The following is a 61290-nucleotide window of genomic DNA, read 5'->3' on the forward strand; positions in this document are numbered from 1 at the left end:
GAAAAAAAGTTGAGGACATGGATTAAACATCACAGTAAGTAGATACATTTAGGAAATTGATTAATCTGGATGTTGTTTTTTTTTACCATAAAACCTAAGGGCTCCACACAGTGTTGACTGTCAGTTACTTGATGCCGGAACATGATCACTCACATTGTAATCAGCCCTATGCATCTGCCAAGCTACCAGCACCTCGCAGCTGGGTCATTTATAACCTTCTCAAAATGGATCTGATAGTCTGACCATATTGTCAGTGTTTAAAAAACTAAATGATCAATTTTAGCAGTGTCCTTTCAAATGTAAAACTGCACCATGACAATATTTTATTTAAAGCGTCAATGAAAGATAACAATGGTAGATTTGCGCCTCATTTTGCAGTCACGAAACTTGACTCACTACACTTTCCTCTGAAAGTATTTTTTGAAAAAATATGAAGAGGCGGGTCAAAGGTTTAAATTAAGGTGAGAGTTATCTACAAGGTTTGAACGCAGTCATTTCGGACGGACACTTTCCACTTCCAAGTTTCCAATTTCCCACGAGCACATGAACCCAGACCTATAACGTAGTTACATCGGAATTCTCCACAATTGCATTGGATTGGTGGAGCCGTGTGTCAGTCATCGAACAGTTTAGGTTGTGACAAAACTTACTCCCATCTAGGTATTTTGCTAGTTAGTCAGTGTATCACTAAAAAGTCAGCTGAGTGTTTGAGAGGCCGGTCCCTAGCTAGCTAGCTAGTTATTTTAAATTTACCGACTACTGGTCAACTGGTGAAAAACTGCAGTAAAGGAGCATTGTTAATGCTATCCAACGTTAATTAGCTAATACGGATTACAACCATTGATTTCAATCCTTTTCAATTCAACAACTACGTTGGCTAGCTAGCTAGCGATTTAGCTAGCTCACCAAAGTAGGGGATAGTGTTGCACAGTCTGTAACTTGCTTTCTCCTGCCTAGCTAACAACATTGCAGTTATGTCCGCAGCCGGAGACTTCGGGAATCCTCTAAGGAAATTTAAATTGGTTTTTCTTGGTGAGCAGAGCGGTAAGTAAACAATGTTACTGCCAATTTGTTGTGTAATTGGCTAACGACATCAACTGTGGTCATCAACTTGCTAACTAGCTAGCTAGTTTAAGGTTGTTAGCTTTCAAGTTAGCCGGGTAATTTACTAGCCTTAGCTAGGTGGTCTATTCGTCCCCTGACAAGTCCTTAATAGATTTCCACAGATTGGCATTTTCGCCATCATCATCGGGATCCAAGTAACTAACGTTAGCATGTTGGCATTGACTGGTCAGTGAAATTAAATCAATCATTAATAAAAAGAAACTTAAGTACGTTGGTAGGTTTGAACTAGAGTAGCTAGCTAGTTGGTTAGTTGTTGGTTAGTGGTTGAATCCTAATGGAGTTCTGAGCACATGATCAGCTGCTTTTTCTGGAGGGTTCAATCAATGAAGCTGGAAGACCCCATCTTGTTGTAGCAGATTTATTTTTGTCAGAATTTTTGGGATAGTTCATATGATTAGTGAGATTTGAGATATTACATCTCCAAATAGGCAGGCCTATTTAAAAACTTGCCAATTCAAAACTTTGTGCAGCCATGTGTATTTATCTTGGTAGTTAACTATTCAGTCATTGTTAGCATACATTAATTGTCAGGTATGTGTGTTTGCATTGTACGTGTGCATCACTGAGCTGTCAAAGACTAGTCTTGATTACAAGCTTAAATTTGCATTTAGTTAGTTGCTGATGTCTGACATCATGAGGAGTTGTGTCAATGCAACTCATGCTGGCCATTATGAGGTGGATGAACCAGAGAAAATCAGAGACAGACAAAACATTAGGCGTTGCCTGCATAAGCTGTGTGGTACATTAAGAGCTAAGCAGTGGTGAGCCCAGCAATGGCGAATGATATGGCAGACCAAGGTTAACCTGTAGTGGATGTCCAAAGAATGTTAACCATAATTAAGAAAAAAAACCTGTCTGACAGATCTGGAACCATCTCCAGCTCTCCACAAGCTAAGCTTGGATGTGTCAGCTAATACATCCACTGAAAACTGAGGCTGGACTGGAAAATGGTTTTGTAATAGATGACACAACTTAAGTCACCCGATCCGAATCCAGTTGAGGGTGCTTTTCAGTTGCTGAATTCCAGACTTAATGTGAAAGGCATGGAAACCAGTAGGAACGGAAGATTGATGCCAGCATTAGGCACGATACCCAGTGGCTGGTGATATCTTTGGCTCACAAACTTCAGGCAATCTCTGTACAAAGATCTGTTAGCAAGTTCTAAAAACACGACTACTTTATTGTACATGCCGTTAATCTGTCCCAATATGTTTTGTACCCTAAAATGTAAGGACTATGTACAAAACCTATATATAAACACTTGCACAGAAATGGGGGATGAGCATATAAGATGAGAAATTAGTAGTGACTGTATAATATACATGGATTTAGAGTATGAGAATGGTGGTTCTAAGTGCAGGAAAATTAAGGGTTTGAGTGCCATATAGCGGTGGCTTGATATGGTGAGCCTAGTTCTATTAGTCACTGTGGGACAGATGGCTGGTTGCTGAAGCACAGGAAAATATACTCTTCAGGTGGTGGGATTTTTGGTCATAATTGACCTGTAACAGCCTGCCTGCCCTCTGCCTGCTGGAGATTTATTTTTGGAACAAGGGTTACCGTGGTGGGAGGGATTAGCGATGATCTTTTCTGCATGCTTTCTTGCCCTGGAGTCGTCTCAGACTTTGGTGGGGAGCAGGTGGCAGTCGATGACCCTTCCTGCACACTGAACAGTGTGTTTCAGTTTACCCCTGAAGCAGGCAGACTCAAACCAGAAGGTGTTAATAGTAGTGGTGGGGATGGACTTAAAGACTGATGGCAGGTCTGGGTTATGGCAAGGTTTTTATTTTGGATACTGTAAGTAGACCGTCCACTCGTGTGCTGCCTTTGTGATGGCTGCTATGTGGTCCTCCCACTTGAGGTTGTCGGTGATGGTGCCTAGGAATTTGAATAATTCCGCCAACTAAAAGTTTAGCCCTAATCTCATCTTTTGGAAGTCAACCACATAAGGTTTTGTCTGTTAAGTCCCAGGTTTTGATTGGACCAAACCCCCAGCTAGTTGACTCATTAACAGAGTGTTGTCATCTGACAAATGCATTTTTTGAGGAATAGGTGTTTTATATAGTGTGAGCAGAGGGGTTAGAGCATGCACCCTTAAAGGTCTGATATGCCAATACCCATCTTCACATGTTGTGTCTTGTTGGTTGGGAATTCAGAGATCCAGAGACAGATGGAGCTGGGCATTTTTATCTGTGAGATGTAGTCTTGTAATAGTTTTGGATGATGTTATTAAATCCAGAGCTTATGTCCACCAAGTGTCCTTGGATACCTTTTAGGGTCAAAGTGTTGGAGGATTGACTGGCGGCCCATGTTGATAGTGTGGTCCACAGACCGTGTGCTTCTGTTGGCAAACTGCTTCGGGTCGGGGGCAATGTTGGTTTGTTTTGAACCGTCTTTCCATGTTTTGAACGCTAGTCATCTGACTCATATCGTTGGAAGCCTGTCTTTACAATTGCTTGAGAGTAGGGAGTTGATATTTTACATTTCTACAGATCTGTTTTCATGATGTGGGGCCAGTTGTCTTAAAGCAACACAACTGACAACTAGTTGAGGTATTATATGCACTGGATGGATAACTAAACAGATTCTGTTACCTTGACATGAGGGTTGTGGGTTTTCCAGGCTCACACCTGTCCCGAGTAGAAGAATGTGACATCTGTCTTCTCAAACTCATTCAGTATGTCATCTCCCCACAATCTTAACCGTTCAATCACTTTAACTCTGTCCTTTCTCTTCAATCCTCACTGATGTCTTTGGTTTGCTAATGGGCCTACTGTCTCAATCAGTCTTTTTCGAATGTAATATAGTGCATTAAGGGAGAGGGAAGGATTGGAATGATGCACAGTACTGCTGAGTAGGTGGGATGGTATGAAGGCTGGCTGTATAACAATCTGGCCTTCATACATATTCGGCCCATCGTAGAGAAGGTATAACGCAGTCCATAACATATTACTGTGTGTGTTTCCATGTTTTATTGTCCGTGTGAAGACCGAAGCAAAGGAAACAAGAAAAATAATGTCAATTGAGGACATTTTGGTCCTCACTTTCAAAATAAAGTTTATCTGTCTTGGGGTTAAGTTTAGAGTCAGGGTTAGATGGCTTCTGTTAGGTAATGTGTTGGTGGATGTACTATTGTGATTATTTGCATTCTGCTCTGAGAGACTGAAGCCTGACTTCACACCATTACAGCCATTTATATAAGCCAGGTTTTCTGCCCTAACTTGACAAGTTATTTATTTTTAAATTGTACAGTTATGGTGCATACATTTGCGTACTGTGTGTTGAACAATGGACCAGGGTGACCAACTACTGTTAATGTGTGTCACTCTGGGAAACTCAGAACTTCACACTCAGGTAGTTGTTTCATATGTAAGCTACCCATTGCACAGTCAAATTAACCTCTGTATATATGTGATTCAAGTATGTTTTACCTCCCAGGTGTTTTACCTATTAAATCTGTCGGTGTAATTACATGATTGAGAGGATGGCCTGACCCTAAAGTCAGACCCTTTAAAGTTAGCCCTACCCTTCACTGTAATTATGGGGTGTTAAATCCAGGTCCTGACTCTGTACTGGAGTGTTTTAGCTAGTTCCCCATTCCCATCTTGGCTTTCATATAACAGTGGCCACCTTGCATCCTCCCTGCCTGCTGTCAACTAATTCATTTCCCCGGCAGCACTTTCACAGCTTGTTTTATAGGGTTCTCACTTCATAGTCCATTTACCTGGCAGATTTAACCAATTTACCTGGCAGAAAATCACATTCTAATGCAAATTGCTCTTAGAGTAGCATGCATGTAAGCACACTTTCTATTTTTCTATTCTCAATTCAGTAAAGGACACCATTTATAATTTGTTTTTATAGGAAGTGTTTGGCCTCTAGACGTTTACTGACTGCAGAATGCCTTTACATCGCGTCTGTCCACTTGTACTGACAACAGGACGATTGGAGTGGGATAGAGCTGACAAGGCTCATTTCAAGGGAGACTGACTGTAAGGAAATAAAATGAGAAGATACAATGCAGAGGTTTGGAAGGCTGAGGTTTGAACATATGGACATACAAAGAGGAGTTGTTTTGGAAGGCTGAGGTTTGACGATATAGAAACAGAATGAGGAGAATCGTCTACTGAGGAATACATTTCACCTTGTACTAAGAAGTAGGGCCTAAAGGCTGTCCCCCATCCACAGATAGTGAGCATTGCATCTATAATTATAACAGGTGTGTGTGAGAGAAGCTTTAAAGCTGATGAGAATTGAGGCCAACTCACCCCTCGCTGTGTCGCTGGTCTTCCACACACCCTCATCATATTGTTGCCTTCTGAACTTTGCGGACCCCAGGATATGTACTTGCCTACTAGACTCTGGAGATAGAAAGGCACCGCAATGAAAGTCTTTCTATGTGCAAATTGTCCCACTTTCCATCAACAACATTATTTCTCAGCCTCTCCCGTTTCTCCCTGTGGCAGCTGAAAGGTGTTGTCAGGCAAATCAAGGCTGACTATTGGCTAGTTACAGTGTCTGCATGAGTGATTTTCATTGATGTGGTGGAAGCCGTTCCTCTTGGTATTCCAATGTCACTCCTATCGACCCTTCATACTTGGCTCGTTTTGGGACTTGTCGTTAGAATCATCTCCCCTGTGCTTAAATGTCCTGCATGTCTTCCATGTCAACTGAATGGCACAATAGCTGCATAATTCTCACACATTCAAGGATTTTCATTCCACCACCCACAGAAAAAAGCCGCCATAGGACCACTTATTGTCCTTGGTGTATTGTAATGTCACTCTAACTGACTCTCCAGGTCTGTGTCCGTGTCTAATGTACATTGATGCCCAGGAAACCATTTGATTGACTTTTGTTGGTTTTCAGGAAGAGAATCGGGCAGATATTTGAGTGAAAAATGCATATTCCAGCCTCATACCAAACTATTTTCAATAATGTGAAACTGAATGTCATGTTGAGAACACTGAGATGAAGAGAATAGCAAGTTGATGACAGAAGGCTGTTACCCCTGCTCTCTCTTGGGCCCTGGGCTAGTTAACCTTGTGGAATGCTGTCTTTTCATCAGGATTTAATGACAAGGCAATAAGGTCAGCCTGTTCACCAACATCCCCTAGCTAGTGGAGCTCTGGTGTAAAAGCCAGGCTACTGTCAGACTTTAGTGCCCCAATCTGGCGACCCATTGACCCTTGTTCTTAATGTAGTGGTGGATTTATTGATAGGACCAAAATGTTCTGAGTCAGAGACCTGTGCTGTGATCTAGTGGGTTGCCTGGCTGTGTTATTGAGAAGCCTAGACTGAATGCCCGCCCAGCCAGAAGCCACAGTGACATGGCAGTAATATGATAGCTGGGCTGTGAGAGACATGCATGCATAGAGAAGGGAGCATAGTTTGTACTGAATGTGAATACATTGCACAATGTGGTTGCCTGATGAAATGAAACAAACTTAGTGTCTTGTGTCCTATCTTTTAGCTTTTATTCTGCCTCTTTTCTATCTGTTAGTCCTCCTAGTTTCCAGCAGTGTTTTCACAAGCCAGTGTAGGGCGAGGGAGGGAGGGAGGGTGGGAACAAGCTAGGGTGTGTTGTTGGCAGTCCGTCATGTCTGGGCTGGCTCTGGCACATAGGTTCTCCCAGCATTCCTTGCAAGTTTATTTATTGTCTTATTTATTTTCTAGAAATTCTAAAGCAGAAGTCTCTTAAAATCAACCGTTATGCTGTTTTTGTGGTTCTGTGTTTGTTGTCTACTCCTAAAGGGCCCTTAAAGGCAGGCTGCTGATCATGATCCCTTGATGGTTGGTGGAGTCTAGTCATTCATTAGTGCTGGGCTGTGGCCTTTGGCCAGAAAACAGATGGAGCACCTCTGCAAATTGACTGATGCGGACTTGCTGTTTTTAGAGAATTTCTGTGCTTTTCTAGTGAGAGTTTGTAGTTATATGCATATTTTGTGTGGACCCAAAGAAGAGTAGCTGCTGCTATTGGGGGTCTTTAATAAAATAAAAATCCTTAAAGTTAGTGATGTGTTATGAGACTGGTGCTGAGCTGGTGAGGCCTCCAGTACCGTGGTCGTCTGGTCTGTGCTTTCTTTCAGCCCTGAGTTTACCTTGGAAAACACACGTTCTGTTAGATTCATTGGCTGGACATGCTGGTTTTAACATGCTGTTTCTTGTGTTTTCCAGTGGGGAAGACTTCGTTGATTACCAGGTTCATGTATGACAGCTTCGACAACACCTACCAGGTAAGGCTAGACTACACACATGAAGGTTAGGTCTAGGTTTACCCCGTCTAGCCCTGGTCCTACTACAGGGTTGACAGGCTCGGGCTCCAGCCCAACACTAAAGCACTATCTCCGAGGTTTTCCACAAGTCTCCTTAGGGACCCACAGCCATTCCAAGTATTTGATCTATTACACATCCGGCACACCTGATTAGACTTGCCAGTTAATCATCAAACCCTTGATTAGTGGATCAGGTTGGCCTTTCCGGGGTTAAAGCAACATTGTGAAATGTCTGGGATTCTCTGGGGAGAGGGTTGAAGACCTAGGTTTAAAGCCTATGTGTTAACTTAATTTCAGTTTAGTCTAATGCTTATCAATCTACCATCAGCATTGGTTTGGAAAATGTTGCATCGGTCTCATATTCTCACCATTGTTTTACTTTTTCAGGCCACAATAGGAATCGATTTTTTGTCAAAAACCATGTACCTTGAAGACAGAACAGTAAGTTTGACCTAATTTATTTTCTTGCTTAGTCTGAAATCTATCCTGATGTTTTCCCCCCCATTAGACTAATGTTGCGCTATAGTGTGTGATGATTTTACTGGGTAATGTTACATTGCATGATGGGGATTTTACTGGGTAATGTTACATTGCATGATGGGGATTTTACTGGGTAATGTTACATTGCATGATGGGGATTTTACTGGGTAATGTTACATTGCATGCCGGGGATTTTACTGGGTAATGTTACATTGCATGCCAGGGATTTTACTGGGTAATGTTACATTGCATGCCGGGGATTTTACTGGGTAATGTTACATTGCATGATGGGGATTTTACTGGGTAATGTTACATTGCATGATGGGGATTTTACTGGGTAATGTTACATTGCATGATGGGGATTTTACTGGGTAATGTTACATTGCATGATGGGGATTTTACTGGGTAATGTTACATTGCATGATGGGGATTTTGTGGAAATGTCTGCCTTCAATCCAATGTATTTAAATGTAAAAGTTGTTCCCATTGACTGATATGCACACACGTACTCCTCCACCCAATCGCATTGGTCTGAGTCTTTACTACATCCTTGTCAACAGTGGTTTCTGGGACTTTGAGGATGCTGGTTGTGCTATGACCTAATTCTATCTGCTGTAACTGTATCTTATCCTGGTCCAGGTTCATGCACACACATTCTCCACACGGGATGCACGCACACTTGACACGCTCGCACACCCACTCTCACCACAAAGCATACGCCCATGGAGGGCCATTATCTCCTGGACTGGGATTGGATCCTGCCTTCTTCCTCCTTCCTGATTTTTTTTTTCTACTTCAAACCAAATCACTCATTCTTCTCTTCCATTTTTCCCATCTGCTTATATTCTGTTAGTCTGAATGAAATATTGTTTCAGAAATGAGACCGTGTACCTATAATTCCCCTGACCAGTTTTAATGTTTGCATTAGAGTTTGCACGCCATGATAGTGGCAGGACACGGGACGTTCTTAGAACAGCTGAAAGAAACTATGCCTAGATGCTGGCATTTCACACTTTTTGTATTTGAATGTCCTTAACAATGTCAGTGTCATCAGAAATCCCCAAAGTAAATCCACAGCATCAGTTCAAAACCTCTCTGGCTCGCTTTTTTTACTGGCTTTGTTGATTATTGGTGCATCAAATAATTACTGTTTTTGTGAAAGCAACTTCTTAATCAAAACAAAATTGTACATAGGTCTGGAAGGCACTGTATTCTATCATTCCCTTTGATAAAGTTGAGGTATAAAAAAATCTAATAGTTTTTCAGCTTGATCTGACCAAACTTTAACATTTTAATTTGAAATTGTTCAAATAAACAACGTTCTTAACCAAGAAATATCTTTCAGAAATTGTCACAATTATTGTCACAAATTGTCCCCCCTTGAAATAGTTGAAGACAGAACAAAGCATCTTCCCTTTGATACAAAATGTGTATATATACTATCAGTCAAGGGTTTGGACTGCTACTCAATCAAGGGTATTTTTTTCTTTTATTGTTTTGCACATTGTATGATAATGGTGAAGACAACAAATTAATACATGGAGTCATGTAATAACAGAAAAAAGTGTTGCATTTTGCCTTCATGACAGCTTTGCACACCTGGCATTCTCCCAATCAGTATCATGAGGTAGTTACCTGGAATGCTTTTCCAGCAGTCTGGAAGGAGTTTCCATGTGCTGAGTGCTTGTTGACTGCTTTCCTTCACGCTGCCCTCCAACTCATCCCAAACCGTCCCAATTGGGTTGCGGTCGGGTGACTATGGAGGCCAGGTCATCTGATACAGCTTACATCACTCTCCATTTTGGTTAAGTAGCCCTCACACAGTCTGGAGGTGTGTTTTGGGTCATTGTCCTGTTGAAAAACAAATGAAGTATAAGGTGGTTTAAACCAAAAATATAACATTTGGACTCATCAAACCAAAGGACAGAATTCCAATGGTTGAAAATTCATTTCTGGTACACTACCTTTCAAATGTTTGGGGCCACTTAGAAATGTCCCTTTCGGATGAAACGCAAATGTCCTGTCTATGAAAATAACATCAAATTGATCGTTGATACAGTGTAGACATTGTTAATGTTGTAAATTACTATTGTAGCTAGAAACAGATTATTTTTTATGTGAGATCTACATAGCCGTACAGAGGCCAATTATCAGCAACCATCAGCCCTATGTTCCAATCAGCAATTTTGAGTTTGATTACAGGCTCAAAATGTCCAGAAACAAAGAATGTTCTTCTGAAAGTCTATTCCTGTTCTGAAAAATGAAGGGTATTCCATGGTAGAAATTGCAGAGAAACTGAAGATCTCATAAAATGCTTTGTAGTACTCCCTTCACAGAACCAGAATAGAATGAGTGTGAGGCCATGGTGCACAACTGAGCAAGAGGACATATACATATAGAGAATACATTAGTGGCTAGTTTGAGAAATAAATTCTCCACAGGTCCTCGACTGGCCGCTTCATTAAATAGTGCCTGCAAAACACCAGTTTCCATGTCAATAGTGAAGAGATGACTCCGGGATGCTTTCTTTCTAGACAGAGTTGCAAAGAAAAAGCCATATCTCAGATGGGCATTAGAACGCAGACACTGGACAAAGGAAGATAGGAAAATAGTGCTATGGACAGACAAATTTAAGTTTACGGTGTTCCGATTATGAAGAAAATTTGTGAGATGCTGACCAAATGAAGGCTATCACTCCATTTTGCCACGCCATACTGTACCCTGTGGACGCCGCTTTGATTGGAGCCAATTTCCTCCAACAGGACAGCGAAACAAAGCACAGCTTCAAACTATGCAAGAAGTATTTGGGGAAGAAGTGGTCAGCTTGTATAATGGAGTGGCTGGATCTTAACCCTGTTACTCTGTTTTGGGAGCAGCTTGACCATATGGTACATAAGAAGTGCCCATCAAGCCAATTCAACTTATGGGAGGTGCTTCTGGAGATATCGGGTGAAATCATATTACCTCAACAAACAGACAACTGCAATGCCGAAGGTTTGCAAGGCTGTAATTGCTGCAAATGGCGGATTCTTTGACGAAAGCAAAGTTTGAAAGATACAATTATTTCAATTAAAAATATTTTTTTCTAATATTGTGTGTTTTCATGGAAAGCATGGACCTTTTTAAGTGACCCCAAACTTATGAACAAGTGATTGTTGGCCCAATGAGGTATCTTCTTATTGGTGTCCTTGGTGGTTTCTTTTCAAGCGTAAGGGCCTCATTCACACAGTCTGCTCTGTACAGCTGATGTCTATTATTTTGTACTGTATGAAGCATTAATTTGGGCTGCTGTCTGAGGTGCAGTTAACTGCTGGTTTCTGAGGCTGGCGTCTTATGAACGTATCCTCTGCAGCAGATATTTTTATTTTCCTGTGGCGGGCCTCATGAGCCTGTTTCATCATAGTGCTTGAGGATTTTTCAGACTCCACTGGAAGAAATGACAGGTTTTTGATCATTTCTGGATTGACTGACCATGTCTTTAAGTAATTATGGATTACTCTTTCTTTTTTGGAGCTGTTCTCGCCATAATATGGTCTACTACAGAACAGCCTTAATGAGGCCCTTCCTTGTCACCCTCTGCATGTCCACCCTAATGCATTAAGACTGAAGGAATTCACTTTTAACATGGCGCGCCTGTTCATTTAAATGTATTCCCGTTTGATAAGCTCATAATGCTGGTTGAGAGAACACAGCGAAGCGTGGCAACTTTGAAGAATCAACAATATGAAATGTATTTTGATTTGCTTAACACTTTTAGTTTTGATGTCTTCACTATTATTCGACAGTGTGGAAAATAAAGAAATACCTTTTGAATAAGTAGGTGTGTCCAAGCTTAAATTGCACTATATATTTTTAAATTGTCATCCATGATTTTCTGTTTCATGGGGGCATAAATATTAGGTCACAAACATGCCAAATTCCCATACTCATCTATCAACATTGGCAAGGGCACAGAAAAAAAAAGGACCTTAAATTAGGCAAGGTTAAGGGCTGGGTTGGTCTTCTGCTACCTTGATACATGCATATCAGTGCCTGAAATGAAAAACCATCTATGGTCACAAACGTCCTGCATGCAGCCCTCTTTCTTTTCCATCGGTCTCCCTTTCCCTGTCTTTGTCTTCTCACTCTCCTTTCTATCACTTATTTGATTTAGTTTGGATTTGTTTCCTTCACTCCTACCCTTGCCTCATGTTTTCCTTTTTTTCCCGTGCTCGTTTTCTCTCATTTTCTTTTCATTCTTTTTCCTTTTCCTTTTCTTTTCTTTCTCCCCCCCATCCGCCACAGATCAGGTTGCAGCTGTGGGATACGGCTGGGCAGGAGCGTTTCCGTAGCCTCATCCCCAGTTACATCCGCGACTCGGCCGCCGCTGTCGTAGTATACGACATCACAAGTAGGTACTCCCCCTCTGCGCCCCGCCCACTCCACGTGCCTGCGTGCGTGACCCCCCCCCCCGTCCCCCGTCCCCACCAACCCCCCAAACCCTCGTCCGGTTCTCCTCTCTCTTACCAGCACCTCTTCCTCTCCTCTTGCCCCTCCCTCTCCTCCATCTCTCCTTTTCCTCCTCTCCCTGTGTGCTGGTGCTAACGTACTGCTCAGGTGAGGCTGCAGCTTTGGGACACAGCGGGCCAGGAGCGCTTCCGGAGTCTGATCCCTAGCTACATACGAGACTCCACAGTGGCCGTGGTAGTCTATGACATCACAAGTGAGTGGGGTCCCTATTGATGGGAACGTGATGGAAGGACACCCATCAAAACAAAGATGTCGTCCTTTCTTGCGGCTGGCTCAAGTCCCTCTTTTACCCCCCCCCCCCCCCTTTTTCCCCTTCCTGATGTCTTTGCCCTTTTTCCTGATATTTTCCTGTGTTTGTGCTTACTTTAAGTTGTTTTGTTTTAAGTGTGCTTTTTGCATGAGTATTTGTGAGTTTCTGTTTTAAAACAAAAATATTGATTTGTTTATTTCTACCGGAAAGGCAAAGCTTTTGGTACCATACATACAATACACATCAGATATCAGAGTAAATGTCTTCCCTTAGTAAATCAGTCAGTGGAATCTGTTTATACTAAAAAGAAGATACATGTGTCAATCACCTTTCCTACATTATATGGCAATAAATCCCTGTTTATAAACCGCACCATACATGTTATAGCTTTGTGTGTATACAAACTTGAGTATTAACCGCACCCATATATAAACCACATTTGTCTTGGGAATTGACCTTTGCAAAAACCTTGTACAATAATGTATCAATCAAGGATTTAACCTATCAGTCAAGGGGGGGTGAGTGAGATGCTTTAAGTCAACATTTATACATAATAAATCATTAGACAACAATGTTAACTAACACTGACTTTATATTTATGCTATTGTGACCATTAGTATGACATACTTGCTACTGCTGCGTTAGCTAGATAGCTAGCTACCTCTATATTAGCTTGTCATGTCTGGGCACTTGTAGGCTTAACTTAAACAGATGACTTTCTGCTGTGGTTGATAGGATGATGTTGACTGATAAGAGTTCAGTAAGAAGCACAGCTTGACAGGTGAAGCAACAGTAACTAAAATAGGCGGGGCTTTTGCAAATGGTCAATTATGACTCGTACATACATTGTACATTCATATTAAACATCGGACCTTGCAGATAACATCTGCTCCCAAAATGTAATTTGTTGAAGAATAAAATGTTTTTGAAAACCCTGTTACGCCAATTGGATCGTAGTTTGAGACCTCTGTCGTCATGCAGTCATCTGTGGAAACCGTTTTAAAAATGTAAGCTTGTATATTAGCCTCTATTGTTGAAAAAGCTGCGGTTTATGAATAGGAATTTACAGCACCAATTTTGCGATCGAATTTCTTTAACCTTTTTTCTGTTTCTTTTCGCATGTCCTTCTGGATTTTCTTGCGCTTCCTAGTTCTATGTCACCCAGATAAAGAACAGTGATGTGTCTTATTGGTATTGCCGCTTTAATGTCGTTTCAGGGGCTTTTTGCCCCAATATGTGTTTTCTTAATGTTTCACTTGTCTCTCTCATCCCATGTGTTTCTGTGGGGGCTGTTGGGAGCAATGGCTGGGATCGAGTAAATCAATAGAGCTCTGTTTTACTGGCTGTTAGTAGGCAGGCCACTCTTTGAGCTGGGCAGAGGCCTAGAGTATACAGTGTTTCTATATCTGGTCTATGGGACAAACATTCAGAACACAGTTGTGGCTATATTCAGTATGATTGAGTAACATGATGGACAGATCCTTACATGGCCATCCTCTTGCTGGTCATGGTCTGGGTTTGGTCATTCTCTGTCCTGCTGCTCAGCACCATCATTTATTTATCTCTCTCTCTCCCCCTCTGTCAGACGTCAACTCTTTCCAGCAAACCACAAAATGGATTGATGATGTCCGAACGGAGAGGGGTAGTGATGTCATCATCATGCTGGTGGGAAACAAGACGGACCTTGCAGATAAAAGGTGTGAAATTGAGTGAAGTGTGGTTTCAGTCAGCTTCATCTATGCGCTACAGCTCTCTAGGGACAGCTGAGAGAGGACATGTTGGCCACATCTCTTCTGTTGAAACACACACTTAAAGACTGATTTGACTGGGGTTGAATGTACCACACTATGGCCTTAACCTATTTCAGTCAGTCAGTCAAATGTATTTATGAAGCCCTTTTTACATCAGCAGTTGTCACAGTGCTTTTACAAAACACCCAGGCTGAAACCCCAAGGATCAAGCCACAACCGTGTTGAAGCACAGTGACTAGGACAAACTCCCTAAATGGGGCCAAAATATAGGTGGAAACTTAGAGAGGAACCAGACTCTAGGGGTGATCAGTCCTCTTCTGGCTGTGCCGGGTTTTAAGAGTACAAGTTGCAGTAATTAATAAAAGCATGTGTTATTCAGATATTCAACAGATCATGTCAACCGTTGTGATAGTGATCCCCTTTCTTAACACAGTCCATGAACGCTTGAATTTTTCTTTGTTATATTTCGTCATGCTGTCGATTCTCTATGCTGACTGTGCTGTTTCTTTGCATGTTTAACCATCTTATCCACTACAGGCAAGTTGCTATTGAAGAGGGTGAGAGGAAGGCCAAAGAGCTAAATGTAATGTTTATTGAGACTAGTGCTAAAGCAGGCTACAACGTCAAACAGGTGAGTGTGTGACTGAGCCGTGCTCTCCGTCCATGCTGCCACTGCTGCTGCATCCGCCTCAGAAGGTCGCCATCAGTCAGGGCTCGAAGGTCAAAAGGTCAGGGCCTAAAGGGGAAATTCTGCAGTGTTGACTGCTGGAGCTTTAGTTTGTTCCCAGTCTTTCCAAGTACAGTCATTCCATTGATGTGGGTCCTGTGTGTTGAGTTGGGGGGGGGGGTCCTTCCAGTCGGAGGTGGCAGCAACAGGAGCAGCAGCAGCAGGAGACACGGCATGTTCAACATTCACTCATGGTGTTCATTCTTTTCCTTCTGTTGTCGTGTGTGTGTGTGTGTGTGTACACGTGCGTGCCTGTGTGTGTTCGTTGTGGTGGGTCATCACAGACAGATAACCACAGAGGAAGGGGAACAGAGAGCCAAAGAGCTGAATGTTCTGTTTATTGAGACAAGTGCAAAGACAGGCTACAATGTGAAACAGGTAGAATGCAGCGAGTGTGTGCCACGTGTGCAGTGCTCACCTCTCTCCTGTCGGCTTCTTGCGCCACACGCCCTTTAATTACCATGAATGGCTTGAATTACACTCACTGGGCTCCTTGGATATTGTCTGGGAACTCCTGCCCATCCATCAATCCATGATACGGATTATCAAGACCTGGCCATCCACTGTGCTGTAGAAGTGTGGGCTCGCATTTGGTCTGCTGGGGGTGAAAGCTTTTGGATTTGTAATCCACATCCCAGTTTTGATTTGATGTGATTTCAGAAATCTCTGATTATTCTATTCAATACATTAGACCTGCATGATCTTGAAATTCTATATATTTTTATTTTTGATACATTCAATCTGGATGGACTTGAACTTTTACATTATTCTATTTCATACATTGACTCTGCATGATGTTGAACTTCTATCCAGCATGTTGTTATTGGACAGAATTTTAACTCTTTTTAACTCTAACTCTTACAGTACAGTGCCTTTGGAAAGTATTTAAATTAATATCTCATCTACATAAGTACCGGGAATCACCACGGTGACCCAGAACCCAAGGGGCTCCCTAACAGAGGTTCAGAGTTTCACTGCAAACATGGGAAAACCCGACTCCATCAACCAGGCCTTTATGATAAACAAGCCACTCCTGAGTAAAAGGCACATGACACGTTGTCTGGACAATTAGCACTTCAAGGACCCTGAGAGCAGGTGGGAAAATATTTTGTCTTATGAGACCAAAATCGAGCTTTTAGGCCTGCCAAGCGTGGCCAAAACAAGGTAACGCTCATCAACTGGCTACTACCAACCCTACGATGAAGCATGATGGTGGGGTTGCTTCCCAGAGGCAGGGACTGGGAGGCTGATGAGGATTGAGGGACTGGGAGGCTGATGAGGTTTGAGGGACTGGGAGACTGATGAGGATTGAGGGACTGGGAGACTGATGAGGATTGAGGGACTGGGAGACTGATGAGGTTTGAGGGACTGGGAGACTGATGAGGATTGAGGGACTGGGAGACTGATGAGGATTGAGGGACTGGGAGACTGATGAGGATTGAGGGACTGGGAGACTGATGAGGATTGAGGGACTGGGAGACTGATGAGGATTGAGGGACTGGGAGACTGATGAGGATTGAGGGACTGGGAGACTGATGAGGATTGAGGGACTGGGAGACTGATGAGGTTTGAGGGACTGGGAGACTGATGAGGATTGAGGGACTGGGAGACTGGATGAATGGAGCAAAACACAGAAGTCCTTGAAGAAAACCATCCAATCTTACAGATCTTGAGATGATCTACAAGAAAGAATGTGAGAAACTGCTCAAACTCAGGCATACCCAAGAAGACTTTAAGCTGACAACACTGCTGTTATATGGTATTGTGTGTAGATTGATGGCAAGTCTATAACCCACCAATGTAGAGAAAGGGAAGGCACTTCAATAGTTTCCAAAAGCACTGTATATAAATACATTTGATTACTGCTCTTTACCTTAATCTGTATGTATCATTCACAAGCAGTGGGTTATTGGGGTATGTCAGCGATACAGTGAATGATGCCTTGTTCAGACTATTACTGCTACTGTTAAGCAATGCAGTGCAGATGATTGTAATGGAAGCAGACATCTAATTTCATACCTACTGAAAGATGGGGGATGGGGGGGAGAGAAGCACTATGATTTGAATATTACCTACTGATCAACTTATGTAAGAACCTGGGTTCTATTGTTTCTCCTTTGTCAGTGTGTGAGCCTCTGGCCAGGGGAACAGTACTTATTTCAAGTAGCTTAAATAACAAAGTACTAAGAGAGCCCTTCAGTGGATGGCAGACCAGATTTCAGGTTAGGAGGGTTGGACTGGTCTGATTCTGACAGACGACGTCTGTTGTCTCTCCCACAGCTGTTCCGACGCGTGGCTGCTGCCCTCCCTGGCATGGAGAGCACCCAAGACAAGAGCAGAGAAGATAGTATCCTTAAACAAACAATCACAAACACACAGTGTTTTGTGTATGACTGCTTTTTATGTGGCATTAGTATATGGACAGCTTGCAGAGCCGTATAGAAGGAAAGTAGTCATCAGGGAAAACAACTTGTTGCTAGGATGGTGCCATTAACGGCGTTCAACCTTTTAATGTAGTCAATTGGGTGGGACTTCCAACATCATTGATTAAACCCTTCTGATGACCCTGTTGGAGTATGGCCAACTTTGTGTTAAACCCATAGTACACCTGGAAATGGACTACTGCAAAATGGAACTTTATTGGTGCTGTCATCGTGCACACAGAAGCCTACATTGGATGGGTATAAGGTTCTATGCTCTGATATCTGACTTGGTCCTTAACCCCTCCTCCCACAGTGATTGACATAAAACTGGAGAAGCCCCCAGAACAGCCAGTCAGCGAAGGAGGCTGTTCCTGCTAACTCCAGCCTCTACATGTTTCTCCGGCGCTTTGTTGTTCTTGATCACTCACCCTGGCTTATTCACGCCCTCCCTGTCTCTCTGTACGTTTCTTCTCGGCTTTATTGCTCTCTCTCTCTCTAACTCTCTCTGAACTCCTTAAATTCTGACTCCCTCACCCCAGCCTGAAAGAGAACACTACTTGTCTGCTCATCCTTGTTGTTGTGGTAACCTGCTGTCTCACTGAGATGACCTTAAGCTTAAGAAGCACAATGTGGATGTCAATGCTATTTTATTTCTGTTGGACTTTTACTGTTTTGGCAATGGAAAAAGGAAAGTATTGTTCAAAGAAATATGTCCGTTATTTTTTTTTAAGCACTGTATCTTTTTTTCTTTAACGTGAAAACGGTTGGCTGCACAGTTGTCAAATGATGGCAGCGTGTGAGGGACCTCCGATAGTCAGTGGTACTGAGTGGAATGTTTCTGCCATAAGTGGGTTTGAACGGACTGCTACCGCTCAGCAGCCCTGAAGAACCTCCCCTTCGAACACCTGTCCCACCACAGGGCCGACAGTCTCACTGCATGGAAATGTGGTCTGACCAAACAATGTCGGCAATCCACAAGAACACACACAGACACACACAGCATAACATTCTGTGTGTAACAACACAAGGGCAGGTTCACTACTGTCAGACAGTCCTTTGTTTCTCTCCTTGTTCTCGAATAAAAGCTATCATCACCTTGGCTGCCATTTTCTATTATATATTCTGGTTAGATCTTTACTTTTTCTACAGAGAACAATTATTATCATAGATGAAAACATTGCTTTGGAGAACTGTAGGGTTCACAAAATGATTTTTGTATATTAAGAAAGTAATATTCAACAGAATGTCATTAGATATGCAGACAGGCCTTTTAAAAGTGTGAATTGTAGAGGGCTTCCATTGTTTTGGGTTTTCTGAGCTTTTTTAGCTTTAGTTCAATGTTATATCTACACTTTTTTTCATTTGTTATTGAGAATTATTTTGCATTTTCATTTAATACACAATGAATTGTAATATTTATTTCTACTGGGTCATGTTTCTTTTTTATTACAGTTAATGCTAATGTGGCTAATGTTGTTGGGATGATCCCCAAATGGCTAAGTGTTTTGTCAACAACGTAATTTTTAAACGTGTTCTTCTGGGAAAGTCACTACCCCTTTAAATCATGCTGATTTGATCCAATTGAAAAACAGTGCAATGTGTGTTTGTTGGTCTTTAACCTTCTATCTTAGGAATGCTTTGAACTGGAGATGGAGGTAAACTCACCGCTATGTGCTGCCCTGTGGCCGTGCACTGAAGCTCATCATTTGCACTGCTAGAATTCATCAGTGTCTTATCATCCCTAAGAGAGGTCTGCATTTAGTGACTGGAATCTCCTTCTGCTGTTTGAATAATAAATAGATACATGCTAGACAAGGCAAACTGCAAAGAGTGACTAGTTATTGTCTTGTTAACTTGGTGTTGTTTTGTCAGTGTTAATATATATTAATTTTTTTCTGTAAATTTCCTCCAGATAATATTGTCATTGTTAGCAATGTTTTGGCTGTTTCTCCCATGGCCAAACCCAACAGTGTTTTCTGGTACTTTAAATGAAGACCGCGGTAAAGACAACATTGGCCTTCTATCAGGGGTCATTAGAGCATAGGCCAGACTGCTACTTGTTTCAACAAGAAAGTCTTGGATCAAAGAATGTACTCTAACCTTGCCTGTCTGCAATCACCATCAATACAGTATCGATTTATTGACAACCTCTCAGAACGGCCTGTTCGTAACCTACAAAAGGGCAACTAGGACCCATGAGGTTAATTGGCCACTCCATTGGATATTGGAGAAAAACCATTAGACCATAGACTTACTGGTAAGTTGCACACAAGGTTACTCCAGGCAGAAGAAATTTCACTTGGTATGTTTTTTCTTTTCTTTGGGCAACCATTTGCGCTAAGATCACCATTTGTAAGCTCTCATAGTCTGATTGATATGGCAATAAATAGGTTGCTGGTTTGAGTCTCTAAGTATAAAAAGGTTTGTCAATTTTCCCTTGAGCAATTCAGTAAACCCTTTATTGCTTTAGGGTAAATGCTTATAATGGCCCTGGCTGTGACCCCGCTCTTGAGTGTTTCTTGTGGAGTTGTGATTCACAAAATGACCAAAACAGTCCTTCCACAATTCATATTTATTTAAAGCTGCAGTGCGTTGTATTTCTGGTGGAACAAGTAATTAATTTTATTCTGATGCATAATCAATATGAAGCTTAAAAACGTAATTGGAGCCTATTCTTTTACTGTCCTGAGAGGTTAAACAGCCACTAGGTGGCAGCCTCTCCAAAAACGGTCCACAGGGAGGTCCGAGGGTGTTCGGAGGACTTCTGTCAGCCGGCTTGTGAATGTTACCTACACACATTCACACCTGGGGTGTATTCATTCCGCCAAGAAAAACCTTTCCTCAAGCAGTTTCTCCCACATTTCATTCTGTTTGATGAATTTGCTATTGATTTTACCAATATTAACTAACAAAATGTAATGCAACCCAAGCCGTTTGTTTTGCAAAATGAAACCCCCAGATGAGTTCTGCTGTGAACCAATTCTTATATCCCCCTGCTTTCAGTCACATTGACTGTAGCTCTTGATGTAGTTCGGCATCTATTGTATACTTTTTTTTAAATGATTGTTGTTCCAGGTTTATACAAGTTCTATGCAATAGTAGGGACGAGGTTAATGATTCCTGAGCCATCAGCAAACATTTTTAGCAAATTAAATGTTGTGGAAAATGTATAAAATACATGCTTTGCTGAATTGCATAATGTAATACTTTATAGTAATGGACAGGGTTGGGTAGGTAACTTTTTAAATGTAATCCGTTACAGTTACAAGTTACCTGTACACATTTGTAATCAGTAATGTAACTTTTTGATTACTCACATATATGTTTTTATATGTGAAACATTGGTGGGGCACAAACCATTTCAAAATATAGGATACATACCAGTAAAGTTACAAAACTCCCTCTTGCTACTGATGTGTTTATTTAACACATAAACAAACAGCGTGGCTCCACAAAAAACGTTTAATAAGTGGCTTGCTTCTACCAGGTGTTGTAGTACACATACTGGAGAGAGAGACAGAGACCTTCTTGTGTAATTGCTCTCCTCTCTCACACGTGTAAAATTTCCACTGTCACATTTACAAACCTAAATTAGGAATGCAACCAAGCTCAGAACAAATGTGCCTACAGGGCCATACAAGAACAGCAATGAGCTCAACACCACTGAAGGCCACAACAAAGCGGAAAGATTCTTATGGGATACAGATCCATTCTATGACAACAACCTTAATAGATAAGCATGGACACACTGACACTCCTCGCCATCTACATCAATCGATTCAGCACAAAAACATGACCAATGCACAGACCAGCACCACAAATGCAGGATGATAAAATATGCTTTCACTCACCAAGGCTGAGGGCTCACTTGAAGAGAAAGGTGGCACGGAGGTTCTTCCTCTGGGCAAACTTTTCGATGACTTTGGGAATGACGTCATGTAGCTGCTGAATCAGCTAGCTTTCGATGGACAACATGGCCAATGCATTGAGTTACAGCTGTCCCATGGTATTGCAAGTGAAGGTTTTTACCCTCTTCAAGGTGGAAAATGTCCTCTCTGACTCGGATGTCGTCATAGGTGTTGTTATGATAATTTCTCAGCAAAAGCCTCCTCAAGGTTCTCATGGATGGATCTTAACAGAGACAGGGCCTTCTTACCAGTGTGAAGCTCAGTGTGGTGATACAGAGTGGTCAGCTCAGACTTCAACTTTTCCTTGTTTCACCGCACAGTCAAGCTCAGATGTAGGGAATGACAGGACAAATTGTGGGCAGAGTGAGCTGTCAACCAGCTTGGCAGCGATCAGGTGGTCACTTTGTGAAAACCTCTGCTCCACCTGGGAGATGACTGTGTCGCATGCCTCCAACACCGGCGCTGTGTTGGTTACTCATTGGCCTGGAACGTCTGTTCCATCGTGAACGGTGGCGTCACATTCATCAGTTTGCTTTTGCATATTCTGGACAATCTTCGTGAAACGGCTGAGCGCACTCCCAGATGCATCAAAAAATTCCAGCAGCTGCAGAAAGGGGCTAGCCCCACATTCACGCGTAGCCTATGGCCTACTACTGCAAACTCGAATGGGCCGAATGCAGTCTGAAACAGCAAGGCAGGGACCTGAACATGAAATAAAATCCTAACACAAATGATATGCAATTCAGGAAGATGCTATATTCATAGATAATAAATTAAAGGAAGTAATCTTTGAGAAATAAAAATAACATAATTTTGTTGCAGTTCTTTCTGTTGACAACAGAAATAACTAATGACCAGTCGCCCCTGAAGGTTCAGCATCCGTCGTATTGCTTCATGGTCTTAATTCTGCCTTGGACACCCCTGATTATTCCTTTCTTTTGGAGAGATTGGAAACCAATGTTGGGCTACGCGAACATGCTCTTGTCATGTTTAAATCCTATTTATCAGAAAGAAATCAATTTGTATGTGTGAACGGCCTGTCCTCTGACGAATCAAACATGGGTTTTGGTGTTCCTCAGGCTTCACATGTTGAATGTGGCTTATTCGTTACCTTTGCAACTGTATCAAAAATACATTTGGGATTAATTGTGTTTGTTTCAATCAGGTTGGAAAAATGTGTACTTTCTAGGCTAGTCAAAATATTTTCTTCAGTATTTTGGCCTTTTTTTCTTGTTTGCTCTTGTTTTCTCTGTGTACCATGGAGCAAGTTCCTCGTTGCGTATTTCGGTTTTTGTGGTGCAACTTTATCTAGGGTATTACACAGGGTTATGTTTAGATCCTAGAATAGATTGATAACATATGTATTTACTCTGTCATCCTTGAGTTGGTGGAGGCAGCCTGGAAGATCATCAAATTTTTTGGGGGGTTGTCCAGATATTAAGATAGAAACTATGATACAGTGTAGGTGATAATATATTAGATTATGTAAACGAGCCTTTCAGTATTCTTTGATTGCACATTACTGTTTTGAACATTATTTTTAGGTTGATTCTACTCAATGCCTCCTCAATAGAAGCTGATGAACATTTAGGCTAAATAATTTTAGCTAGCTAACGTGTTAGCATTGGTACTTACTCTTGACAGACTTTGCTACTTTAGGACAACCCTGCCAGGTGACAAAGAACGAATTATATGATGATTATCACAATATTGTCTCCACTAAAGTCTATAGAATGTTAGAGACCATGGCAACGAGGGTAACAAGTGATGGAGGTGCAATCCATTAACAGAGTTGGGGAGTAAAGGATTACAAGTAATCAGTTACATTACAAAACAAAATGTAACTGTAATCCGTTTTGTTACCAAAACATTTTTGTAATTGGATTACAGATACTTTTGAAAAAAAAATATTACTTTTAGATTACTTCAATTGAAAAAATAATAGATGCACGAAATAATTATGACACTTTGTATGTTTGAGTTTCTTATTTAATGTTATAAAAACATTGGTATTTGAACCAAAATATGAATTGTGCACCTCAGTTGTGTGTGATCATCATGTGCGCAAAGGTGGAAGTGCATAACCAGTTTAGTGATGAAGGAAGCGCTAGTTAAAGTTTCTTTGGTTTTGGTTGGTTGGATGGCTTGTAAAAACAGAGTATATCTTTGATAATATTAGCCAAGTCAAATAAAATGTTATTTAGTTATCTACTCGACGCATAATTCTCAGAACAATGATAGGCAATAGGCCTACCTGGTATTATATATTTTTCAAGTTTCGAGGTTTATTTGTCAAATGCACCAAACACAGCTAGGAAGAGTTGCACTGAATAACTTTTACAGGAATTGTTTAATAGATTAGGCAACTTTTTGTTAGATAGCTGTAATGTGGTGCTGCCTTCAATATAAAAAAAAAATTCATCTTGAGAATTTACCACGGCATTTGAGGAGAAAAGGTGTGTTGGGAAGCGCCCTGCCAAAATATGATTGTTTGCATTTGATGTGGCCAAATCAACTCTGTCAATACATGTAGGCCATGTGATTCTGCTGGCTTTGCATCTCAGAAAATTGTGTTCATTGGTTGTCATTGGCTGCTGACGTCATTTACTTTAAGCTAAGAGTGCAGGTTTATAATCACTGTTTATTTCTTTCATTTGCGTTTTGAAAATCTATCACTGGTGGCCATAATAATTGCAGGTTACGTTAGCGTGGGTAAATCTTGTTTCTATGCGGGTGTTCACGATTGCAACCGTGCATTCCCGTGGCGGGGGTTTCTGCAACATTTTGACAATGTTGGTTGTGGAGCAAATCATCAGACTACTGCAGATTTAGTTAATGTGCGAAAAGCTACAGATGTATACATTTTTATATACAACAATGTTGTACAATACCCTTTTCGAGTAATTGTAAATTAATCAGATTATGTTACCATTAGGGGCAGGTGCGGCACAATGCCGCCTGTTGTGAACAGAAAGAATTGCAACAAAATTATGTTATTTTTATTTCTCGAAGATTACTTACTAATTTATTATCTATGAATATAGCATCTTCCTAAATTGCATATCATTTGTGTTAGGATTTTATTTCATGTTCATTGGTCCTTCAGACTGCGTTCTGCCGATTCGAGTTTGCAGTGGTAAGCCATAGGCTAAGCGTGAATGTGGGGCTAGCCCCTCTCTCACAATGCAATATACATTGTATGTGGTAAAATATTAACACGCATGCTCAGAATGTTAGTGTGATCAATGTAGATCACACAAATTTGAATTTGATTTCGTATTTCAGACCTGATTGGCTGTTTGTCTGTCTGGCGCCAACATTAGTCGACAAGAAGAGCAAGGAGGGTAGACTGTCTTAGCTAGCTTGTTATCTTCACATACGCCGGATAACTTGAGAAAATGAATAAAGTGGATTTCATACTCGAGCACCGGTTTGAAATCCTTAATTTGGAGGAGAAACTTGAAGTAAAGCGACTTGGTGCCCATCAGCCAAGGGATATTGTCATCACTCAAACTGCTGGTAAAAGTAACCGTGGGTTTAACATGGAGTGGTTTTTGAAGAAAAAGTGGTTAGCTTACAAAAGAAGACACTCTTCTGTTTTCCATATCTGTTATTTAGTGGAGATGGTACTTGGTCGAGGACGGGTTACAATGATTAGAAACATCTTTCTGAGAGGATTGCAAAACATGAGAGCAGCAGGAGTCATTTGGACAATACTGTGTAGTTGGGCTTACTTGGAAGGGTAAATGTCGCAGCCCAAGTTGACAATGCATACAGGCGCTCCATTGAGCAGCATAACAAACAGGTGGAGGAAAACAGGTATGTTCTCAGTCGGATCATAACATGTATTAAACTGTGTGGAAAATGTGAAACCGCACTGCGGAGGCACGACGAGTTGGTGGACACCCTGAATCCTGGAATATTCAGATGCATTTTCAAGACTATGTGGTAAGGGCGATTCGAGACTTCAGAGGCACTATGACGCTCAGCCCATTTTCAAAGGGACATCCAGCACAAGTGTACACACTGTAAAACCTAATAAGTTCATAATATTCAAAACCTCTGTGGAAACTGATTACATAAAAATATTTAAGTCAACTAACTTAATTTTGTTAAGTAAGTCATTACTTAAGAATTAAAATTTATTGGAACTTAGTCAAGATTTTATAAAAAATATTTCAGGTTTACTGTACATAAATATATAGAAAACAATTATTTCCCAATATGCATAGCCCTTTCAAGTGAATTCTAGAGTTACCACCCATGATTGTATTTGTTAATATGTTCACTTTATTGACCGTTATGAAATAGTCAACCATGAATACCTAACATAACCCATAAATCCTTATTTTGAAATGCACATAGCTCATGGATAATGCATTTCTAATGTCATTTCAAAATACACTGTGTGGAAAGCCCTGGTTAAAGAAACTTGAAAAAACTGCTTCCACTGATATTTCTGGAAAACCTGGGAACTTAACCAGACTTCTGCAAAGCTACCCACAACGCACTAGCTTGCAAAGGAATGCAAAATTCCTTTTTAAATCTTTTGAAATGTTTTGACAGGAATATTTTTTATATAATTGTTACAATAATTTCAGTAGTGGGTGCAAAGTATATGTTTGACTAAATGATTGGATTACTTTAGACAAATGTATGTGTTTGATGTTTTTGTAGCTAAGATGAATCAATCATTCAATGTCCATGCAAAAAAAGGATAATAAAACAATTCCAAGATATCAAGCAGAGCATGCTGGGAACATTTTCATAATTCTTCTTTTTTTTTTTTGTAAAATTCAGTATAACATAAACATTTTAAGTAATTGGGAACATTTCTCGATAACTTTGAGTTACCCTTAGTAGAAACATTTGAGTAAGAAATGCATTCGGGTTTACAGTTCAAGCAAGTGGACGAGACATCATTTGTTGCGATACAGGCTGATGAGACAACTGATGTCTCCTGTAAATCACAAATGGTGGTTGTGTTGCGATACATGTTGCCTGACAATACAGTGACAGAGAGGTTTTTGGAGTTTGTGGAAGTCAAATATAAAACTGGACTCGGTCTCTTTAATAGCATCAAGGGTGTGCTGCAACCACTGAAGCTGGGAGAAAAGCTGATCGATCAGACTTATGATGGTGCAGCTGTAATGAGTGTAAACGTCTGAGGGGTACAGACGCTAAAAAGCAAGCATGAGCGTCCTGAAGGTGTTTTTTGCTGATTTAACTGCTTTTGCCACCTTTTTCTCTGGCGTTCTAAAACGTGTTGCGGCACTTGCTGAGGCAACACAGAGACGCATTCCAAGGACACCCGCTGTACGATGGAACTTTAATAGTAGAACTGTCAATGCAGTTTGGGAAAGCTGCGCTGCGCTGCTCCTGTGTATGGAGGACATACACACACACAACCAGGAAGTGAGGCATACAGCCTGTCAAAAAAACTCTGGGTCCGAGCCTTTCTGCAGCTCTCTCTCTCTATCCAGTGTATGTACTGCAACACCTGGTGGAAGCAAGCCGCTCTGTCATTAAAAGTGTTTTGTAGAGCCACGCTGTTTGTTGAGTAGCAAGAGGGAGTTTTGTTGCTTTACTGGTATGTATCCTACATTTTGAAATGGTTTGTGCCCCACACATTTTTCACATAAAAATGACACTGTGAACCTTTGTCTGATGTTATTAAAAGGTAATGTGCCACCTTCATGAGTGCAGTTTGTGTTATGTTGGGGTCTGAAACCGGACTGGAGCATTACGTAAATATAATTTGTGTTGAAGAGTGGTTGGATATGGGCTGTTAATTGTTTAATATATCCAGAATCAATCAATCAATCAAATGTATTTATAAAGCCCTTTTTACAACAGTGCTTTTACAGAGACACCCAGGCCTTAAACCCTAAGGAGCAAACAACAGTAGTGTTGAATTTCAGTGGCTAGGAAAAACTCCCTAAGAAGGCCGAATTTTAGGAAGAAACCTAGAGAGGACCCAGGCTCAGAGGGGTGAGCAGTCCTCTTCTGGCTGTGCCGATTGAGATATTAACAGTCCAATTGGAATAATTAATAAATGTATCTGGGCTAAATCCAGAGTCTATTTAAATTTAGACTAGGTCAGAAGTATGACCAGATGGAAAGCAACGGGCCCCCAAAACCAGGTACTCCGCAGTTGTGGACCAGGACTTCATGTCCTCCTAAAGTTTAAAACGGGAGGAGACGCGAGAAAGTTCAGAAAATGCATTCCTCATATCAACAACGATTTATAGTGGAGAAGGAGAACTTAGTGGGGAAGGAGAACGTAAGACCTTGGAACTGAGACGGGGGGGTTTGGCGACACTGTGGCCCTACCCAGGGGAGGCCTCAGACAGGGCCCAACAGGCTGGAAATCAATCCACCCACATTGCCAGGCATCAACCAAAGGGACACCCACCAACCGTGACCACCCTGAAGAAGAGGCTTGTTTTAGAAGAGGCTTTACATCTGCCACCCTTAGTGAGTTTGGTGCACATACAGGGGATAGGGAGCCATTTATTATATTCAACATAGGCTGACCAAGAACAGAAAATCACTCCTTAAGTCATTTAGTTGCCATTGGTCTGGTGGGTTTATAGCTCATTACTATTATAATGAAGGTTTTGAGCAAAACGGGATTTAAAGAAATCAAGAGCCATGATTCCAGGTCAGGGCAGGTTGGGTATCTGTAAAAGCACTTTGTGACAACTACTGATGTAAAAAGGGCTTAATAAAATAAATGTGATGTTATGACCTATAAGGTATAATTTAAACACACAGGCCAGTTCATTAGGTACACCTTTTCAACTGCTCGTAATGCAAAGGTGATTTAAGTGACTTTGAACTTGGTATGGTTGTTGGTGCCAGGTGGGTTGGTTTGAGTATTTAAAAAAGTGCTGATCTACTTGGATGTTCCCACACAACCATCTCTAGGTTTTACAGAGAACGGTCAGAAAAAGAGAAAATATCCAGTGTGCGGCAGTTCTCTGGACGAAAATGCTGTTGATGGCTGATGTTGGAGGCAAATGGTCAGATTGGTTCGAGCTGGTACAGTAGAAAGGCAACAGTAACTCAAAGAACCACTCATTACAACCACGGTATGCAGAACAGCATCTCTGAATCTTTCTTGATGCACTTTGGGCTGTTTAGTACCAACTGAGCGTTGATCAAGTTCCACAGCCTACCTGAGTATTGTTGCTGACCATGTCCATCCCTTTATGATCGCAGTGTACCCATCTAATGGTTACTTCCAGCAGGATAATGTGCCATGTTACAAAGCTCACATCATATCAAACTGGTTTCTTGAACATGACATTGAGCTCACTGAACTCAAATGGCTTCTACACTCACTAGATTTCAATCCAACAGAGCACTTTGGGATGTGGTGGAATGGGATATTCGCATCATGGACGTGCAGCTGACAAATCTGCAGCAACTGGTGATGCTTTAATGTCATCTCTGAGGAATGTTTCCAGCACCTTGTTGAATCTATATCCCGAAGAATTAAGGCAAAAGGGGGTCCAATCAGATACTAGCAAGGTGTTCCTAATGAAGTGGCCTGTGAGTGTACATAGTATCCATCATAATGTATTATCACCTATACTGTATCATCTAGCATCTGTCAAAATATATTACAATCTATACCATATGATTTATTTTAGACAAGAAGCAGTTTAAGGAGAGAACACATCTTCCAAAACCTCTTTTGGCATGGCAAATTCAAACTGGACAGTGGTCATCAGTGATAACATGATATGGCTTATCCATGGGCTGAATGAGAGTGACATGCTCATGGCGATGGTGGTCATAATGAAATTCCTCCTCCATAATAAAAAGGAGATTATGGGGCAGGTCTAGGGCCAGGATTCGGGTGTTGCCCCATAACCATTCCTGAATCATCTCTGAATGGTGAAACCTAACATTATCCCTCACTATTTCACTGAGGAAGTCAATGAGCTGGGCGGCCCCATTGTATGACACAAGAAGGGGCTGATTTCCTACCACCTCATCTTCAGATATGGCTGCACACATATACAGCTCCGGAAAAAATTAAGAGACCACTGCACCTTTTTCTTTTCTTTCCAAAAAAGTTGAAAAAGGAAAGTTTTGAGTGAGGAACAGAAGCATTCAATTTTCAGTGGTCTATTAATTTTGAAAATTGAATGCTTCTGTTCCTCACTCAAAACTTTCCTTTTCAACTTTTTTGTAAAGTTTGAACATTCTGGTGAACTACTGAACATGGAAAATCAGTATCAAAAAGACTATGTAATGTAGTGGGTTGCTCCTAAAATATACACTTGTGAGAAAGGATGTATACCCCCTGTTAAGATTTATATTTGGACACATGGATATGTAATCTTCACTTCAACACAATTGACGGATAAAGGTAACTTAATTTAACCAATTACACTGAAAGTTTATATTTTGCCATCAATTATTCATCATAAATCAATAGAAATGCAATTTCCTAGTTAAGAAAAAATAAGTACACCCCTAGCTTCAATAGCTGGATTTGCCCAATTTGGCTGAAATTATATTATGTAGCCATTTTTTGTAACTGTCTGCCAGAGGAATTTTAGCCCATTATTCAGTACAGTCCTGCTTCAAATTTGTCATGTTTGCTGTGCTTCTTGCATGCATTAACTGCTTTAGTCCTCCCACAGCATTTGATTGAACTGAGGTCTGGGCCCAGTCGATCAGAAGTAATTTGAGCGGATTTCAGCTTTCAGATTGGATCAATTCTTGAAAATAAAAGAAAAATCTAAAAGAAAAAAAAGGATTCTGAAATCGGATATGATCAAGTAATCCAATTTTGGTCCTGATCTGGATCTAACCTTCAGTATGTGTTGTTCAAAACATTTCTGTAGGATTGGGATATCTTTGATCCATGAAATCTGGATTATCCTGATACCAGCAGAAGGATGGATTCATGTTGGATTTCAGGAACAAAATGTAATAAAACTTTAACATTTGTAAGATAATTCAACATCATGTAGTATACAGTACATACATTTATTCATATTTTGCACTTGATTTGTTACAATGATAAAGTAGATATTAGGCTACCTATTAAGCCTTTCAGAACTTTAAAGTGAAATAGATTATTTTGTCCCCATAAAATAATCCCCCAAACAGTTGTCAATGTCAAACTAAAATAATATATTTAATTTTAACTGTCATTTATCACTGCATATTAATTACTATGACACAATCATCAGAGATCAACCAGTCACTGAGAATGTCTGTGGATCCTTACTGGTAAAGCCTGTAGTTACTGCAACAGGAGCTCAGAAAAGAGTCTGGAAGCGTTCTTCGACAAACAGATATGATGATGCCTAGAAGTCACTTCTTAAATGAGAAACAAAAGGGCAGAAGTACAGATTAATCTGGCCGAGGAACAGATCACTCTTACCCAAAACAGCAAACCTAAGCCAGATTCGATATCTGCCCTCTAAAAGCAAGGCTCTAAAAAGCTAGTATCTCTACAAATGAAGAACTTTGAGCGTTCCTTATTCTTTTAACTATTGGGATTTCTTACGGAGCCACTCCTTAGTTGCCCTGGCTGTGTGTTTCTGGTTGTTGTCATGCTGGAAGACCCAGCCACGACCCATCTTCAATGCTCTTACTGAGGGAAGGAGGTTGTTGGCCAAGATCTCGCGATACATGGCCCCATCCATCCTCCCCTCAATACGGTTCAGTCGTCCTGTCCCCTTTGCAGAAAAGCATCCCCAAAGAATGATGTTTCCACCTCCATGCTTCACAGTTGAGATGGTGTTACTCATCCTTCTTCTTGCTCCAAACACGGCGAGTGGAGTTTAGACCAAAAAGCTCTATTTTTGTCTCATGAAACCACATGACCTTCTCCCATTCCTCCTCTGGATCATCCAGATGGTCATTAGCAAATTTCAGACGGGCCTGGACATTCGCTGGCTTGAGCAGGGGGACCTTGCGTGCGTTGCAGGATTTTAATCCCAAACTTGTGCAGGTCTACAATTGTGTCCCTGATGTCCTTACACAGCTCTCTGGTCTTGGCTATTGTGGAGAGGTTGGTGTCTGTTTGATTGAGTGTGTGGACAGGTGTCTTTTATACAGGTAACAAGTTCAAACAGGTGCAGTTAATACAGGTAATGAACAGGAGGGCTTCTTAAATAAAAACGAACAGGTCTGTGAGAGCCGGAATTCTTACTGGTTGGTAGGTGATCAAATTCTTATGTCATGCAATAAAATGCAAATTCATTATTTAAAAATCATACAATGTGATTATCTGGATTTTTGTTTTAGATTCCGTCACTCACAGTTGTTGAGTACCTATGATAAAAATTACAGACCTCTACATGCTTTCTAAGTAGGAAAACCTGCAAAATCGGCAGTGTATCAAATACTTGTTCTCCCCACTGTTCTCCCCACAACACTTGAAGTGACCTCACACTGGCTATTCTACCTGCGGTTCTTTACACTGATAGTAGCCTAAATTGTGATATGTAGTCCCATTTAGAGCACAGGTAATCCGGATTTGGTAACCTTTTTTGAACAACTGAGTCCTGGGGTTTGTCTTAGCCATTCCATAGTCCTCCGTTTCTTGTTTTTAAGCCATTCTGTTGTAGATTTGCTTGTGTGTTTTGGGTCATTGTCCTGTTGCAAAATCTATGTTTGGTTCAGCTTCAGCTGGCCACACAGATGGCCACACATTTCCCTAAGAAGTCTCTGGTACAATATGACATTAATGTTTGAATTCATGGAATTCAATGATGGCAAGATGCCCAGGCCCTGAGGCAGCAACTCATCCCCAATCCATGCCACTGCCTTCATGCTTTCCATTTGGTACGAGGTTCTTCTGGTTAAAACAGCCTGACATTGCAGCGAAAGAACTCCACCTTTAATTCATCTCTCCAGAGCCCATTGTTCTAGTAGTTTGGGTCTTTACAGAGGTATTTTCTAGTAAATCTCAGTGGTGTCTTGATATTCCTGTTCAAGAGCAGAGGCCTCTTCCTAACCTCTCATGTTTCGGTTAGCTATTGAGCTGAATTTACAGCTAAATTCTTGAGCTGAAGTGTTCTGGAATTTTCTCCATTTGCTGATGATCCATCACATTGCTTGGAAATGGCTTTGTAACCCTTCCTAGGATCCTTCCTTTCATGTTCACTGATCTTTAAGAAATGGACAGATCCATTACCTGAATCACTTGTTCAGTTTAAGGTCTGTGCAGGAATGGAAATGTGCTTTTTAGATGTCTCAGTTTCTTCATCTGTTCTATCAAATAGGAAAAATGATTTATCAGTTCCTTTTTTATTGTTTTTCTATATATTCAATCTTATGTGATAGGTCAATTCTATGTGGATAACTTTTGAAAACACACTTTCTTGCTTCCTCTTGTCCAGTCCTCCCCACATATTCTCAAAACATTGGTTGCAGGAGAAGATCTGAGAGGAATAATAAAGGAAAATAAAGATTCACACATGGTATCTATCATAATGTGTTATCACCTACACAGTTTCATCTTCATAGTAACTATTGTAATGCTTTATCACTTATAACTTATCTATATTGTATATATCATAATGTATTATAATTTTACAGTATCATCTACACAGTATATATCATAATGTATTCAGTTATACCATATCATCTACATAGTATACATCATAAACTACAGTGGTATTGTTCTTTGGGTTAGTGATGCCTGTACTGTTCTACTTTCAGGTATTCTGAGTCTACTGTAGGGGCAGCTGGATTATTCCCCCTTGACAATAAACACTTTGGATTATTAAATAACTGATCTCATTTCACCATCATTAATCCTCAACATTCATGCTTTACGCACTAAATGAGAAGTAACAATGTAAGGGGAATAGCAATATCAACATTTCCTTTGACAAAAAGAATGAAAGTAAATTTAAATCCAGCATACATTTAGGTGGAATATCGATTAAGAACTAACCATTATATCCTTCTCCTGCTAATGGTTTTAAGACCATTGATGTTTACCTCCTGTAAGGACACCCAAGGTCAGGGATGTATAAATAGCAATGTGTTTGGGTGTGGGTGGCTGGGTGCATTCCACTGTATATTCTTCATGTAAGCATGTGTGTTATATTGTGCCTTTGTGTGCCTGTGTTTAAGCTGTCTGTTCTAGGTCAATGATGACACACCTGCGTCTCTTTTTCTCTTTTACCATAGAGCTTTAAACTCAGCTTTAAACCCAGCCTGCTTACAATCGGTCTCCAGATCCTCTGTCACTAACCCAGGCTACTATCATACACTATTATGTGTCCTTTATGAAGATGAGACCCCTTGCCCAAGATGCCGAACAATCACCACACTCCCTCTACTTCCCTCTACACACCACACACACACACACATTCACACATTCACACACACACACACACACACACATTCACACACACATACACACACACACACACACACACACACACATTCACACACACGCACACACAGACACACACACACAGACACAGACACACAGACACAGACACACACACACACACACACACACAGACACCCACACACACAGACACACACAGACACACACACAGGGAGCTAGATAAATCAATCATTGATTCACTGCAGAGGTTGCTGTGTAAGGTTTGTGGTGGAAACCTGCTCCCTGTCACCTGATTGGCTGCTGAAGCTGTGGATGGTGTTAGACAGTGACAGGGAATAACTCTGCATGCACTATTACAATGACCTCACAAGTCCTACACACTGGTCATCACCCCCCCCCCACACACCCCCTCACCTTGTTGTTCAGCCCTAAGACACCACACATCAGGCTGCCTTTCTTCCCCTTGAAGGGATGTACAGGTGTGGCTGAGCAATTGTGTGGCTATGTACAATAGAGATGTGCTCATCTCTCTGGGTGTGTGTGTGTGTTTGTGTGTGTGTGTGTGTGGGGGGGGGTGATGAGTTGGTGGCAGAGAGGGATAGGTAAGCTGTGATCCTGAATGAATACACTAGGAGAGGAGGAGCAGAGCCATGATGCTCTGCTGTAATCCTTTCCACAGCCACACACTGGATGACGTAAAAACCGGAGACAGAGACCATGTGGCTGATGAGACCGCCAACACTGAGACAGAGACCATGTGGCTGATGAGACCGCCAACACTGAGACAGAGACCATGTGGCTGATGAGACCGCCAACACTGAGACAGAGACCATGTGGCTGATGAGACCGCCAACACTGAGACAGAGACCATGTGGCTGATGAGACCGCCAACACTGAGACAGAGACCATGTGGCTGATGAGACCGCCAACACTGAGACAGAGACCATGTGGCTGATGAGACCGCCAACACTGAGACAGAGACCATGTGGCTGATGAGACCGCCAACACTGAGACAGAGACCATGTGGCTGATGAGACCGCCAACACTGAGACAGAGACCATGTGGCTGATGAGACCGCCAACACTGAGACAGAGACCATGTGGCTGATGAGACCGCCAACACTGAGACAGAGACCATGTGGCTGATGAGACCGCCAACACTGAGACAGAGACCATGTGGCTGATGAGACCGCCAACACTGAGACAGAGACCATGTGGCTGATGAGACCGCCAACACTGAGACAGAGACCATGTGGCTGATGAGACCGCCAACACTGAGACAGAGACCATGTGGCTGATGAGACCGCCAACACTGAGACAGAGACCATGTGGCTGATGAGACCGCCAACACTGAGACAGAGACCATGTGGCTGATGAGACCGCCAACACTGAGACAGAGACCATGTGGATGATGAGACCGCCAACACTGAGACAGAGACCATGTGGCTGATGAGACCGCCAACACTGAGACAGAGACCATGTGGCTGATGAGACCGCCAACACTGAGACAGAGACCATGTGGCTGATGAGACCGCCAACACTGAGACAGAGGTTTGCACAAAAGAAAAAAGAAGGGCAGGAGAGAGAAAAGGAGGGGTGGTGACAGAATCCCTCACTGCAGGAGGACAGAACACAGGGGACAGCAGAAGCATTCTTACAAGCAAAAGTGAACCAGTGAACGGGGAGGCAATCCAAGCACATTGACCAGCGAAGGAAAGAGGGAGGGGAGAGAGCGAAAGCGAGAGAGAAAGAGAGGTCTGAAGGGGGCAATGACACACACCGTGAGACTGAGCTCAGCGCACACAGAGGAAGGGGGAAGGATGGAGCGATGAGAGCGAGAAAGAGCGAGGGAGAGAAGAGAGGAGCCAGATGATGGAGCCCAGAGACAGGTTTAACAGAGGGAGAGCCACTCGTCCCCGCTCTCTGCGGCAGACATGACTCCAGACGGACGACTCCGCTGGAATTAGCCAGAGGGACCGTAGAGGACAGCAGGTCTGTCTCAGCGAATGCAGCAAGGGAGCTGATTTATTACTGAGGGAGTGTGTATGCGCACGTGTGTGTGAGCGTGCGCGTGTGCGTTTGCGTGTGTGTGTGCACGCTGCAAGGTTTTTTACACTTATAGTGGCTGGTGGGGGGTGAAGGAGCCTTCCAGTGATAATGAAAATCAGTAGGCAGTACAATGTATGGCAGTAGATGCATGTGCAAATCTGTCTTTGCCTTCTAGCGTAGCATATGCTGGGAGGATTCAAGCAGTGACAGTCGGTCATCGAGTTTGTGCGTGTGTGTGTGTGTGTGTGTGTGGAGGTGAGCGGAGGAGGTATCACCTGGGTGCAGTGTGAGGGGTTTCAGGAGTTAGGGTTCGGGGAGGTACTGGACACAACGCAAGGACACAAGCACCACAGTGATGGGAGGAAGGGCAATGGGAGGCACCAGGGGACTCCTGGAGGTGGAACGAGAGGGAGAGATAATGGCTGTCAGACACAGTGAGCTGTAGCATATGCTGTAGCGTAGATCTGAGTGGTGCGGCAGGCAAAGGACAAGCCTCACTGCACAGGGTGGGGAAGGGAGAGAGAGAGAGAGAGGGAGAGAGGGAGAGAGGGAGTAGGGGTAGAGGGTGGAGGAAAGGCAGACGGCACCGCTCCTCTGCCAGGAAGCGAGGAGCACCGCAGGACTCGACCGCGGGAAGACACAGACCCCACCGCAGCGCGTCGTCGCACAGGTCAGCCGGGAGAGGTCAGGAGAAGCTGGGGAGCCCCCCTCTGCCTGGGGAGCGTCAGGAGTGCTGAGCCCAGGAGGAGGGCGGGAGGAGACGCCGTTCCTCTGCAGGCTGGACCTGTCTCTCAATGACCATGGGGGAATGGACCATCCTGGAGCGGCTGTTGGAGGCTGCTGTCCAGCAACACTCCACTATGATCGGGAGGTAAGGCCCCCCCCACCCGCCCCCCCGCCACCCATCGCCAGTGTCCGTGTGTGTCTCTGTGTGTCTCTGTGTGTCTGGGTGTGGACGTGTGTGTCTCTGTGTGTCTGGGTGTGGACGTGTGTGTCTCTGGGTGTCTGGGTGTGGACGTGTGTGTTAGCTTACTGGTGTCGCCTCTGAGGACTGCTCCCGTCCCAGGATGATCTCAGCGATAGCTTCTAGCCCCCCCCCCCCCCACCCCCCGTCCACCCACACACCCTCCCCAAAAAGATCAATTAATCATGCATGATCATTAGGTGGCCTTACTGGGTGTTAGGTTCATTTCAGCGCCTACTGGTCCCGATGTAAGAGGCAATGGGCCTCCAGCAGGAGTGCAGAAATGATTCTGAGCTTGGTAGAGAAAAGATTGCGTCTTGCTGAGTAGCAAAGCGGCTGTTTCTGTGCGTTCTGGGGGTTAGCGGAGTGTAGTGGCAGATGGTTCTGCATGAGAAGAGTCTTATTAGCAGATAAGACATGTTATGGGGACAAGCACACATTTTCTTTTTCACTTTTTCATTGCCTCTTGTCTGTCTGATTAGTTAAATTCAAAGTGATTTTCCACCCATTAACCACAATGTACAGTCAGTTACTTCAATTGGTAAAGTGCACTCTGTTATCACTCTCTGGGTGATTTCCCTCTCTGACAAATCTGAAAAGTTGAAACCCAGCTGAAGGATTGGAGGATTGGCTTGGAGATATCTGCGTTGTTCTGTCTGAGTCATTGTGGGGTGAGCTGGTGAGCTTGGCTGAAGATCTACCTCTGTCTGTACCGAAGCCAGCTGTACTGCTGCGCTCATTAACCTCAGCCCCAGGTAGTCCCCCGAAAGGGCAAAGTCTGACCTTCTCTTCCATACAGACAACATACCATCATGTGCAGAAAATACCATCACCCCTAATTTCTGTGTGATTTGGAACTTTGTTTGTTAGGAGGAAGCTACTTTTTATGTATTGCTTATTTAAATAATTCATGAGGTTTACAGTAATCTTTGGACTTTTTACATTTTTTTTGCACGATGAAAATGGTGTCTTCAAAACAATAAAAGGGGTTAACAGTGGGCTTGTATTGTGTCATCATGACATCCTATGCAGATGACATCATATGGTCTAGGTTGATGCTCGATTAGACCCAGATTCTGACAAATACATAGAAAGTACACCACATAAAACACTAAAACCTGGTAAGAATAGCTACACATAGAAAATGATAGGTTAGAATGTATCTATGTCTCCCCCTATCTCGGGCGGCTGTACAACTGATGAATGGTAGGATCTGCATTTTCCTCACATCTCCTTTGACTTCAGATGAAGCCCAGCTGGAGACATTGATAGTCTGTCGGGTGCAAAGGAGGAATAAATGAATCAGAGGAATCAATGAAGGAAAAAACATCTCCAATCATTCAGAAGCTGAGACAACTCTCTCAATTTGTCTGCAACGTCTGACAGAGAGCTGTGTTAACGCTGACATCAACTTCTGTTCATGTCTTTCACCCTAACGCACTGCTGTTGTTCATTTATTTTACAGGTTCTACAAGTAGTACTTGTTACCATTGGATATATTTTTCTGAACTAATTCTCCCCAAACTAAATCTGGGTCTTTCTTTTCACACCATCTCTGTAGTCTGATTATGAATGCAGTAAAACGCATTGATTGGTTTCCCTTTTGCAGATCAGGTCAGACCACAGAGGCGCTAATGTGAATGGTGAAAGGGGTATGCCTGCTGTATAGCCACTTCACATCACGGTCTCCTATATGATGGAGACATTTTGTCCCTCAGTAACCTAGACTGTAAACGATCTCTTAGTGTTTGGGCTGTGTTCAATCTGTTTAGCCCTAGGAATGTTTCTTTGGCCGGGAGACATTAGCAGTAACTGATATCTCTGCGGTTGGACTCTGAGTCTGTCTGCGGATCGCTGCTACAGCTATGGGCCTGAAGGAGCATATGTTATACCCAGGTACCTGTTTTTGGGGTGGGGGGGGTTATTAGACTACTGAAATAGTTGTAGACTGTGAAGATCAGACAGCTATACCACAGTTGTGGCTGTTGTAGACAAATGTGGCTTATGCCTTAGATAGAGAGCATCTACACTCTCTGTAGATCTGTGTTAACTGTCCTATAGCTGTGTTTCACAACCTCTGTTTCTCTGCATCGGCTTTAGACACACAGACGTACACACTTGTTTCTCTGTCCTTGTGGGAACCAAATAAACAGAAATCCATGTTCTCTATGCCCTGACCCTAATCTCAACCTTACCCTTATCCTAGTCCGTAGCGCCTAAACCAACAAAAACCTTAATTGTAACTTTTGACTCTAACCCCTAGCCAGACATATTCTTTTTCCAAAAGTGGACTGGCAAAAAAAAGGAAAAGTTAATCATTTTATTATCTTTCCCCATATGTACACATAGACGTGGATCACACACACACACACACACACACACACACACAATAAACAGACACACACATGTGATCTCCCTTCCAATGCTTTAATGGGCTTTTCTGGGAGACAAGTAAGCCTGAGGATTCCTGTATGAAATCAGGTGAAAGGGATGGAAGTGTGTTGATGCATCATCTCCTCCACTGCAATGCTGTACTGGGGTCAGAGCCAGAGACGCTGGTGAGAGAACAGAGAGGGGGAGCGATGGAGAACTAGGGGATCAGGAAAAGATGAAACAATGAACACGGGTGGATGGAAGGACATGGTGGAACGGGCTGGACCCTGACTACATAGAAGAGGGATGAGAGGGAAGGAATGAGATTCCATCTGCAGCGCAGGTTTTCTGTGTCATACCTCATTACACTGGAGACGCTAACTGACCCTGCTGCAGAGGAAACCGACACACAACACTTTCATTTCAAAAATACACAGGATTTGATCAATGAAAAGACAGCCGTAATGTGTAATTAGCGTCATGCTTATTCTACTGAGGAGAATAGCGTTGCCATTATTGGAGACAATAGTCACCGACTAGCTCTAACTGAGAGGGAGAGAAGGGGTAGAGATAGACAGAAAGACCAAGAGAGGATAGAGCAGAGACGGAGAGTAAAAGAGACAGAGTGGAGAGAAAAAGAAAGAGGAGGAAAAAGAAAGAAAAGGGAACGGAGGGAGGGAGAGTTGAGATGAAGAGAGATGCATCAGCAGAGAGCTACAGTGTGTTGCAATGTAATTCAGCTCTAATCTGTGTGCTTGGTCAGGGCTTCATTCATTATGTGCTGCCATCAGCAATTAGCTGTGTGTTATTATGGAGACGATACGGTCCGTCCCAGATGAACTAACATGTTCACACGGGGTGTCCGCTAGCACAGGGCTTCTCAGCTCCCAGCCTGGAGACCTGTAATGCCGTTGCTCTTCTGGTGTCCCAGGTCCATGTCAGTCCCCTGATTGGAGGATTCAAATGGAAACCAGCAGCCCTCGCAAGTCTTGATGCCTGGAGTTGAGAACCAGAGCACAAGTGTGTGTGGCTGAACGTACAGCTGTGACTTGTCTGTGTCCTCCTCTGGGTCGTAGTGTGTTACTGCTAAATGCACCCTGAACTATGGGGCCTGAACTGCTGTGTGCATTCAATATACTGTGTGTGTCTGTGTGTTTCTGTTCCCTAATGACCAATATTAAATAGACTAGGATCAAACCAGTGCCCAAAACAGTGTGTTTGTGTGAATGAGAGTGTGTCTGTGTGTGTATGAGAGTGTCTGTGCGTTTGTGTGTATGAGAGTGTGTGTGTGCGTGTGCGTGTGTGTGTGTGTGAGAGAGTCCGTGTTCCTGGTGCATCTGGTGTTGGGCTCAGGGCCGGTGTGGCCCCTGGGGGCCAACAGCAGCAGCTGTGTGGATGAGAGCCTCTGGGAGAGTCATGGCCTGTATGTCCAGCCAACACACCAGCTACTGCTGGAGAAACACTGGACAGAAACCTAGAAACACACAGGTCACAGTCCATCAGCCTTCACTTGGCCTGGACTGTAGACATGGCTCAGTCCAGTGTCAGTGGATATACCGCCCATACAGGCTGTCATTCTAGGAGCTCCAAGCGTCTGGTCCCATTTAGGGTCATGACATCATCCCAGACCAAACATAGCCTAGCTGTAGTTATCAATTATCCACTCGGGCTGCAATCAAAAATGTTCTTTAGCTGGATGAGCAAATTGTGTCCCCAGTCCGAGACCTGTCTGTGTTGGATGGTTGGTTCACATACCAAACCCCATGCCTTCCTCACTGGTACGTTCACCTGGACTTGCTCTCATCGCTATAAATCACCACAACGTTGTGTATATATGATATAGTATCCTCATTAAGAAATGATTAGTGATCACAGGGACAATTCTTCACTGACTTTATGAACACATTGAAGTGGTTTTGTGCCAAATCGGGTTCTGTCCTGGGACATGCTGTAGATCATCCCCGGTGAGCTTGAGGATCCTTTTGCAGACAGTTGTGCTGTGAGGGAGGGACCTGCAGCTTGTGCATTGATCCCCATAGTGAAGAGCTGTGAGGACGTGACACCTGGATCCACATCAGTGATCTTCTGAACCAGTTCAGCCGGTTGAATCAACAGCCTTGTGTGCACTGCGCTTGGAGCTGGACTGTAGCACTTCCAAAAAGGAAGAGAAACTTTTACTGATCTGAAGTGCTTTTGATCATCTGCAGTGGTCAGTGGAAACTCCGCAGCGAGGTGCCCATGGGTCTTCTAGCCTTCATTTGTTCTAATGCCCGGATCCTCTCTCTCTCTCTGCAAGACTCAACAACACTGATGTTTATACATGGCCTTCTTCCACTGCTTTTTGCTAATGCAGCAATCTGTTCCATACTGATTATCCTGCTCTACAGCAGAATGACCCCCCCCCCCCCCACACACACACACACACACACAAACAAGTAAACTGTATTCCAAAACCATCCAGAACCATCTCAAATCTACATGGTATATCACGTATAGCACCACCAGTCTGACAGGTATAACACCACCAGTCTGACATGTATAACACCACCAGTCTGACAGGTATAACACCACCAGTCTGACAGGTATAACACCACCAGTCTGACAGGTATAACACCACCAGTCTGACAGGTATAACACCACCAGTCTGACAGGTATAACACCACCAGTCTGACAAGTATAACACCACCAGTCTGACAGGTATAACACCACCAGTCTGACAGGTATAACACCACCAGTCTGACAGGTATAACACCACCAGTCTGACTCGTGTAACACCACCAGTCTGACAGGTATAACACCACCAGTCTGACAGCTATAACACCATCAGTCTGACAGGTATAACACCACCAGTCTGACAGGTATAACACCACCAGTCTGACAGGTATAACACCACCAGTCTGACAGGTGTAACACCACCAGTCTGACTCGTGTAACACCACCAGTCTGACAGGTATAACACCACCAGTCTGACAGGTATAACACCACCAGTCTGACTCGTGTAACACCACCAGTCTGACAGGTATAACACCACCAGTCTGACAGGTATAACACCACCAGTCTGACAGGTATAACACCACCAGTCTGACAGCTATAACACCATCAGTCTGACAGGTATAACACCACCAGTCTGACAGGTATAACACCACCAGTCTGACAGGTATAACACCACCAGTCTGACAGGTGTAACACCACCAGTCTGACTCGTATAACACCACCAGTCTGACTCGTATAACACCACCAGTCTGACTCGTGTAACACCACCAGTCTGACAGGTATAACACCACCAGTCTGACTCGTGTAACACCACCAGTCTGACAGGTATAACACCACCAGTCTGACTCGTGTAACACCACCAGTCTGACAGGTATAACACCACCAGTCTGACAGGTATAACACCACCAGTCTGACTCGTATAACACCACCAGTCTGACTCGTATAACACCACCAGTCTGACTCGTGTAACACCACCAGTCTGACAGGTATAACACCACCAGTCTGACAGGTATAACACCACCAGTCTGACAGGTGTAACACCACCAGTCTGACTCGTATAACACCACCAGTCTGACTCGTGTAACACCACCAGTCTGACTCGTGTAACACCACCAGTCTGACTCGTATAACACCACCAGTCTGACTCGTGTAACACCACCAGTCTGACTCGTGTAACACCACCAGTCTGACTCGTATAACACCACCAGTCTGACAGGTATAACACCACCATTTGAGTACTGCAGTAAGACTCCCATCATGCACCAGCATCACAGATCCCCAGTCAGAAATTGCAGGCACAGCAGCACTGTGAAGTCTGCAAACACTGATGGGGAGAGGGAAAGACTGATGGGGAGAGGGAAACACTGATGGGTGAGAGGGTAACACTGATGGGTGAGAGGGAAAGACTGATGGGGAGAGGGAAACACTGATGGGTGAGAGGGTAACACTGATGGGTGAGAGGGAAACACTGATGGGTGAGAGGGAAATCTTATGACCTGTGGCTTTCCGGTGAACTGAAGAACATCAGAGTATTTCCTACTATTCAAAATAAATATACGAAAACATAGGTCAATCAATCATGTTGATTATGGGATAGGAGGTAGACACCATAGAAACCAGATACAGAAGACTGTCTTGTCCTATTATCCATTTAAAACTCTGACAGGCAAATGAGCAGGTCCATCTGTAGCCTATTTTCTAACATGTCATGACCCTGCGATACTGTAGATATTACAGGGGCTTGGGGAAAAGGACACAAACTGCTTATCAACTTAAAGTGTCTGTCCAATGCCTTGCTTTGGAGAAACATCAATACTATAACATTAAGGCCCAGTCAAACCATCAATGAGTGTTTTTGGTGCCTGTATTTTGATTATTTCCATGTAATGAAGGAGATAAATGTGTGTGGCAACGTGCTTATACATGGCCTTTAACCTGAAACACCAAAGGCACAAACAGATCTCTTCTGTTCTATTCTCCAACACACTGAGAGGCAGTGTAGCATACACACCCACAGCTGCTCCAAGCACAGAAGCCAGACGCACACAACTTCTTACACAAACAAGAGATATACATGGCACACACACGCATGCCAGCAGACGAACACACACTCCACCACAGAACACACACAATCACAGGGATGTGAGAACCAGGTGCTGTCAGACGTCCTGCTGCATGTGGCTCTATTTAAGGGACTGTAGAAACTCCTGCTATACCCTGTCTGCCCTGCCTGTCTGTCTGCCTGCCTGCCTGTCTGCTTGTCTGTGTGTCTGCCTGTCTGTATGTCAGTCTGCCTGTCTGCTTGTCTGTCAGCCTTTCCGCCCTTCTAAAAATGTGTTTAATCACCTCTCATCCCCTCTGCATGTTTGTTTCACTGTCTGTCTGTCTCTGTGTATATGCATAAGGTTTCTGTCTCTTCTTGGACACAACTGTTATTCCTCTCATTCCTTAGTCGTTCTTCTATCTTTCTCATCCCCTTTTCTCCTCTCTCCCCCCATCACTCTCTCTGTCCCTCCACACCTCGCTCTGTTCTCTTCTCTCCCATATTCCTCCATCTCTCTCCTTTTCCTCCTCTCTTTTCTACCCCTCCATCGTCCTCTCTCTGTCCCACCTCTCTCTCCTCTCGCTCTGAGCCACTGCTCAGACTGGTTCAGTAGGTGGTTGCTGTGGTAACTGGCCATGGAGAGTGGGTGTGGGGGGAGGCTGGGCTAATTTTAAAGACACACCAGGGTTTCCTTTGACACTGCGCTGTGAAAAAAAATGGTAGAGAGAGGAGAGGTGGAGGGAGAGGTGAGACATGGAGGGAGAGGTGAGACATGGAGGGAGAGGTGAGACATGGAGGGAGAGGTGAGACATGGAGGGAGAGGTGAGACATGGAGGGAGAGGTGAGACATGGAGGGAGAGGTGAGACATGGAGGGAGAGGTGAGACATGGAGGGAGAGATGATGGAGGAGAGAGAAATGGACAAAGAGAGAGAGGTAATTAGGGAGAGATGGAGGAGGGACAGATGACAAGTGAAATGTGTTCAGCGGTGTTACCGTTGATAATAGAGCAGCCATTGGTAGCTGCCTATGATAAGGGCTTCAATGGAGGGTCTGATCCATGACCTGACGGGCTAGTGGTCCAAACTAAGGACACACAATCCTTGTCTCATAGAACACTTGGTCAATAATATCTGCTGAATAATAACCACATGAAACAAGACAAAGCATGAGGGCTGGGACATTGCTTTAGGGCAGCGGTGTGTGTGTGTGTGTGTGTGTGAGCTGGGTGAGAGCCGGGTTTTGTGAAGATGCGAGTTCCAGATGTCCCTATAAAGATAGTAAAACCTGAAATTTGTCCACACATTTTTTCTGGCCTGTCCCCACTAGAAAGTTATTTTTGGTTGAGGGGTTAAGTTTTGGGTGAAACTTACAACTGGGTATAGTGTTGGGTTTACTTTTAGCTTTAGGAATTATGGATTCATTTTGGTGTTAGATGTTATCGCTGGTTAACTTTATGCATAAAGTTTAGGTAATTTATGTTAAATTCAGATTAGGGTAATCTTAAAGGATTAGGATTACAGTTTGGGTTAGGATTAGAGCTAGGAGACTTTTTTGGTTTTTGGTTCCCACAAGGATAGAAAAACAAACGTGTCTGTGTGTGTTTAGTAGACATGGAGAAGTCGAGGAGTAGGATTAGGCAGCACAACTGAGAGGGAGAGAGCTCATCTATTCCCTGTCTGCTTTTGAAACATGAATGGAGATGCAGGCTGGATAGGAGACAGGAGGTGGAGGACAAGCCAGCAGCAAGATGGATATTCATGCACCTATATGTTCCTTATCACCAGCATTGACTGAGAGTCGCTCTGTTCTCCTACCTTCATCCTTGGTATCATAAATCTAATGGTAACACACACACACACACATATACAAACACACACGCATCCATGCAGACACATATTTGTTGTGGAAGTCTGAATAGTTTCTGTGTCGTTGTCATTCAGTCCTGGAGTGCTGATGAGTGTGAAATCCCCTCCATCTCCTCTTCCATCTGAACCCCCTCATGCATAGTGTTCACATGCTATTTAGAGCACAACGACTCCACCCCTCCATGACACACTGCCGCAGCTGAGGCGTGCACAAACACACACACACACACACACACACAGAGACTACTACAACACAGCTGATGAAACACTGTCCTTCGTCTGAGATCTGCTTTTGTCTTCATTGACTTCCCGTGTTACACTTCCAAGGACATTTTACTCTCTTCTTAACTAGAATACTTTCTCCCTCCCTCCCTGCCTCCCTCCCTGCCTCCCTCCCTCCCTGCCTCCCTCCCTGCCTCCCTCCCTCCCTCCCTCCCTGCCTCCCTCCCTCCCTGCCTCCCTCCCTGCCTCCCTCCCTCCCTCCCTCTCTCTCTCTCCCCAGGATCCTGCTGACAGTGGTGGTGATCTTCCGTATATTGATAGTAGGCATAGTGGGTGAAAAGGTCTACGAGGACGAGCAGATAATGTTCATCTGCAACACCATGCAGCCGGGCTGCAACCAGGCCTGCTATGACAAGGCCTTCCCCATATCCCACATCCGCTTCTGGGTCTTCCAGATCATCCTGGTGTGCACGCCCAGCCTGTGCTTCATCACCTACTCTGTGCACCAGTCCGCCAAGCAGCGCGACCGCAACTACTCCATCCTGCACCCCTACATAGACCACGGCCACGCGAGTCACCACAGTCGCGCAAGCGATCACCACGCCCGCAAGCTGCGCAACATCAACGGCATCCTGGTACAGAACCCCGACAGCGGCAAGGAGGACCAGGATCTGGAGGTCAAGGAGATCCCCAACGTGGCCCGGGGGCTCACACAGGCCAAGAGTGCAAAGGTGCGACGGCAGGAGGGCATCTCTCGCTTTTACGTCATCCAGGTTGTGTTCCGTAACGTGCTGGAGATCGGGTTTCTGGCCGGCCAGTACTTCTTGTACGGCTTCAATGTGCCGGGGATGTTTGAATGTGACCGTTACCCCTGCGTGAAGGAGGTGGAGTGCTACGTGTCGCGTCCGACGGAGAAGACCGTGTTCCTGGTCTTCATGTTCGCCGTGAGTGGCATCTGTGTCCTGCTCAACCTGGCTGAGCTCAACCACCTGGGTTGGAGGAAGATCAAGACAGCCGTCAGGGGGGTTCAGGCCCGCAAGAAGTCCATCTGTGAGGTGCGTAAGAAGGACGTGTCACATCTGTCCCAGGCCCCTAACCTCGGCAGGACCCAGTCCAGTGAGTCAGCCTACGTCTGACCGAGGCTCCCCCACATCAGGGTCCCTTCCCTCAGGACCAGGCGGTCTCTGGGGAGGATGGACCCACGGCCCTGCCCACGTACCCTGTGGGGAACTCTGACCCAAGGACTTGACACGGCCATACCAGAGACAAACGCTTTTAGGACTCAACGAGGAACAGAAAGTATCTGAAGGGCAGTTGTGGTGCAGTAACTGAAGTTATGTTTGAACTTTTGTGGGAGTTGTGCTCATGATCCAAGGTGTCTTCCAGGAGAACACACTGTATTAGAAGAAGATTTCAGCGTAATTACTGGAAGAATATTAAATGAGGATAGTTCTAATCAAGAAATAAATCTAACCTAAAATATATTCTCCTTTGGCTTTGCAAGAGGTCAGCAGTAGTCCCTTCATTTCTTTTCAGTATGTGTGCCGGAGACAAGGTAGTGCGTACACCCCTTACTCTGCAGATTTGAAGCAGAGATGACGGGTGAATTTGAGTTGCTGAGTTTCCATTGGTTTTCATCCCTGCTTGCTTTACTGTAACAAGAATCCAAGGAGATGCCTCTTTAAGCATTCCTTGGTCATCTGTACCCCCATAAGAAAATGTTAAATTTTATCAATACTAAAACTATTTCTTAGCAAAAACTATAAAGCACTAAAGGTATTAATTGCATACCAACAAGCCCTTGTTTTCCCCATGATACTGGGAATTGAAGTATTTACTCACAGGACATTTTATAGTGTAACCCACAAGTTGTACTTCTAAATTTGGTGCCATATTTTCCAATTTATTGTAAATAGATAAACGTAATAATAATAATAGCATAAAGCCAGCTTTCCCCGTATGAGGCATGGCAGGATGAGGCATGTCAGGATGAGGGACGGCAGGATGAGGCATGGCAGGATGAGGCATGTCAGGATGAGGGATGGCAGGATGAGGCATGGCAGGATGAGGGATGGCAGGATGAGGCATGGCAGGATGAGGGATGGCAGGATGAGGCATGTCAGGATGAGGCATGGCAGGATGAGGGACGGCAGGATGAGGCATGTCAGGATGAGGGACGGCAGGTGTCGGGCTGGGCAATGGGATTTGGGTTGTGCTGCAGATAAATCATAGATTGCCAGCTTTAAGAATATATCATATTAATGTGCTCTTTGTTAAGCCTTTTTCTCAAAGGGAATTGTATGTTCAAAAGAATGTTTTTCTCCTACAGACTTTGACAAAGGCATGTTACTGAAGCTTTAATAGAATGGATAGATTGTGTCATGACGTAATTTAAAAAAGACTGTTCCATTTATTTGCATCCTGCTCCTGTGACATTTAATAATCAGCATGCGTTAAGATGACTAATGAAATATGCGATATGAACATTTCACCCTGCCAGGGGATATGGGTAGCCAATATTGGAAAGGCTCTAGAATTGCAGCAATAATATACATGTGTATTGAAAAAAAAGAATGAATAAATTATTATCACAATGTCTCAGCTTCTCCGTCAATTTTCTAAAAGAATGAGCCCTGAAGGTTAAAATCACATCAAGAAGACAGTTTCCTAAATTAACTAGAAAGAAAAGCCTGGATGTTTACAAAGTGGGTATCAGCCTAAAGCATTATCTTCATGAGATGAAGCGATAAACAGCGACATTTCAGACAGTAGGATACATCATTTCTGTTGAAATACACTGCTCAAAAAAATGAAGGGGACACTGAAATCACACATCAGGTCTCAATGAACAAAATATATTAAAGATCAAATTCTTTACTGTACATTTTGTAATTCATTGAGGACAAAATGACGTAACACCGGTCAATGAAAACCAAAATCACCAACACATTGAGGGCTGGATTCAAACTCACACCAGTTAATGAAAGTAAACAATTGAAATCACAGGCTGTTCCAATTTGCATAAATGTAATTACGGCAACTCATAATGTGACTCAGTAGCGTGAATGGCCCCCACGTGCCTGTATGCCCTCCTGACAATGTCTGGGCATGTTCCTGATGAGACAGTGGATGGTGTCCTGGGGGATCTCCTCTCAGACCTGGATTAAGGCATCAGTGAGCAGCTATATGCACAGATATATAATATCCCAGAGGTTCTCAGTTGGATTCAGGTCTGGGGAACATGAGGGCCAGTCAATGACATCAATGCCTTCGTCATCCGGGAACTGCCTACACACTCTGGCTACACAAGGCCAGGCATTGTCCTGCACCAGGAGGAACCCAGGGCCCACTGCACCAGCGTAAGGTCTGATGAGGGTGCTGAGGATTTCATCCAGGTACCTAACATCAGTACCGTTGGCTAGTAGGTGGAGGTCTGTGTGACCCACCAAGCATATGCCTCCTCAGAACATCACTGACCCACCACCAAACCGGTCATGCTGGATGATGTTGCAGGCAGCATAACGTTCACCACGGAGTCTCCAGACTCTTTCACGTCTGTCACTTGTGCTCAGTGTGAACCTGAGCCGAAAACAGGGTGCCGATGGCAATTCTGGCGTTTTCTGGCGAATACTAATCAAGCTGCACGGTGCTGGGCTGTGAGCACAGGTCCCACAAGAGGACATCAGGCCCTCATGGAGTCCGTTTCTGACAGTAGCCCACTGGAGGTCATTATGTAGGGCTCTGGCAGTGCTCCTCCTGTTCCTCCTTGCACAAAGGAGCAGACACCGGTCCTGTGGCTGGGTTGATGCCCTTCTACGGCGCTGTCCAGCTCTCCTCGTGAAACGCTCCATCTCCTGGTATCTCCATGCTCATGAGACTGTACTGGGAGACACAGCAAAACAGGTGACAATGATTCACAATCACTTATGGTTCCTAACTGGACAGACTGATATCACTGTAGTTGAATTGACTCAGTGTTATACTGAGATGATTACGTGTTACCTTAATTTTTTTGAGCAGTGTACTTCACAAGTATTAGTAATGGTCTCGTTAAGTGTTAGTATTGGTCTCATTAAGTGTTAGTATTGGTCTCATTAAGTGTTAGTATTGGTCTCGTTAAGTGTTAGTATTGGTCTCATTAAGTGTTAGTATTGTTCTCATTAAGTGTTAGTATTGTTCTCATTAAGTGTTAGTATTGGTCTCATTCAGTGTTAGTATTGGTCTCATTAAGTGTTAGTACTGGGATCATTAAGTGTTAGTATTAGTCCCATTACGTGTTTGTATTGGGCTCATTAAGTGTTAGTTTTGTTCTCATTAAGTGTTAGTTTTGGTCTCATTAAGTGAATCCAGACATGAACAATTACTTGTCAGTGAAAATGAAACTATGTAATTACTGTCTTTCAGGGCCAGGCAGTTATTTGCTGTGGCCCCAAAATCCACCCACAATACACAACATGAGAACAAGTTACTCCAGGGACTTCCACACAAATAGTTTCTGGCTTTGATCCAATCCAAACATTGACCCGAGTTCTAATCACAAATCAAAACCCAGGTGCTTTGATTTAAGCTTTCATCTTGGGCCCTTTGATGGAGGCTTATGCCTGTATATTCCACTGGAGGATTCAGAGAACTGAGCTGTGAATGTTTGTCTGTGTAGACAGAGAAAAGCAGTTCCCAGGGGAGCTCCTCCAACTGAACTCATAGAGTCAGCGGAGTAGGAAATGAGCAAGTTTAACATTTTGGGACTAGCTGGCTTTTTATTGTTTATGGCTGGGTGATTCAATGGCTTTCTTGCTGTCAGCTCAGAATAAGTCATGGATAGACAACTCGTTTTGAACCTTGTAACTTTACTGCACTCATGCACTGACTGCCAGCCGAATCTCTGGACAGAAAGAACATGTCTACGTTGCACTCCTTTCATCTCATGCAAAACACAGGGACAAGTTCACAATCTACAGGCTTTCAGCTGCACAGCTATTCAAATCATGCTTTGGCATCAATTATTAAAGAAACAAAAATGATCCATCTCTGAGGTCAGATTATAGGGTTGTGAATCATTGATATTTCACCCGTTCAGAGTGAATTTCTGAGTAAAGCTGCTGAACAGAATGGTAACAACAGAGTTGAATGGTGACCATATCAACTCACTCGCTCTGTTTGATGGAATGAAGAGTGTGCTTAACCCAGACATGCTTTAACCCAGAAAGCCAAACACTCACTCCAGCTGACACGCACTCGCAAAGACCCACAGAAACCACTGCATGGATGCACACACATCCGCATGCGAGTTGCCAGACAAATACACGTAACATACATAGCCCCCCAGTACATCACAGCTGTCACTTGCCTACCCCAACTCCTCCTCAGCAATCCCCCTCATGTTGGATTTATTTGGGTCGGAGAGAGAGAAAGCGGACAGAGAATAATACGACAAACGCTCATTTCAAAACACAATATCGATAGCAATAAATAATCTGTGGTAATCCTAACCCCACTTGACAGGTCATAATGATAAGTAAATCAGTAGCAGTAGTGATCATAGAAAATGGATTTGGATTTGGTGATCAGAGTGGTCCACAGGGAGTGAGGATGTGGGGAACCTTTTAGTGAGATGAACGCTCCAGTCAGTCAGTCAGTCAGTCAGTCAGTCAGAGGACAGACGTGTGATTGGAGTCAGGGGAGAGCAGTGGAGACAACCTCGTCCTTAACAGTATGGGGACAGACGGTTGTTTGGTCCATGTAGTGAAGCCACTGACTCACGGCCACAAGGAAATGCACTTGTGCACGTACATATCATAATGACATCAGCGAGAACGACACCGACAAGCAGGCGCAACCTCTGCAGACAAGTCAGCCAGCTCCTGATCTGAACAGACAGCCTTCAAAGAAGTTGAGATTGCATTTGTGGGCTGCCTGGTTTTCTGGGCCGGTTGCTTTGGTGATGGAGAGAGGACAGGATGTTACAGAGGGACCGTTCTACTCATTGAGTAGTCCCTCCTCATTCCACTGTTCAGAAAACTCCTCACCTACCATCAAATACATCACTGCGTTTAACATTGTTCTCCTGACCCCAGGTCTGATTCAACAACTCTCATTGTTCTCCTGACCACAGGTCTGATTCAACAACTCTCATTGTTCTCCTGACCCCAGGTTTGATTCAACAACTCTCATTGTTCTCCTGACCCCAGGTTTGATTCAACAACTCTCATTGTTCTCCTCCAACACTCAGCTCTACACTTTCAGTTTTTGGTTGACATTGAACCATGTTCAACCATGTTCACCTGAAGAAACTGTCAACCACTCAAAGCTGTCTCCTTATTTATTAGAACAATTTGGTTAATGACTTAATATTCACCAAGTCATCTGCCCTTAATGAAATGAATAGAACAATTGGCTCCCATTGTTGTACATGTCTCCTTGTTGATCTAATAGATAAAAAGCTATACTGAACCCAGTTCTCCTTTGAGACAACCAGGTTCCAGCTGTAGGATTCAGGCGTTGTTGGTCGACTTTCTACATTTTACAATGTACATGTACAGATCTAAAAAAGGAATGTTTAATGAGCTACGTCTCCTACAACCCACAAATACTGTATCTCCAACAACAGCGATGCACTGCGCATCTGTATGTATGTAGCCATAGACCTTCAAAATGGAAGTTGTTTATTATAGACATTCGTTTTGCTGCACTTGGCCGTAACCCTTCTGACACCTCAGGTGACCCAAATTTAGTATTGCCACCCAGACATGCATATTAGTACAATGTTAGGCTGGCATTCAAAATCATATGAGTACTGTCTCACTAATGCTTTAAAGTCCATATTACTTACTTGTGCATTAAAGCACACAGGTCTATTTTTTCTTCCACTGTGGAGCCAGTTGTGTTTATGCAACTGAAATGAAGGGAGTTAAATGACATTTGATGGAAATGTCTGGGATGCAGCCTCAGCAAGGGAGATGGTAACCAGGATTAAAATTAATTTAATGATGTAGCCCTCAACTTTCATCAACCAGAAGATCAATGGCAAGCAGAAGACAAATGTGTAATCAATTTTCTGGGTCTATAATCAAGTCATGCATCACAAGCTGTGGAATAACTAATTAAATAGTTTTTTGCTCATTGTTAACCCATCTTGGTTTGGCATTGTGTTACACTTAGATGGGCTTTGGAGTCCGGATTCTCCAGCTATGTAAGTGTCAGGGCAATGTAATCATATTTGTACACTCATGAAATTACAGAACAAAATGAACATGAGTGTCTGGCCCTGGGATATTGGTGGGAAATAGATTGGAACTGGTGATGTTATCAGATCCCTTGGGAGAAGAGAAGAAAGTAGAATAGGAGGAGTCAAGAAAAAACATAAGAATGGGAGAGGAACAGACAGAAGAACAGACAGCGGAATACACAGACGCACAGACAGAGGAACAGACAGAGGAATAGAGCAACAGATACAGGAACAGAGAGTAGAGCAGTAAAAGGAACAAAAAAAAAAGGCAGATGAATAGAAGAACAGACAGCTGAACAGGCAGATGAATAGAGCAAACAACAGGAACTGACAGAGTAATAAAGGAACTGACAGAGAAATAGGGGAACAGAGAAAGAAACAAATGGAGGTACGGGCAGAGGAACAGACAAAGGAAAAAGCAGATTAACTGAGGAACAGACAGAGGAATAGAGGTACAAATTGTGGAACCGACAGAGGAATAGAGGAACAAACAGAGGAATAGAGGAACAGACAGAGGAATAGAGAAATAGACAGAGAAACCGATAGAGGAATAAAGGAAGAGACAGAGGAACAAACAGAGGAATAGAGGAACAGACAGAGGAACAGACCAAGGAATAGAGGAACAGGCAGATGAAGTGAGGAACAGACACAGGTGAGCTTGCACTCATTACTACAGGTCTGTCTTAGAGTCAAATGTTGCATATTAAAGATATACAACTCAAAGGGCATTTGACAGGTGTAGACTGTGAAGTGTACATTTCAGGGATTAAATAGAAGTCATACCAGCATCATGCAGGGCAGTGACATGCAGTTGTCTGTGAAATATCAGCTACAACACTGGGAAGTAGTTTACAGTTTTCTTCAGTCGCTTTGGTACTATTATCAGTAGTATAGTGCAGTGTTTCAAATAGAACAAGACTCCAAACACATCATACTCATAAATCATTAAATCTTGCTTTCAAAACGAATGATTTTGATTTCATTTGGTTTGGTTTTCATTTGGTCACATCTCATCTTCTCTGGAAGATCAGTGATTCAAGCACTATGTTGTTGGTGAAATACAATGACCAAAACATAACAGTGCAATTCTTTCAGTTAAGTCATTGTAACAACTGTTAGTCCAAGACCAAATAATGTTAGACACGTGTTTCAAAATGACTCTAAGAATTGCTAAAGGTTTTTTCACTGTTTTCACATTAGGCTAAACTGTATGTTACTCATCACAATTGACAGAAAATAAATTCCATAATAATCAAAACTATGATCAACGTAGACATCTTCTATAATGATTGATGCAAAAAAGGTAACTTTTACTCCAAGGTTTTTCTTTGTCAATCAATTGTAACAAATACTATCAGAAATAAATAAAATAAATTATAAATAGCACCCACTACAGTAGTTGGCATTAATTCTGTCTTCAGCATTTGGTCATGATATCTTGTCCATATCACAACGAATATCTTCATTTTTCAAGCACAGTCAAGAGTGGTGAAATACTACCCCATACTTCTGTGATAGTACCAAAGCTTCTGAGAAAAACTGTTAACCAAGATATCATGTGACGACTTTTCCTTAGCTACAGTAAGAAATGTAATCAACAGGAAAGCGAAGAAATCAAACAAAAACACACAACATGGTGCCTTGCATCTTTCAAAATCTACATCATGAAGCAGGCAGGCGCATGCCCATAAAACATGCATGGGCAGGCAATGATTTAAAAACAACTGAGAAAACATATGTTAGCTTCAACTCAGATAATGTCCGCTGGGATGGATTACTTAGCAGAAACGTTTATTAGCTCCAAGAGGCCACAAGAGTTTGCCTACCACAAACTGCTCTTATCCACAACTGACAGGAATTAATACTGACTCGTTGTTCACCACAGTGTTCTCTAATGCATTGGTACAGATTACTGTTCACCACAGTGTTCTCTACTGCATTGGTACAGATTACTGTTCACCACAGTGTTTTCTACTGCATCGGTACAGATTACTGTTCACCACAGTGTTCTCTACTGCATTGGTACAGATTACTGTTCACCACAGTGTTCTCTACTGCACTGGTACAGATTACTGTTCACCACAGTGTTCTCTACTGCATTGGTACAGATTACTGTTCACCACAGTGTTCTCTACTGCACTGGTACAGATTACTGTTCACCACAGTGTTTCTCTACTGCACTGGTACAGATTACTGTTCACCACAGTGTTCTCTACTGCACTGGTACAGATTACTGTTCACCACAGTGTTTTCTACTGCATCGGTACAGATTACTGTTCACCACAGTGTTCTCTACTGCATTGGTACAGATTACTGTTCACCACAGTGTTCTCTACTGCACTGGTACAGATTACTGTTCACCACAGTGTTCTCTACTGCATTGGTACAGATTACTGTTCACCACAGTGTTCTCTACTGCACTGGTACAGATTACTGTTCACCACAGTGTTTCTCTACTGCACTGGTACAGATTACTGTTCACCACAGTGTTCTCTACTGCACTGGTACAGATTACTGTTCACAACAGTGTTCTCTACTGCACTGGTACAGATTACTGTTCACCACAGTGTTCTCTACTGCATCGGTACAGATTACTGTTCACCACAGTGTTCTCTACTGCATCGGTACAGATTACTGTTCACCACAGTGTTCTCTACTGCATCGGTACAGATTACTGTTCACCACAGTGTTCTCTACTGCATCGGTACAGAGTACTGTTCACCACAGTGTTTTCTACTGCATTGGTACAGATTACTGTTCACCACAGTGTTCTCTACTGCATCGGTACAGATTACTGTTCACCACACTGTTCTCTACTGCACTGGTACAGCTTACTGTTCACCACAGTGTTCTCTACTGCATTGGTACAGATTACTGTTCACCACAGTAATCTCTACTGCACTGGTACAGATTACTGTTCACCACAGTGTTCTCTACTGCATCGGTACAGATTACTGTTCACCACAGTGTTCTCTACTGCACTGGTACAGATTACTGTTCACCACAGTGTTCTCTACTGCATTGGTACAGATTACTGTTCACCACAGTGTTCTCTACTGCACTGGTACAGATTACTGTTCACCACAGTGTTCTCTACTGCATTGGTACAGATTACTGTTCACCACAGTGTTCTCTACTGCACTGGTACAGATTACTGTTCACCACAGTGTTTCTCTACTGCACTGGTACAGATTACTGTTCACAACAGTGTTCTCTACTGCACTGGTACAGATTACTGTTCACCACAGTGTTCTCTACTGCATCGGTACAGATTACTGTTCACCACAGTGTTCTCTACTGCATCGGTACAGATTACTGTTCACCACAGTGTTCTCTACTGCATCGGTACAGATTACTGTTCACCACAGTGTTCTCTACTGCATCGGTACAGAGTACTGTTCACCACAGTGTTTTCTACTGCATTGGTACAGATTACTGTTCACCACAGTGTTCTCTACTGCATCGGTACAGATTACTGTTCACCACACTGTTCTCTACTGCACTGGTACAGCTTACTGTTCACCACAGTGTTCTCTACTGCATTGGTACAGATTACTGTTCACCACAGTGTTCTCTACTGCATTGGTACAGATTACTGTTCACCACAGTGTTCTCTACTGCATTGGTAGAGATTACTGTTCACCACAGTGTTCTCTACTGCACTGGTACAGATTACTGTTCATCACAGTGTTCTCTACTGCATTGGTACAGATTACTGTTCACCACAGTGTTCTCTACTGCATTGGTACAGATTACTGTTCATCACAGTGTTCTCTACTGCATCGGTACAGATTACTGTTCATTACACTTAGTGGACGGACCCTTGTCCATGGAGTACATCCCAGTTTTCCTGTTACCGACCTTTCACCAGTGTTGTAGATACTGTTAGATTGACTGCATTGTTTGTAGTATTCCATTTCAGTTAGAACATGTGATGCATGGCATGTTATCACACAACTGAGTGCATTGCCGCATGATTACAAAATGCATCAACCAATTCTCTGTAAATGTTCCCATGATCGGCTCATTCAATCATCCGTTTTAAGGTGTGGTCCTAATAAATGAAGTGATATTTTATATAACGTCCCCCCCTCCCCCAAGGTATCCTCATAAAATGTTATTAATGTACGAGCACAGACGTGTGACATTTAAAATGACTAAAGTTTGATATCTACGGAACACTGCTCCTCCTGTTCCCAAGAGAAAATATATTCCCATTGGTCTGCAGGATCAGTTCGCTCTCAATCAATTTAGAAGATAATTCAACTATGAATAAAACATGTAATTATCAGCTTGAGAGATATACTACTGTTATTATAATAATAATAATTTTTAAATAATAATTTTTCAACAAACAAGAATAACCTCACAAAGCATAAGAGATGTATATATTAATAAAACATACACACATAAATAAACAAACATATTGTAGATAAAGTCTCAGAGGATGGGTAGGTTGTAGATAGAGGACGGGTAGGTTGTAGATAGAGCACGGGTAGGTTGTAGATAGAGGACGGCTAGGTTGTAGATAGAGGACGGGTAGGTTGTAGATAGAGGACGGGTAGGTTGTAGATAGAGGACGGGTAGGTTGTAGATAGAGGACGGGTAGTTTGTAGATAGAGGACGGGTAGGTTGTAGATAGAGGACGGGTAGGTTGTAGATAGAGGACGGGTAGGTTGTAGATGGAGGACGGGTAGGTTGTAGATAGAGGACGGGTAGGTTGTAGATAGAGGACGGGTAGGTTGTAGATAGAGGACGGGTAGGTTGTAGATAGAGGACGGGTAGGTTGTAGATAGAGGACGGGTAGGTTGTAGATAGGCTTGCTTCAAAATCCCCAACAGTGTAAAAGACTGGGGCAAAACCTAACAATAAAGACCTTTAATGGAAGAAAACTGGGGTGTTAAGTAGCGTTGAGTTTATAAAAACTGTTTAGAAAGAAGGAAGGATGGAGACATAGACAGGGCAGAAGAAGGGCTGGTGGAAGCAAAATGTTGGTATTTGAGGGAAAGAGAATATGGGGGGGGGGGGGAAGTGTATTTAAGAGAATGGCAGTTAGTGCCAGGGGTATGCTTTGACATTCACCACAGTGATGGTCTGGGGAAGAAGGGCTATTCCTTGTCACATTGTCCCATACCACTAGTCGACTGCTAGGCTTCACATCATAGGACTCCAATCTATGGAAAACACGGAGGAGCTGAACATGTTTACTGTACATGGCTGTTTGAATGCCATTTAGTAAAACACAAATCTCTTAAAACTATTGGCCAGCGTGATACAAACCACCAGTATGTCAGGTCAACTGGGTCCCTTTTAATACAGTCAGCTCAGAAAATGAAGACATCCAGCCTCATTTTATTTATTGAAAATGATCCCTTTCTGATTTAATAATTCATTGTGTCCTTGCTTCATCACAAACACTCCACAGCAACTGGAGAGTTAACGTTAGAGACGTCTCCTCTGATGCACCTCTCCTCTGATGCACCTCTCCTCTGATGCACCTCTCCTCTGATGCACATCTCCTCTGATGCACATCTCCTCTGATGCACCTCTCCTCTGATGCACCTCTCCTCTGATGCACATCTCCTCTGATGCACCTCTCCTCTGATGCACCTCTCCTCTGATGCACATCTCCTCTGATGCACCTCTCCTCTGATGCACCTCTCCTCTGATGCACATCTCCTCTGATGCACATCTCCTCTGATGCACCTCTCCTCTGATCCACATCTCCTCTGATGCACCTCCCCTCTGATGCACCTCTCCTCTGATGCACATCTCCTCTGGTGCACCTCCCCTCTGAAGCACCTCTACTCTGATGCACCTCTCCTCTCATGCACCTCTCCTCTGATGCACCTCTCCTCTGGTGCACATTTTGTCAAGCTGTCCTGTTTCTTAGCAGTCGCCTGACCTTAACACAAAGAGTGTGACGAGGCAAGCTGACCTAGTCCAACATCCAGCCGTCCACAACCAGCAGCTCTGAGACAAGTATTCTCCTCTGTGTGTTGGACCTCTGGACACTTGGTATACCAGTACCAAGATTCAAACACCTGGCCACAATGATGCAGTGATACGGCAGAGCAGTGACTTAGACCACTCCACTACTCATGAGTCCACAGACATCAAAAGCCCCAATCTAAGCATTTAAGCATTAACCCTGAACCTAACATTCAAGCCAAAGAAGTGCCTAACCTGGTTTAACCACAGTTTGGGAAAATGTACGCAATAGCCCATACACCAATGGTTTTCCGAACGATCAGTTATTCTAATGCGCAAACATTACATTAACCGTACACACTTCTGAATACAATCTTCTTAATAAGTTTTAATTAGCCTAGATTTAATGACCATAGCTTAATTAGGTGAACATAATCATCTGGTGAAAGCGCAACAAAGCCATTACAGCAAATAAATAAAGGGACAGTGTGTTAAATATTGACTGACTGGGCTCAGCCTACACAGAACCATCTCCCTCAGTTCGTCGTGGTTAGAGATGGACTATTAGTACGAAGATCAGAGCAGTCGTGGGCAAGTCTTGTTTCTGCTGATTCTTTGTTTTCAGACCTGTGTGGGTGTGCATTCTACTGTGGAATGATACCCTGGTACATGTATTAAAGATGTGAACACCATTTACTGTCCCTGTCACTATATAACAACAGCTATAACCAGCTTGGATTAACAATTACATTTCTGGACAGCCTCCTATTATGATCTAGAAGAGACATCTATACCAGAGCCTTGGCCAGAGAATCCATAGAACTCTGTTTCTATGGCCATGACCTAAGTCTACTCTCTGCTGTGTGCGTGTAGGTGAGTGTGTGTGTGTGTGTGTGTGTGTGTATGTGAGTGCGTGTGTGTGTGTGTTTATGTGTGTGTGGGTATGTGTGTGTGTTTATGTGTGTGTATATGTGTGTGTGGGTATGTGTGTGTGTGTTTATGTGTGTGTATATGTGTGTGTGGGTATGTGTGTGTATATGTGTGTGTGTGTGTATGTGAGTGTGTGTGTGTTTATGTGTGTGTGGGTATGTGTGTGTGTTTATGTGTGTGTATATGTGTGTGTGGGTATGTGTGTGTATATGTGTGTGTGGGTATGTATGTGTTTTCAGCAGATGCAGAGAGCTGCAGCACAGTGCACACACCCCTCAGGCAGTCCATCTCCCAGGATGTGATTTAGAGCCAGAGGAAAGAGCCATTGGCAGGTTTAAAACACTCTGTTAACAGGACAGCTCCCCAAGGCCACAGATAACACAGCCTGGCAGCTATTCAATAGGACTCCTACCACACTACTGCTGAGACCCTCATAGATATTCAATAGGACTACTGCCACACTACTGCTGAGACCCTCATAGATATTCAATAGGACTACTGCCACACTACTGTTGAGACCCTCATAGATATTCAATAGGACTACTGCCACACTACTGCTGAGACCCTCATAGATATTTAATATGACTCCTACCAAACTACTACTGAGACCCTCATAGATATTCAATAGGACTACTGCCACACTACTGCTGAGACCCTCATATATTTTCAGTAGGACTACTGCCCCACTACTGCTGAGACTCTCATTGATATTTCATATGACTCCTACCATAGCAATGCTGAGACTCTCACACATAAATATTCAGTATGACTCCTAACACTACAGCCTAGACTCTCATAGACAGACATTTTCAGATATATTCAGTAACATTGTTATCACTTTACGGCTGAGACTTTCTAAGCTATTTAATAAGACTCTCAATCCTTTCTTGTTACAACAGTGACTTACAGATCAAACTCTGTAGGGTTTTTCATACACACAGTATTGTTTGTATATTTGAAGTAATCTTGTGGTTATAATATATAAGAGACAACTTCAATCCAATGCAAACTATCTGAAAGGCCTCTCAAAATACAGTCAAATGTGTTTAACATTTAGATTCCCCATATAACCTGCTGTATCCTGTCCACCATGCTTGATTTAATAAACATCTGGAGAGTTATTTTCAACGTTGCTAGTGCCTAAATGAATTAAAACACAGAAGGCGGAGGCACTGATGAATAAGCACATTTTCCCGTCATCATGTGCATTTTCAGACAAGAAGCTCACATATGTTCATACCTAACTGTTCACTAAATGGGGTGGATGGGAGAGGTGTAGATGGAGAAGGGGTGGTGGGGGAGGTGTAGATGGAGAAGGGGTGGTGGGGGAGGTGTAGATGGAGAAGGGGTGGTGGGGGAGGTGTAGATGGAGAAGGGGTGGTGGGGGAGGTGTAGATGGAGAAAAG

General features: G+C 43.2%; 2 protein-coding genes across 5 annotated transcripts; both read left to right on the plus strand.

The window, feature by feature from the left end:
• Nucleotides 1–655: 655 nt before the first annotated feature.
• rab6a (RAB6A, member RAS oncogene family) lies at nt 656–19368 on the plus strand. 4 transcript variants are annotated; one of them, XM_010864658.4, is made up of 8 exons: nt 656–1044; nt 7303–7361; nt 7788–7841; nt 12477–12582; nt 14225–14336; nt 15402–15495; nt 17398–17464; nt 17854–19368. In XM_010864658.4, the coding sequence occupies exons 1-8, from the start codon at nt 975–977 to the stop codon at nt 17916–17918; spliced, it is 627 nt and encodes a 208-aa protein (XP_010862960.1). In that variant the 5' UTR covers nt 656–974; the 3' UTR covers nt 17919–19368. The 4 variants fall into 4 exon arrangements, with proteins under 4 accessions (XP_010862960.1, XP_010862959.1, XP_010862958.1 ...); XM_010864657.4 differs by lacking the exon at nt 15402–15495 and adding an exon at nt 14928–15021 and having other exon boundaries at nt 657–1044; XM_010864656.4 differs by lacking the exon at nt 12477–12582 and adding an exon at nt 12165–12270 and having other exon boundaries at nt 660–1044.
• A 15932-nt stretch (nt 19369–35300) lies between these two features.
• On the plus strand, nt 35301–47091 carry gjd1a (gap junction protein delta 1a). Its single transcript, XM_029120762.2, has 2 exons — nt 35301–36707; nt 46079–47091. Exons 1-2 carry the CDS (start codon nt 36631–36633, stop codon nt 46932–46934), a joined length of 933 nt encoding a protein of 310 aa, XP_028976595.2. The 5' UTR covers nt 35301–36630; the 3' UTR covers nt 46935–47091.
• The last annotated feature ends 14199 nt before the right edge of the window (nt 47092–61290 follow it).

This window comes from Esox lucius, chromosome 7, assembly GCF_011004845.1.
Source record: "Esox lucius isolate fEsoLuc1 chromosome 7, fEsoLuc1.pri, whole genome shotgun sequence".
NCBI lineage: Eukaryota > Metazoa > Chordata > Actinopteri > Esociformes > Esocidae > Esox > Esox lucius.

Excerpts from the sequence above, each read along its gene's own strand:
- rab6a (XM_010864658.4), top strand. The coding sequence starts at position 975 with ATGTCCGCAGCCGGAGACTTCGGGAATCCTCTAAGGAAATTTAAATTG. Across the intron at positions 1,045-7,302 it reads TTTTCTTGGTGAGCAGAGCG|TGGGGAAGACTTCGTTGATT; the intron begins GTAAGTAAACAA and ends TGTGTTTTCCAG. Across the intron at positions 7,842-12,476 it reads TGTACCTTGAAGACAGAACA|GTGAGGCTGCAGCTTTGGGA; the intron begins GTAAGTTTGACC and ends CGTACTGCTCAG.
- gjd1a (XM_029120762.2), top strand. The coding sequence starts at position 36,631 with ATGACCATGGGGGAATGGACCATCCTGGAGCGGCTGTTGGAGGCTGCT. Across the intron at positions 36,708-46,078 it reads CACTCCACTATGATCGGGAG|GATCCTGCTGACAGTGGTGG; the intron begins GTAAGGCCCCCC and ends CTCTCTCCCCAG.